A 72,089-nucleotide genomic window follows, 5' to 3' on the forward strand; every position below is an offset into this window, starting at 1 on the left:
AACTACTTAGTGACTAACAGGTATCTGTTGAATAGGTTAAGAAGTGAATGAAGGTGCATAGGGAAAAACCAAAGTCTTCAACAGAAGTCAAACAAGCTCATTCTTAGAGATAGCTACATTCTGAAGCAAATTAAAAGTTTGATTTCATTGACTTTGTTCTCTATGCAGCCCAAGCCATAAAGACCCAGGGAAAGAGGTCTAGGAAAAGATTTTTATTATCTAGTGTTAAAGACTTCCCCTCAAAATCCATATGCTAAAGCCCTAACCCCGCCCCCACCCTGCCCCCAGTGTGGCTATATTTGGAGATGGGGCCTCTAAGGAAGTAATTAAGATTAAATGAGATCATCAGGGTGGAGCCCTGATCTAATAAGATTAATGTCCTTATAAGAAAAGACACCAACACCCCCCAACCCCCAATGCATGAGGGGGTGAGGAAGACAAACTTTACCACCAGAAACCGAATTTGCTTTGATCATGGACTTCAAGCCCCCAGACTGTGAGACATTAAATTTCTGTTGTTTAAGCCACAGTCTGTGGTATTTTGTTGTAGCAACTCAAACTGACTAATACAGTTTCTAATGGCTGAAGTTTGGAAAACACAGATATTCCTTCAGTGTTTTCAGAAACAAGCTGCTTTAACGGTGTTCTCTCTCCATTGGAACTGGATTTGACCTTCCTGTGTTGTGTTGTTTTTGTTTGTTTGGTTTTGGTTTTTGTTGAAAGGAAATTTTAAGACTATCCAATCCAGCCTTCTTCTTACCATAGGTAGGTCAATATTTGACTTTCTATTCTTTCCTTCAACATTCCCTGCAACTATAGACTTTCTGACCATTTATCACCTTAGCTAGCTAGCTCTCGGTCTATGCAGAAATTCAACTTCTCTTCTTAACAATGTACACTTATCAATATTATTACTGATATCAGCCATGTTTATCTTAGATAATAATGCTAATATATTTTCTTTCCTAATGGTATATCATTTGGAACTCTGCTATAACTGTGGAGTGAAACTTTGGGCTCTCTGAAAGATTTCAAGTTTCAGGGACTTCCCTGGCAGTCCAGTGGTTAAGACTTTGCACTTTCAATGCAGGGGGCGTGGGTTTGATCCCCCCCAACAAAAGTTTTGGCTGTATGTCTGAGCACTTTAAAAAGAACAATGTTTTTTTAATTATAAAAATTCCCAGACCCAGCAGTAGAAAGATTATAGCCTCACACAGATCCAACACTATCAAGATTTTTGCCATACTCAATCTATTCCTTTTCCTTTGTTTTTTCTTTGCTGACATATTTCAGCATAAATCTAAGCCATTAAGTCATTAAACTCTATGTATCTCAATATAAATCTCTTAAAAAAGGGAGACATTTTCTTACATAAATGCAATGCAATTATCTAATCTAGGAGAAATAACAGTAATTCTTTTGTTTGCCTGCTTTTGAAGTGAAACTACTCATACAGAATTTTCTACTATGAAAAAGTTAGCACTGCATTAGTATGGCAATATTCTGTAGACTCAAAATAGTTTTAAAGTAAAATTCAGCATGTTCTGAAATGCAAGGTGCTGACCTACCATCCAACTAAAGCTGAGCTCAAGAAGGCCTGAGACAACTCTTAAAAATACACAGTATAAGGCTGCAGTCTTTGTATATTATTTTAATAAAAAACACACTGCTGTGTACAAATATACAGATTTCAAGTTGTAACATTCAAATACAGAATGCAGTAAAATAGTTTTGTAAGTATTCTTCACTGAGACAGATTTTCTGTCACATTTAGACTTTTATGATTATTAAGACATAACAAACAAGAGAAGTACAGATTTTTCAACTTCATGATTAGTAAATTCCTCTGCAAAGGAATGAAGGTATTCAGTTGTTAATAGGGAAATATCTGGCAAATTAGATGGCCCTGCCTACATTGTATTAATGTGAGTAAGAGACATAATAAGAGATAAGAAACTGTAGTTAAATGTTAGAAATATAGGCAATACAGCTGTCTCAGACTTCTATCAATGATTATATACTTGATATATAAACAGTCTTAAATGTAAAATAGTTCAGTGTGATTGCATCTATATTTGTTCAACAATGACAATTCGTTCAATGCATTAATCTGATATATATTTTTGAACTGGAGTTATCTACAAAGAAATAATGAGAAATCCTGAAAAGAAACTATTAGTTCCAAGTCAAATTGTGTTTAAAGTTAAGAAATCTATGGAAAACAAAAGTGCAGGTAAGAAACACTGACTACATGACAATTTTTATTTCTAAGAGAAATTCTTACACAATCATCTTCTTTGTCTTACAAAACAAAACCAAAAAACCCTAAAATTAATCCCACATACCCAAATAAGCAGAACTTAGAGTAACAAAGTCAAAGCCAGTCTTGTCATCTGCACATTAATTTGATAAATCAAACTGCTTTGGAGGCCAGGGGGGGAACAACTGCATCTGCTCCTGTGCAGAACTGAGGATGACTTTTAGTCCTTAAATAACAACAACTGTTACGCAGCTCTTTTTTTAAAAGATATATGTCCAGGAAACCCAATGGAATATGTTACTTCTAAAATTCCATAAAAGCTGTAAGGCAGCCAGCCAAGTGTTGATGGCATTTAAGGACACTAAAAGTTTGCACTCTTAATGACCATTGACAGGCTTTGTGCCAATACTCAAACAATAGCTTTTCATTGACTATAGATGCAAAGGTGAAGAAAGAAATACACTATTATATCATACCCCAGCACAGAGCTACTATATTTATATAAAGGAATCACTACTTATCTGTTGTTTTCAGTGAAGTCCCGTCCAGGCATTAGGCTGTAATCTAAATGTTGATAGTGCCTAATCTCAACTCCCAAGATAAACAAAAAGAGCTTATGTATCAAGACTGATTCTCTTTGGCCGCAATGGATACCACTTTCTCTGGGGGCAGTCTTTAGTTCGCTTTCTTCTCAGTACCAAGTCAGTGGTTTTCCTAGTAGAAATCTCTGCTGGTGTGGTTTCTATTTGTGCTATAAAGCTCTCAGGTTTAACATCTGGTTTCCTATAACAACCGGAAAACACTTCTTGGTGGACTCTCTGGAGCTGGATAATAGGCTGCATCTTTAAAACTTGGGAAAATCCATCTCCTTGTTCAATTAATGCAGGCAAGGACTTAAAAAAACAAACAACAGTAATACTTAACATTAATCTCAGCTTGAAACACAAACACAGAGATAGACACAACACGAGTATTTTAACTCCTCAGGTCAAGGTTTTTTCTAAAATCTAATTTTTTAGGTAATAGGTATTCAACTTTACCTTAAAATACCAACTTTAGCTGAGCAATTTTAACGAAAAGCTAAAACTAAAAAGATATGTTCTATTCCTATAATGCCTGCTAATAAAATAAAACTCTGGCAAAACAGGAGGTAACAATTTCAGAGTTTAAAATTTAATATCTGAAATTCCATATTTTAGGATGGTAAGTATTTTAAAAATCTTAATTATCAAGAGCAGGAATCGGCACATTTTTCATGTAAAGGGCCACACAGTAACATTTTAGGCTCTGCGGGCCTTTACATCTCTGTCACAATTACTCAACTTTCCTGTTGTAATGCAAAGAAGCCACAGACAATAAGTAAATGAATGTACATGGCTGTGTTCCAAAACAGTTTTATTTACAAAAAAACGTGGCAGGCTGGATTTTAGCCTGGCCCACCATAGTTTGCCAACTCCCTATTAAGAACATGTTATGAAAGAAGTGTGAGTACCAGAAAATCATGGGATTAATACAAACCACAAAAGAATGTCACAGAAAATGATCAAAACAGAGGAGATTCTGAAGGAATTTTAAAATAATTTTCATGTACTAGAAATCCAAATATTTTCTGTTTGGGCAAAATAAACATCAAGAATATACACAATTTTATGATAATACTATGAAAACTCCAAGTCGGATATGCAGTTGATGGAAGAAATTTTCACATATTGAGGTCTGGGGAAATCACTCTGGCTTATACATGATTTAGCTTGCACTTTACTACACTAACTGAAACAGCCTCTCTTATGGCCTGTCAAACAAACACTGTACATTGGCTTTAATCATTAAATAAAAGAATTTGCTCACCATCCAGTTACACAAAGGGTTAAGCTGTGACCCACTGCAGTCACCCAAGACAGTGAGCCCTGAGGGGAATTCAGGATGGGAAAAACATGATGGAGCATTCTGTGCTTTGGGTGTACAGGCTTCCAGACAGTTAAGATGCATATTTAAGGATGAATTTCAATGACCCCGGATTCTTGCATCTTCCCACACATAGAAAAAAACACTAAAAATCATTCATTTGAGATATCTGTTCTTTGTGGTTAGCAGTAATCTTTTACTGAGCTGTCATCTTGAGTACATTTTTTCCCAGCCAAAAAAATTCATATATACTGGCTCCTCCCCTACCCTTTCGGAGCAGTCCCATCAGAGCTACTGAGAAGCTGTTTCCTGGGCTATAGTCCTCAGTTTGGCTCTAATAAAACTCTTCTATTCTTATTATATATTGTTCACTGATTATTTGCGTCAACACAGTATAATACAGTGGTTAAGAGTATAGGCTCTGTAGCTAAACATCTAGGGTTTAAATCCTGGCACAATTATTTATTTGGACAATCTACTTAGCCCCTCTGTGCCTCAGTTTCCTTATCTGTAAAACAGGGAAGTAGCAGTTCCTATCTCAGAGGGTTACTGTAAGGATTAAATGAGGTAACAGAATGTCTGTAAAGCAGTTAGATGGTGCCTGCTGTCTACTAAATGCTGACTTTATGTGCACTGGTGTTATTATCCAAAATTGTTTGATGGGTTGCTAACTCTCAGAACTCAAAAATATAACCAACCTTTAAAGAAGCCAGGTATAATGTTGACACGTAGTAGGTGCCTAATAAATGGTAGTTATTCTGAATGTTACCATCTCTGAATAAATTCATTAAAGACCTATTTAAAAGACTACTGAGAATTCCTGTTACAACCGACTAAAACACCTATGAATGCTGAAAGCAAATACCTAGCTACACTTATAATTTAGTATGTAGCTTTTACCTTCATGGCTTCACTGATCTCCTTAGCTATTGTTTCTCCTCTGCATTTCAAGTTTTCCATACGAGGGGCTGCAAAGAAACCGCCAAACAGCATTTTAGGCTTTTTATCTAATACCAAGTCATAAAAGACATGCGGATGATATCTGAACAACAATCTGTTAGGACTATTCACCTTAGTTCAATCTTTCTTAGAATACTTTGCAATCTATTTATATGTAAAACAAATGTCCTATTAAGTTTATCTAGATAAATAAAAAGACTGTGAAAATATAAGAATAGCAGAGAAAAACTTATGGTTATAAGTATAAAATGATAGGCAGCAAGAGTTGTACTTTGAGAAGTCTTAACACTGTGTGCCCCTGAAAAAGAACCTAATGTTTGTTCTGCATATTATCTACCACTATGTTTAACATCTTCAAGCACTATCCTCACATTTTAAAATAAATATAGGCTAATATTTGATATCTGTAGTACTGTGAATTTTATACAAGTAAAACATATTTGAACTTAGAATATACAGTCACACTACATCGAGGATACCTAGATGGATTTTCTGAAAAAGAAAATGCGGAACAGATTGTCAGTAATATTCATTTTTCTTTCCTTACTTCCTCGATGCTTTTCTGATTCCTAATACATTTTCTTTTTCTTCCAATCTATGTTATAAATGTCCATAGCTACTTCATAACAGAACTGCATATTCAATGATACAGAGGCATAAAAATCCTACTAAAACTCCAAGCGAAACTGGAGATAAGAAAAATCATTCCATTATGAAATCATCTACAAATTAGTTTTTAGAAGAGTAGCTCTCACTAGAAATTTCTTAAAGTCTAAGCAAGTACATAAATGTTAGGAAGGCCACAGTTTTACTGACTTTAAGAGATTGGCAAATAAGCCAAGCAAAGAATTTCTTTCATAGCTGCTGTTTTTCTTTTCTGACTTTGCTTAGCTCAAAAAAGTGAGAACACGTTTAGAAAAAAAGAAAACGAATAGCAAAAGCAACTGAGAGAGAGAGGGCACTCAAAGGAGAAAGGCAAAGGCAACATGATGGCCTCAGAAAAAGCATTCTTTTCTTGTTCCCAGCGATTTCTTTAGCAATTTACCCCTTCTCAGAATATTTTTTAATGTATTTATTTTTTTAATTGAGGTATAATTTACATGCAGTGAAACACAGAACTTAAGTTCAGCATCCAGTCACCTTTGATTAATGTATACCAACGACATGGGACATTTCTGTTACCCCAGAAAGTATTCTTATGCCCCTTTCCCAGTCAGTCATCTATACAAGAAGCAACCACCCATCTGAATTCTATCATTATACATTAGTTTTGTTTACTCTAGAATTTCAGAACAATGTTTTAAAATATAATTTTAAAATATAATTACTTAAAAAGTGTGATAGGTAATATAGGTGCTTCTTTATTAATGACAAATAAAAAGAGCGAGTGGCAGGTCTAATTACCATAATAAGAAAGTAATGAGTGTAAACAATATTGTGAGGGGTCTGCAACAACTGAAACTGCAAATACCTGTGGCTTCCACTAGCAAAAAAAAAAAAAAAATCACAGGTACTGCTTAGCACCACTACTACCACCATTACCTGCGTTCAAAACAGAAGGAAATGCTTAATTTCAGACTGAGGTTAGTAAAAATAACAATGTAATTTTTTTCCTATCCAAGTTCACAGCCTCCTATATTCTAAGGACCCTTGCCTTAGAATAATATGCTAATTTAATTTCAATTCCTTTAAGATTTTGGGAGATTCCCCGAAGAGTACTCAGGCAATTATTAAAATTTCCCTGGGGTATGGCAAATAAATGATCCAACCTTCAGTACTCTTGTGGCAATCTGGTTTCCAGGCAACCCCACACTCTCTTGTCATCAAACTTGCACACCTGTGTGGAGCTGCCCAAGCTTGTAACATTTATTACCTACTTTCCATGGGCAAGTACCAGCGCTAGGTACTCAGAGTAAGGAAAAATGGTCTCTGCCCCTCAAGGAACTTGCAGTTCAAAAGAGAGACACACATGGAAACATATAGCAACAAGTCATACTTTTTAAAAATCATCTCAGTCTCTAGATTCCATGATCCCTGACACACATTTCATCCCCTGCCTGAACTGACCATTCCCCCGTGACAGGCTCCCACTGGGTCCTGAACAGTTCCAGTAGAATACCTGGCAGACTCCACTGCACTAATTAGTCTAGAAGAACGTTTCTCAACTCTATCGGACTCAACATCCCCCTTTAAAATATAGTCTGTAAGGTCCCCTTTACTATTCTAAAATAAATTTCATAGATAATATTTCTACACACATAAACAGAAATATAAAGACATATATATACTTATCATAATAGAGTATTATTTAATATATTTAATACGCTCAGATCCAACCACATCAGAAAACATAATGAAGTACTCAGACGCTTGTACCTATTTATATTGGGTAAATCTGGATTTAAGAAAATTTATATTTAGAAGCCATTCTATACAGAAAACAAAAGATCAGGACCCATTCTATATAAAAAACAAAAAATCAGAGGCTATTCTATATAGAAAACAAAAGATCAGAGAAATAACAGACTAGATTTATTTGACTATGACAAGGAGGAAATTTTCTTAACAATATGCAAAACATACCAAGACAAAGTACTGGATGTTGAAATGGTGAAAATTAGGAGGTACAATATACCTACAAATGAGATGGCCTTATTTAAAGTGTCATGTCAAAATAATTCCCTACATTAAAAAATGGGAAAGTGGACTTCCTAGGTGGCGCAGTGGTGAAGAATCTGCCTGCCAATGCAGGGGACACGGGTTCGAGCCCTGCCCTGGGAGGATTCCACATGCCATGGAGCAGCTGGGTCCGTGCGCCACAACAATTGAGCCTGTGCTCGGGAGCCCATGAGCCACAGCTACTGAGCCCATGTGCTGCAACTATTGAAGCCCACGTGCCTGGGGCCTGTGCTCCGCAGCAGGAGAAGCCACTGCAGTGAGCAGCCTGCGCACCGCAATGAAGAGTAGCCCCTGTGCACAGCAACTAGAGAGGGCCTGTGTGCAGCAATGAAGACCCAATGCAGCAAATAAATAAATAAAATAAATAAATAAATTTTAAAAATAATGGGAAAGTGTAAGATTAAATCCAACAGAAAACATATCTCCTACTTTGAAATTCCACCATAATTCAGATTACATTCAGTATATACATCCACTCAAAAAGAATTCAGAGATCACACTGTTGAAAGGCGAGGGGGAATAGAGAAGGAATAAGACAAAAACAGAAATATGAGAAACTGTAGAGAAGATATGTGGTTGACCTTTTGGATAGATTCAAAGTAGGAATAAAGACAATCTAAAACTCTAATTAAAAATTTAATATTCACATAATTTCTTATCACTGTACAAAACAGCTTTTAATATTTAGTGTGGCAATAATAGGAAGTATTTAAAAATCATTTTTATTAATAAAAAATGAGATTCCTACATTTTGTGTGCTTCTATTAATTCAGTAACATTTGGTTCTATTAAAAGGACTCTCAAATTTTCTACTACATATTTCCCATTAGCTTTGTTCTACACACTGTACCAGAATCCTTTTCAATTAAAATGTTGTTGGAAATGCTAAGTAATTCATCATCTTTTGATAAAGGGAGTATGAAAGTTATAACTGGATCTAAAACATTTCATAATTAGAGTGACAAAATGCAACTCTGGCTGCAAAGATTTATTTCTTTTTAATTCAATTTACCTTTCCTGTACATGTAAACTAACAGAGAGAAAAAGAATATTTGAAGAAATGTGTGATGTAAGTCTGAATGGTGGTTACCTCTGATAGTAGCAAAATACTGACCAAGAAGGAATGTAAGGAAACTTTTTTAGGTACAGAGTGTCTGTAAAGTTGGGAAGCAGGATAAATACGTTAAATATATTTGCAAATAATATACTCAATATATATCTTTTTCTTCAACCTCAAATTATCTTCTCAAGTAAAATTTAAAGCAATGGGTCCAACTGCTAAAATGTAAAAAATGTAATAAATAAGATATTTTCCTAATGTTTCCAGACTTTTGGACACTTTGACTCTATTTACTGTACATATGAAAACATAATGGGCATGTTATTTGAAAATGTAACATACTATTTAAAAATACGTTTATCCTATGTTTCCTAATTATGCAGACACTCTATCTAGATCCAGGTGGCAGTTACACATCTTAATGTGTACGTGTGTGTACAAATTTATCAAGCTGTGCACTGTATTACAGTTCAATATATATAAACACACATACAAAATAATTAACAAAATCTTTAACATTTACTCTAGAAAGTTATGGTACTTTTATGCATAGAGTAAGGCAATCATGTTCTTCTTCATTGCTATCACATGAATCTATCATCCGAGGGATTCTTAACTTTTTTAAAATAAACACATGCTACTTAAAAAAATGTTTCTTCTATAAACTCACATTGATGGACAGTAGCTGTTTTCCATCTGTTGCACAAGCAATGACAATGTAAAAAGTACCAAGAAGTTTGGGTTTGTGTTTAAAGTGGAGTTAGGTCCCAGGCTTGGATAACTGTGAACAGATTTTCACACATGAATATTTGGTGGAACGTTCTGAAGTTGCGCTGGGCTTATAAAACATTTAGTATTCCTGGCCCCTGACTACAAAATGCCAGCTGTACTCTCCCATTACTGTGGTAACTGAAAACTTCCCACTTTTTCAAAGGGCCGCTAGAGGGCAGTACTGCCTCCAGTGAGAACCATGCTATTCTTATTTATCTTTCAGAATTTCCATGGGAAGGAGAATCTCATTCTCTTAATCTTGGACGCCCTAATGCTGAACACAGTACAGTCCCTGACATGTAGGTGCTTGATAAGTATGAAGGACCAAGGCTGTGATAAAGTATGCTATGGAGGCACAAAGAGAGGGGAGGTCCATCCAACAGGGGAACTGAAAGGAGGGTAAAAACTTCATAGATGTTCTAAGAGAGTTGCCCAGCCTAAGAGGATTTGGTGCTAGACGGCTGGGGGTGAGTGGGAATAGGAGGTGGGTGGTGGAGGATGTGCAATACCAAAACAAGGGAATAAATCCAGAAAGAAGAAAACACAGGAACAAGGAAACATTCCAAAACAGAAAAGAAGTAAAGGAAATTCCCAGGATGATGAGGGAAGGAACAGACAGGACGAAAGCACTGCAGCAGGCCTAGAGAGCAAACAGTTCAGATTAGAACAGGAAGACAAAAGGCTCCCAGAGGAATACCTGCAAGAAAAAAGGAAAGGGTTTTAAAAATGGATTTGATGGATAACCGTTTGATGGAAGTGTTTGCTATATTGAGAGGAATTTTACAGTTCTAGTGAAGTGTTTGGGAAAGAATCAGTGAAAGACACAATAGCAAACAAAGCAAACAGAAAAATAAAGCATTCCAAAGGGGGATGGGAAGATGTTCAAGAAAGAAAATACACTCATAGTATGATCACCTGACTCATTTTGAAGAAGTTATATAGTCCTAACAATATCAATGCTAAATACTAGTGATTATTTTTGACAAAAATGAGAGATTAAAAGTGAAGCTGATGAGTGTAGCTTATTCTTTTGAGAAACTTGGCTATGAAAAGAAGGAAAGTTCAGGGAAAAGAAACACAATGGCATGAAAGCTTTCCCTGCTTGATCCTCTGACAGCCCATTTCTGTAGTATTATGGGCTGTCGTACATTGCCAATCAATCTTACGTAGTAACTTCAGCAACTCTGTGAAGCAAGCAGGTTTCATCAGCCTCCTTTTATAGATAGTGAAAAAGATGCTGTGAGAGCTGAGAAATGTATCTGAACTGAAAAAATCACTGAGTAAACACTGAATAGAATTAGAACCCACAGCACATGCTCTTCTATATTCTATGTGTAACTTTCCAAAATATCACTTTGCCAGGGATTGCACTATACACATAAAAATGTAAGTTAACAAATGCTCAAAAATTAGCTCCAATATAATAAAAATCTCTTGAAATAAAAATAAATTATGCCTACTAAAGAATTAAAAGTAGAATAAGTCTAAAACAAATAAAATTTGTTTCAACTATGAATATTATAGTACCATTTTCCTTTTTTTTTAGTTAAGTGAATTAAATTCCTGCCTTTGAAAACTAAGGAGCACCAATAATTTTAGGAATAAAACCAAACACACAAAGATTTTTTTTTTCTTTTTTTTAATTTGGCTGCACTGTGCGGCATGTGGCATCTTAGTTACCCGACCAGGGATCGAACTCAGGCCCCCTGCATTGAAAACGCTGAGTCTTAACCACTGGACAGCCAGGGAAATCCCCAAACACACAAAGATTAAAAAAAACCCACAAAGGGGGGAAAAACAGACACAATTAAATATGATCACTAAACAAGAAATATGTCTGTAAATGTATCAAGACAGCATTAACATCTGCTTAGGAAATTTCAAAATATAGAAACTTTTCAATCCCTCACTTAAGATTATTTTAAATGAATTTTTCACTTTTTATAACTAGTAAGAGCATACAGGTACTTCTGATATACAAACATTTGACTTAAGAATGTCTCACATGCAGATGGCTGGTCGCTGCCATGCAGGAGATGGGGATGGGCTTCCTCCAAAAGCATTCCCAATGGTTCTCTCCATAGCTCTGATGGGAACATCTTCATGGCACCTCTGTTCATCCTCTCACCACAAACAAAGGTGTTTAGGAACCCAAACTATTCCCCCCAAATCCTATTTAAACATCATGTAGTAAAACTAATGTACATCTGAAATGTGATTCTTCTAATATTTTTCATTATAAATGTGTAGTATTTCAGCTATATTGTACGTTACATAAGTCTTTAAAGGATAGCCTAGAAACTTATTCACTCAGAACACCATTTGTAAATTTTTTTTCAGGGGGGAAACACACTGCAAATTCCAAAGCTCAGATTAAATATGAATGTCTGAAATTTAATCATTTCTAAGTGAGTGACTACCTGTAAATACTCTGGCAGTGGTTTAAGCAAGTCATTATTAGGAAAGAAGAGGAACTGCCTCTAAGTCCTCTGCTTATAGGGTCAGCAAAAGAACTGGAATTATCATAAAGTCTACTACAGAGAAACTTAAAATAGCTCCTTGTCATCACTACATGTTTAGTGAAGGACACAAAATAATTAAAAGGAAGTCTCATCGATTAACTTCAAATAACTTTTTTAAAAAGAATATGATATGGAAGCAATGATTAGTTTTACTAATAGGATCAAAAAGGTTATAAGTGACAAATGAAAACTCATCCTCTTGGTAGACAATTAATTAGAAGATTGCTGCAAAGATACTAAAAAAAAAAGTCTGCTCTTGAAAATGTGGAAGTTAGGCACCCTTGAGTACACTGCCTTCCCTAGTTACTTGCTTTCTAAAACAAAGGGAAATGAAAAAGTGGAAATGAAAGATTGAGTAATCAACCTTGTTTTGCTTTCAGGTCACTGCACTGACTAAACTAGGAAACATGAAATTCCAAAAGCCTGCACAAATTCAGAAATTCAGCAAAAAAGCATTAACTGAGTGCTCCCTTTCTATTTCCACTGTATTTTATGACCATGAATGAGCAAGCATGCATAACATAGGATGTCTGGCTTGTACTAGTTTCTAAAGGGATAACAAAAGGCATTTATTCATGCCATGAATTAAAAAGCAGCATCCCTGGTGAAAATGAAACCAAAAACTAAGCAGTGATTTATGACTTTCTAGAAGATAATGCTTTGCTACAATTTAAACAGATCTGTTTAACATACGCTTCCTCTGCATCCACTCCTACCTGCACCTTACCAGCTCCTTCGGTAATGAAGAGCTGCATCTGTCTTAAGGTACCACATACTTTCAACCTCCTAGCTTGTGTTATCTGGTCTCGGCCAAGTCTCTAACCTTATCCTGTAATGCTCTTTCCCTCTATTCCTTCCACTACAGCCTCAGTGGTCTCTTGTTCTATAAATACTCAAGCCCATTCTTAACTTAGGAACCTTGTTCTAGCTCTTCTCTCCAACTGAAAAGCTCTTCCTCTTGATTGTCACAGATAAATTCCTCCTTGCTGCTTCCTGAGAAAAGTGTTTCCTATCACCTAAACACATCGCCCTAGCACTGATGTTACTTATTTATTTTTCTATTTGTTGATACTTTTCTTCTCCCACTAGAATGTAAGCTCCACAGAGCAAGGACCCTGTCTGTGTTGTTCACCCATTACATCCTCCACAGCAAGGATAGTTCTGGCATACAGTAGACATTCAATAAATATGCTGAATGCATGGGTGAATAATAGTCACACAGTAAGTGTTCACTGAGCATGATGCTATATGCTGGCTTCATATAATGCAAACACAAAGTAAAAAGCTCGTGATGCTTTCAGTTTTGTGAGAAACTATAAAGAAACACATAAATACACATCGTAACGAATGATATTAAGGAAATAAACAAGTGTTATGATAGAGACCTCGGAGAGGCTATTGTAATTAGGGTTGTTAGGGAAGATTTCTCTGAGGTAGCATTTAAATGAAAAAGAAAAATTAAGATGTCAACCTTAGAAGCACTGGGGAAAATAAACTCATGCACTTATGGTCAATTAATCTAGACAAAGGAGGCAAGAATATACAAGGGATAAGACAGTCTCTTCAACAGTGGTGCTGGAAAAACTGGACGGCTACATGTAAAAGAATGAAATTAGAACATTCTTTAACACCATATACAAAAGCAAACTCAAAATGGATTAAAGACCTAAATGTAAGAGCAGATACCACAACACTCCTAGAGGAGAACACAGGCAGAACATTGACATATATCATAGCAATATTTTTTTGGATTTGTCTCCTAGAGTAATGGAAATTAAAAAATATATAAACAAATGGGACCTAATTAAATTTAAAAGATTTTGCACAGCAAAGGAAACCATCAACAAAACAAAAAGACAACCCTCAGAATGGGAGAAGATACTTGCAAACTATGCAACTGACAGGGGATTAATTTCCAAAATATACAAACAGCTCATACAGCTCAATATCAAAGAAAAACAAACAACCCAATCAAAACATGAATAGAAGATTTAAACAGACATTTCTCCAAAGAAAACATACAGATGGCCAACAGGCACATGAAAAAATGCTCAACATCACTAATTATTTGAGAAATGCAAATCAAAACAATGAGGTATCACCTCACACCAGTCAGAATGGCCATTATCAAAAAGCCTACAGAGACTTCCCTGGCACTCCAGTGGTTAAGACTCCACGCTTCCACTGCAGGGCGGGGTGGGTTCAATCCCTGGTTGGGGAACTAAGATCCTGCATGCTACATGGTGTGGCAAAAAAAAAAAAAAAAAAGAAAACACCCAAAAACAAAACAAAAAGAAAATTCTACAAATAATAAATGCTGGAAAGGGGACTTCCCTGGTAGTGCAGTGGTTAAGAGTCCACCTGCCAATGCAGGGGACATGGGTTTGAGCCCTGGTCCAGGAAGATCCCACATGCCACAGAGCAACTAAGCCTGTGCGCCACAACTACTGAGCCTGCACTCTGGAGTCCGAGAGCCACAACTATTGAGCCTGTGTGCCACAACTACTAGAGCCTGTGTGCCTAGAGCTTGTGCTCTGCAACAAGAGAAGCCACCGCAATGAGAAGCCTGCACGCTACAATGTAGCCCCTGCTCTCCACAACTACAGAAGGCCCACGTGCAGCAACAAAGACCCAATGCAGCCAATACATAAAAAAATAAACAAATTTATTTTTAAAAAAAGGGCTGGAGAGGGTGTGAAGGAAAGGGAACCCTCCTACACTGCTGATGGGAATGCAAACTGGTGCAGCCACTGTGGAAAACAGTGGGGAGAGTCCCTAAAAAACTAAAATAGAGCTACCAGCGATTGCACTTCTGGGCATTTAACTGGAGAAAACTATAATTCAAAAAGACGCAGGCACCCCAATGTTCATAGCAGCACTATTTACAATAGCCAAGACAAGGAAACAACCTAAGTGCCCATTGACAGATGAATGGATAAAGAAGATGTAGAACATATACACAATGGAATAATTCTCAGCCATAAAAAGGAATGAAATAATGCCATCTGCAGCAACATGGATGGACCTAGAGATTGTCATACTGAGTGAAATAAGTCAGAGCGAGAAAGGCAAATATCATATGATATTGCTTATATGTGGAATCTAAAAAAAATGATGCAAATGAACTTATTTACAAAACAGAAATAGACTCACAGACATAGAAAAACTTATGGTTACCAAAGGGGAAAGGGTAAGAGGAATAAATCAGGAGTTTGGGATTGAAATACACACACTGTAATATATAAAATAGATTAACCAACAGGATCTACTGTTTTAACTCTACTCAATATCTTGTACAATAACATACAATGGGAAAGAATCTAAAAATGAATATATATATATATATATCTGAATCACTTTGCTGTATACCTGAAAGTAACACAACATTGTCAATCAACTGTGTTTCAGTAACAATTAAAAAAAAAAAAAGCATATGTTAAAGTGAAGCACTTTCAAAGAACTGAAAGGTGGGGTCTAGGGCTAGAGCAAAAAGGAAAGTGCCTGAAATGAATTTGGAGGGCCCAAGTCATGTAAAGGAATGCTGAGAAGTTTGATGTCTACTAAATATTTTTTTAAATTGGAAGATTTTAGGATTTTAAGTAGAGGAATGAAAGCTGATTTGTATTTTTAAGAGTATCCCAGGGGAGGGTGGGGGGGACTCGGGGGGGGGGAGTCAAGGAAGGGAGGGAATACGGGGATATGTGTATAAAAACAGATGATTGAACCTGGTGTACCCCCCAAAAATAAATAAATAAAATAAAAAAATAAAAAACGGATGATTGAACTTGGTGTACCCCCCCCAAAAATAATAAATAAATAAATAATAATAAAAAATAAAAATAAAAAATTAAAAAAAAAAGAGTATCCCAGATTTCCAGTCAAGTTGGTCCTGGAAGTTCATAAACTCCCCACCTTTGTCCAAAACATCATTGGCTAAATATAGAAAATTAAAAAAAAAAAATCCCAAAGCATATACAAAATAAACATTTCTATGAACCTGAAAAAAGTAGAAGAGAAAAAGCTGTAAGTCAGGCTAAAGATGCAGATCCACTGGTAGGCAGATGGTAGGTAGGCAACAGGTAACCAGGAATTTGCTTCCCACAAGATAAAAAGGATCAAAGTGCTCCAGAAGGGCAGGGAATTTCAACCTCATAAATGAAACCAAGGGCTGAAATGGAGTTTTCCTACCCTGAAAAGGAGGCTGGAAAACAAAACAAAACAAAAAAACTGACAGTAACCATTTCAAGGAGATGCAGCATACTTAAAGCTATACTAAAAGTTGATGGGAAGCAGAAAATGCCTCAAAGCCTGGGCCTAGATTAAGCTGCCTGCTGACTTAGTGACTAGATCCCCTATCTCCAATATTACAATGTAACAGGGGCCCCACAGTGTCAGTTTAAGATATGGTTCTTGCCTGGGATTGTTCAGGGGCCAGAGAGAAGGCAACCACAAAACTACTAGACAGGAAGAGGGGAAAGCAACAATAAGAAAATAAGCACATGAAAAACTTAGACAAGAAGCACTTGCTAAGCAAAATTCTTAAATACATGAAGAAATTACAACCATGAGAGACAGCCAACATAACCAATGTCAAGGAGAGGAACTTCCTGCAGATGGAATAAAAATAGAGCAATCTGAAAATGATTTTTAAAGGTTTAAGATCCTCCAACAGCTAAAGGAAATCATAACAGGCATTACAAAAGAAAAATAAATGATGAAATAAAAACAAGAATAATACAAAAATAAAAGAAATGATAAAGAAGCAAAGTTGAAAAATTAAGTTAAAGATCTTCTAGAAGATGGGAGTCCTCAGACTGAAAGTATATACGGAGATCTGAGTGGAAGATGAGAAGAAAGAGGAAGCAAGCAAAACAAATAAAAAACCCCTTGCCTGAACTCAAAACCAAAAAAATACGTATATAATCTATTTAAATAAAATTGTGGGTATGAGTACAAAAGCATAAAGAAATTACCAATAAAAAGCATGGACATGAACTATATGTTACACAGTTGAATGAAAAAAATCACAGAGTAAAATACATTGTATAATACTTACATATAAAAAAAAACAATACAAAACTTCCTATGCCTATCTGACCTCGTACAAATGCATTGATAAAGATCTAAAATTAGACGTATCAAACAGTTACAGTAGTTGTCTATTTGAAGTGTGTGGCATCAGATAGACTTAAGAAGACAAGTTACGGTGGATTTTCATTTTCTACTATATGTATACCACTGATTATTTAAAACTTTATATTAAGCTTACATTTACTAAGAGCACAAACAGGGACTTCCCTGGCGGTCCAATGGTTAAAACTTTGCTTTCCAATGCAGGGTGTGGGTTCGATCCCTGGTTGGAGAGTTAAGATCCCACATGCCTCGCAGCCAAAAAACCAAAACATAAAACAGAAGCAATCTTATAACAAATTCAATAAAGACTTTAAAAATGGTCCACATCAAAAAAATCTTTAAAAAAAAGCACAAAACAAAAACTAATTATAACACAATTTAAGGGACTTGCCTGGCAGTCCAGTGGTTAGGACTCCGTGCTTCCACTGCAGGGGGCACAAGTTCAATCCCTGGTTGGGGAACCAAGATCCCACATGCCTCATGATGTGGCCAAAAAAACAAAACAAAACAAAACAAAACAACAAAAAAGCCAAAACTATATATATATATGTATGGTTTATACACAGAGTTGGCCAAAAAATTCATTCAGGTTTTTCCGTAGGCTCCTATATATATATATATAAAACAATTAAAAATATATCCACAGTTTAAAATAATAATGTTAGACCTATGGCAGTTGAACTGGAGGATTCTCCCATATACTGTGGTTAGAAGAGTAAGATGCAGATAATCTGAATACACAAATCAATTTTCTGTAAAATAAATTATGCTCCCTAAATGTCTAGTACATATGTATTTCTATATGATTATATGAGAAGAGAAAAATGGATAAGTGGATTCATACCAGATTAACGTTGGATACCTGAAGGAGCAGTAGATGGGAAAAGAGAAAGGAGGTCAAAAACAAAAAATAAAATGCTATCCTTATTTTTATGCTAGTTTTTTTTTTTTTTTTTTTGGCACACGGGCTTAGTTGCTCCGCGGCATGTGGGATCTTCCTGGAGCAGGGATTGAACTCATGTCCTCTGCATTGGCAGGCAGATTCCCAACCACTGCGCCACCTAGGAAGCCCCGCTATCCTTATTTTTAAAAATTTGAAAAGAACATGTATAATTATGTACGTATTTCATAAATATTTCTGGAGTGTACTCTGTCAGATAATGATCTTAGAGCTAGGGGATACAGAAGTGGACAAAACAAAGTCCTTGTTTACAGGGAGTTTATAATACAGTGCAGGAAGGGATGAAGACAAAAAACAGAAATTACTTAGTGGAGGAAATAAAGCAAGTTAAGGGAATACAGTATGACCAAGAGGGTCAGGAGGGGATTGTCAGGGAAGACCTCTCTCATGCGGTAACACTTTGAACAGAGAGCTGAATGAAGTAAGAGTCAGGCAGGTAGTTTCACATAGGAACCAGGCAGCAGCAAGTGTGAAAGCCACAGGGCCAGTGTGTGTTTGGCACATCCTTGGTGAAACAGAAAGAATGCTAGTGCAGCTACAGCAGAGTAAACAAAGGTGAGAGTGGTAAAAAATCAGGGTCAGAGATAAAATCAGAAGAGCAGCCAGGGACCAGGTCAGAGAGGACCTTGTAGACCAAGAGAAGTATGATGGGGAGCCACTGGAGACTTTTAAGCAGGGGAGTGAAGCATAATCTGATTATGCTTCAAACAGATTCATCTAGATGCTGTGTTGCAAACTGAAATGGAAGGAGACCGTTGAGGAGACCCCCGTAGTAGTCCCACTAAGAGAACATGGTGACAAGGATAACAGCAGCAAAGATGAATTTGGTAGGAAGTAGCTTGATTCAGAACACGTTTCCAAGGTAAGGGCAGCAAGATCTGTAAGTGGACTGAAGGTGTACCATCAAGTAATATACTATAATATTGGTCACTGGTTATAAACATGTTAATAGTGGTTATTATTATTTTAAGTACATGATTTTGTGTGATTTAAATTTGTTTCTTATACTTTTAACACTTTTGGAATGTGAGTGCATTTTTATATAATCAAGAAAAAGCAATAAAGTTGTCATTGTTATTATTATTTTATTTTTTAGCCGCACCATACAGCATGTGGGATCTTAGTTCCCCAACCAGGGATTGAACTAGTGGCCCCTGCAGTGGAAGCACAGAGTCTTAACCACTGGAATGCCAGGGAAGTCCCAAGTTGTTTTCAGTGTTAAAAAAAAAAAAGAAAAAGAAAAAAGTGCACCACAAGCACCATGCCAGGTAAAATAAACACCTAACCATATTGTGGTGAAACTGCAGAACATTAAGATTACAAAAAAAAAAAAAAAAATCTGAAAAATCAGGAGAGAAAAAAATAGATTATCCATAAAAAAATGGCAATTAGCCTCTCAGGAAACTTCTCATCAACAATGAATACCAGGCCTCCAGATTAGAAAGGAAGAAGTAAAACCATCTCTATTTGCCAATGACATGATATGATCTTTTATACAGGAAATTCTGAAGAATCCACTAAAAAAACTATTAGAACTAATAAACAAGTTCAGCAAGGTTGTAAGATACAAGATCAAGATACAAAAATCAACTCTATTTTTTATACAATAGCAATGAACAAACTGAAAATATTTTTTTAATTCCATTTGTATTAGCAACAAAAGAATAAAATACTTGGGAATAAATGTAATTAAAGAGGTGCCAAAAACCAGAAAACTTTGCTGAAAGAAATGAAAGAAGATCTATGTAAACGGAAAGACATTTGTTGTTCATGGACCAGAAAACTTGATATTAAGATAGCAATAGTCCCAGATTAATCTACAGTCTCAACACAGTCCCTATCAAAATACAGCTGGCTTCTTTGCAGAAACTGACAACTGATTCTAAAATTCATATGGAAAGTTAAGGGACCCAGAAGAGCCAAACAATCTTGGAAAAAAAATAACAGAGTTGGAAGACTTACACACCCTGATTTCAAAACATACTGCAAAGCTGTAATAATCAAGACAGTGTGGTAGTAGCCTAAGGACAGATATACGGATCAATGAAATAGAACTGTACATCCAGAAATAAACCCACACATTACAGTTAACTGATTTCCAAGGGTGCCAACACCATTCAATGAGGTAAAGAATAGACTTTTCAACAGATGGTGCTGAAACAAATGGACAGAGACATACAAAAGAATGAAATTGGACTCCTACCTCACACCATATACAAAAATTAACTCAAGATGAATCAAAGACCTAAATATAAGAGCTAAAACTATAAAGCTCTTGAAAGAACATGTAAATATAAATCTTCATGGCCTCATATTAGGCAGCGGTTTCTGAGATATGACACCAAAAGCACAAGGAACCAAAGGAAAAATATAAATTGGATTTATCAAAATTTACAACTTTTGTACTTCAATGGACATGATCAAGAAATTGAAAAGACAACCCAAAGAATGGGAGAAAATATTTTCAGATCATATATCTGATAATGGATTAGTCTCTGGAAACATATAAAGAACCATTACAACTAAACAATAAAAGATAAATAACTCAACTAAAACATGGTCAAAGGATTTGAAAAGACATTTCCCCAAAGAAGATATACAAATGGTCAACAAGCACATGAAAAGATGCTTTTCATTATCAGTCATTGGAGAAATGCAAATCAAAAATCACAATGAGATATCACTTCCCACCCACTAGGAAGGCTATAATCAAAAAGCCAGACAATAACAAGAGTTGATGAGGATGTGGAGAAATTGGAATACTGCTGGTGGAAATATGAATGTTTTCCAAAGTGCAGCCACTTTGGAAAACTGTTCAGCAGTTCCTCTAAACACAGAGTTCCCATGAGATCTAGCAATCTCATTCCTAGGTATATATACTCAAGAGAACTGAAACCATATGTCCACACAATAACTTATACAAAAAGGGTAGCATTATTCATAACAACCAAAAGTAGAAACAACTCAAAATTATCTACATACTGACAAATGGATAAATAAAATGTGGTATGTCCATAAAAATATCAATAGAATATTATTTGGCAATAAAAAGAAATACTGATACATGCTACAACATAGACCTTGAAAACATTATGCTAATTCAAAGAAGCCATTCTTAAAGGATGACATATTACATGATATAATTTATATTAAATGTCTAGAATAGTCAAATCTATAGAGACAGAAAGCAGATTAGTGGCTGCCTAGGGCCAGGGGAGAGGGATGAGAGACTGGGGGAGAATGGCCAAGGAGTATGGGGTTTCTTTTTGAAGTGACAAAAATGTTTAAAAATTAATTATGGTGATGGCTGCATAACTCTGTGAATATCGAGATACACACTTTAAATGGGTGAATTGGGACAGTATATGAATTGTACCTGAATAAAACCACTAGAAAAAAATAAGTCAAAGATAATGATGCCATATATTTCATATGGTAAATGAAAGTAAACAAAGCAAAATTCAAGAGCAAGGATGAAATAAAAACTAACACAGTCTACAGACTTTTACTCAAAGTACCTAAGGAACCCATCAACAAGAGTAGTAAACCTAGAAGGAAGGCATGACAATCGCAGACTTTGGAACATTTTGCACAAAAAATGTAGTAACTATTAGTGTTTTTTTAACAAGAAAAGAACTTCTAGACACAACCAAGAAGGAAATGTGGGGGAGGGGGTGTCTTATTCAGTGGATAAAGTCCTTGTCTCCTCCAGGATGGGACTTGAAATACTGTATAACTCCCAACTGTGTTCGACAATTTTAGAATTATAGTATGCTGAAACTTAACAAGTAACACTAAAGGAAAAGAAGCATAGCATGTAGCTTGCAAACCAGAAAAAAAGGAAAATAGAATAAAGAAAACTCTATCAACATGATAGATTGCAAAAAAAGAGGGAAAATAGTAAAACTCATATATTTGGAAATGAAAAAATATTCAGAGCTGAACTATGAACGTTCTATATGTCAAGTCTCGAGGATATGACTAAAGCAGGACTTAGAGATAAAGCTGTAGCCTTAAACATACTTATTAAAAAATAAGACTAAAAAAAATAAGACTGAAGTAAGCTAATTTTGTAACTCAAGAAGCTAAAAATAACAGAGAAAACTCAAGAAAGCAGGAAGACCACACTAAAGATAAGATCAGAACTCAAGGAACCTGAAAAGTAAAAAACAACAGAGAAACTCAGCAAAATTAAAAGCTGACTCTCTGGAAAGACCAATTAAAAACAAAGAAATGTAGAGCAAAATATCAAGAAAAAAGAGAAAGCAAAAACAAACAACATTAAGAAATAAACATGTGGAACAGAAATCTTTTTAATTATAAGCAACTACCATAAACAGTTTCATAACAATATATTGAGCACATGGATGAAACAGACTATCTTCCAAACAAATATTACCAAAATTGATTTAAGAAAAATTAAAAATCTGAAGAAATCAATAACCATTAAGTATACTAAATCAATTAAGACAAACTTACTCTCATACATATACTAGGCTCAGGCAGTTTTATACATGTATCTTACCAACTCTTCAAAGAACAAAAAACCTTTAACGTTCAGAAACTGTTTTATGAGGGCAGCATAATCTTAATGACAAAATTGGAAAGGGACAATAGGTTTTAAAATATATGTTTAGGGACTTCCCTGGTGGCGCAGTGGTTAAGAGCCCACCTGACAATGGAGGGGACACAGGTTCAATACCAGGTCAGGGAAGATCCCACAAGCCTAGGGGCAACTAAGCCTGTGAACCACAACTACTGAACCCACATGCTGCAACTACTGAAGCCCACGTGCCTAGAGCCCATGCTCTGCAACGAGAAACCACTGCACTAAGAAGTCCGCACACTGAAAAGCCCGTGCACCAAAGAGTAGCCCCCATTCACCATAACTACAGAAAGCCTGCATACAGCAACAAAGACCCAATGCAGCCAAAAATAAATTAAATAAATTAATAAAAAAAAAAACCACGTTTATTTTTTGTGTGACTATAGATGCAAATATAATATAGGTTAATAGAATAAATAAAATACAGGTATAAAGTATAGGTAAATTTAATTCAAGTATATAAAAGAAAAAATATACTAATGAATAAGTGGCGTTTATGAATATAAAGATAACCATCAGAAAAAAATTCGTCAACTTTAACTCACCATATTAACAGAGTTAGAGACAAAAAGCATATGATCTAGGGGCACAAGGGAATTTCATGAATGATGAAAAATCCTATGGGACTTCCCTGGTGGCACAGTGGTTAAGAATCCGCCTGCCAATGCAGGAGACAGGGGTTCAGTCCCTGGTCTGGGAAGATTCCACATGCCATGGAGCAACTAAGCCCGTGTGCCACAACTATTGAGCCTGTGCTCTAGAGCCCGTGAGCCACAACTACTGAGCCCATGTGCCGCAACTACTGAAGGCATGCGCCTAGGGCTCTTGCTCAACAACGAGAAGCCACTACAATGAGGAGCCTGCGCACCACAATGAAGAGTAGCCCCGCTCGCAGCAACTACAGAAAGCCCGTGTGCAGCAATGAAGACCCAACGCAGCCAATAAATAAATAAATAAATAAATAAATAAATTTAATTTAAAAAGTATATGATTTCAGCTGATGCAAAAGAAGCGTTCAATGAAATTAAACATTTATGCATAATTTTAAAATATCATGACCACTATCATTACTACTATTAACGTTATACTGGAGGTTCTAATCAATGTAATAATAAGGAAAAAATAGAAGATGCATAAAGTTAGGAAAAAGATAAAACCCAGCATTACTTGCAAATGATAATGATCTACATTTAAAAAAATCGAGTTGAAACCAGGTAATCCATTAGAACTAATAAGAGTTCAGGGGGAGATAGGATTAAGATGGCGGAGTAGGAGGACGTGCACTCACTCCCTCTTGCAAGAGCACCGGAATAACAACTAACTACTGAACAACCATCGACAGAAAGACACTGGAACTCACCAAAAAAGACACCCCACATCCAGAGACAAAGGAAAAGCCGCAATGAAATGGTAGGAGGGGCGCAATCGCATTAAAATCAAATCCCATAAATGCTGGGTGGGTGACAAAAACTGGAGAACAGTTATACTGCAGAAATCCACCCGCTAAACTGAGGATTCTGAGCCCCACATCAGGCTTCCCAACCTGGGAGTCCAGCAACAGGAGGTGGAATCCCCAGAGAATCAGACTTTGAAAGCCAGCAGGATTTGATTGCAGGACCTCCACAGGACTGGGGAAAACAGAGACTCCACTCTTGGAGGGCACACAGAAAAATGTGCTCACCAGGACCCAGGAGGAAGGAGCAGTGACCCCACAGGAGACTGAACCAGACCTACCTGCTGGTGTTGGAGGGTTGCCTGCAGAGGTGGGGGGGCAGCTGTGGCTCACCGAGGAGGCAGGGGCACGGGCAGCAGGGGTTTTGGGAAGTGCTTATGGGTGTGAGCCCTCCCAGAGTCCGCCATTAGCCCCACCAAAGAGCCTGTGGGCTCCAGCACTAGGTGGCCCCAGGCCAAACAACCAACAAGGTGTGAACACAGCCCCACCCATTAGCAGACAAGCAGATTAAAGTCTTACTGAGCTCCGCCCACCAAATCAGATTAAAGCTTTACTGAGCTCCACCCACCCAGCCCTACCCACCATCCGTCCCTCCCATCAGGAAGCAAGCACAAGCCTCCTAGATAGCTTCCTCCACAAGAGGCAGACAGCAGTATCAAGCAGTATCAGCAGTATTCTGTCTTGTGGAACTGAAAACCACAGCCACAGAAAGACAGAGAAAATGAAAAAGCAGAGGACTTTGTATAGATGAAGGGACAGGATAAAACCCCAGAAAAACAACTAAATGAAGAGGAGATAGGCACCCTTCCAGAAAAAGAATTCAGAATAATGATAGTGAAGATGATCCAGGACTTTGAAAACAGACTGGATGCAAAGATCGAAAAGTTTACCAAAGACCTAGAAGAAGTAAAGAGCAAACAAACAGAGATATGCAACACAATAACTGAAATGAAAAATACACTAGAAGGAACCAATAGCAGATTAACTGAGGCAGAAGGGCAAATAAGTGACCTGGAAGACAGAATGGTGATCATCACTGATGCAGAAAAGAATAAAGAAAAAAGAATGAAAAGAACTGAAGACAGCCTAAGAGACCTCTGGGACAATGTGAAATGCACCAACATTCGCATTATAGGGGTCCCAGAAGGAGATGAGAGAAAGGACCTGAGAAAATACTGGAAGAGACTATAGTTGAAAACTTCCCTAACATGGGAAAGGAAATAGCTACCCAAGTCCAGGAAGCACAGAGAGTCCCAGGCAGGATAAACCCAAGGAGAAACATGCCAAGACATATAGTAGTCAAGTTGACAAAAATTAAAGACAGAGAAATGTTATTAAAAGCAACAAGGGAAAAACAACGAATAACATACAAGGGAACTCCCATCAGGTTAACAACTGATTTCTCAGTAGAAACTCTGCAAGCCAGAAGGGAGTGGCATGATATATTTCAAGTGATGAAAGGGAAGAACCTACAACCAAGAATACTCTACCCAGCAAGGATCTCATTCAGATTCGATGCAGAAATCAAAAGCTTTCCAGACAAGCAACAGCTAAGAGAATTCAGCACCACCAAACCAGCCCTACAACAAATGCTAAAGGAACTTCTCTAAGCAGGAAACATAAGAGAAGAAAAGGACCTACAAAAACAACAACAAAACAATTAAGAAAATGGTAATAGGAACATACATATCGACAATTACCTTGAATGTAAATGGACTAAATGCACTAACCAGAAGACACAGACTGGCTGAATGGATACAAAAACAAGACCTTTCTATATGCTGTCTACAAGAGACCCACTTCAGACCTAGGGACACATACAGACGGAAAGTGAGGGGATGGAAAAAGATATTCCATGCAAATGGAAATCAAAAGAAAGCTGGAGTAGCGATACTCATATCGGATAAAATAGACTTTAAAATAAAAAATGTTACAAGAGACAAGAAAGGACACTACATAAAGATCATAGGATCAATTCAAGAAGAAGAGATAACAATTATAAATATATATGCACCCAATATAGGAGCACCTCAATACATAAGGCAAATGCTAACAACTATGAAAGAGGAAATGCAAGGCAGAAATAGAGACACAGGTGTAGAGAACAAACACATGGACACCAAGTGGGGAAAGCGGGGAGGGTTGGGGGAGAATGAATTGGGAGATTGGGATACCAAATTGTACACTCTAAATATATGCTGTTTGTCTGTTAACTGTATCTCAATAAAAGTTCTTAAAAAAAAAAGTTCAGCAAATAAAAATCGATGGTGTTCCTAAACATCAGGAATATTCAATTACAATGTGTAGTCCCATATGTTACCATTTATAATAGCTACAAAAAGGTATTTAGGAACAAATAAAAGATGTGCAAAACCTATATGGAGAAATTTATGAAATACCATTTTTTGCTTAAAACTACCTTATTATACATGTTTTAAAATACTTCTCTACATGCATTACAGAATATCTTATCAGATCCATTCCATTAAATAATACTGTTCTCAACATAGCAAGCACACAGCACTCTTATAAACATCTTTATTACAGATGTTTATAAAACACCATTGGAAGACATTTTGAAAAACCCAAAATAAGATATAATATGTTCACAAACGGGAAGATATGTATTGTAAATGTGGCACTTTTCTCCAAATTTACCTATAAATTAAATGCAATTCCAATCAAATCCCCATAAGATTTTTCAAGCAATTTTACAAGTTGAACCTAATAATTCTTATGGAAGAGTAAAGGGCCAAGAATAGGCAACAAAATTTAGAAAAAATTGCAAGGTATCAAGACATTTTAAGTTACAGAAACTTAAAGAGTGTGGTAATGGTGCAGAGACAGCTAGTGAGACTCCAGGGGGAATTCCCTGGTGGTCCAGTGGTTAGGACTCTGCTTTCACTGCTGAGGGCCCAGGTTCAATCCCTGCTCAGGGAACTAAGAGTCCGCAAACTGCTCAGCACGGCCAAAAAAAAAGAGAGAGAAAGAGCCCAGAAACAGACCCCTAAATATATGGAAGCTTAGTATATTAGAGAGTGATATAACAAAGCAGTGGAAAAGAGATGGACTATTAAATAAATGACGTTACAACAATTGGCTAACAGTACGGTAGAAATTAGATCCCTTCCTTATAAAATTTTTTAAAAAATTCGGTTGGACTCAGGACCTACAAACATGATAATCAGAAGTCTATAAATAAAATAACAAAGGATCTTCATGTCATTTAGATAGAGGATTTCTTAAAGACACTGAAAGAGCATTTATAATGGAAAAACTTTGGTAAATCTGACTACACTAAAAGTTATGTACATATAAGATCACTATAAATAAAGTTATAAGACAAGCCAAAAATTGAGAGCAAATACTTACAGTGCTTATAACACAAAAATTCATAATGTGTATGTGCATGTGTAGATGTACATATGCCTGGGTATATGATTCTTAGAAATGAATAAGGAAAGTTCAAATAACCCAACCAAAAAATGGGCAAAGAATATAAATAGGCAACTCACAGAAGAAATTTTAGGGTCAAAAAACATAAGAAAGGATGCTCCATCTCACTTTAAATATTACTGAATGCCCATCAAATTGGGGGGAAAAAATACAGAAAGCGTGACAGTAATAATGCTGGCAAAATGTAAAGAAGCAAGAACTTTCAAACACTGCTCGTGGGACAGTAAACTGATACGACTACTTTGGAGAGAGAGTAAAGCTCAAATGTAATAAAGCTGAACAGAGACAAACGCTGTGGACCTAGAAATTCTGCTTCCAGTAACCTACCCCAGAAAATCTGTGGCATATTTACACTTTACAAGGACACAGAAACATTCACTGTAATACTGTATATAACAGTAGAAAAAAAAAAAAAAAAAAGAAAGAAAGAAAAAAGAAACTAAGTGTCCCTCAGTAGACCAATGGATTAATCGTGGTGTATTTATACTCAGGAATATTATATAGAAACTAAATAAATAAAGAGAGATGTATGTATACAATATTGAGGGGGAAAATATAAGTAGTAGAATGATATGACTGGTATGATACAATTTATGTAGAATTTTAAAACAAATGCCATACATTGTTTATGGATACATCTATAGAGCAAAAGCATAAAAACATGGATAGGAAGGATCCACTAAGCTTGAGAACAGTGGTTACTTCTAAAGTAAGAGGGAGTGGAATTGGATGATAGAAGGATACAAAGAAAGTTTCAAGTGTTTCCATATCTTTTAATTCCTAAGAAGGTCTGACCCAAGTTTGGCAAACTATGAATAGCGGTTAAAAGTAAGTGGTAGGTACAAAGATGCTCATCATTTTATACTCCATGTTTTCTATATGTCTGAAATATTTCAAAGAATTTTCTTAAAAATGAACAATGCCTGATGTATATGCAATGTATTAGAAGAAAACAAGAAATGGAAGACCTTCAGAAAAGCATGTCTAGACATCTTGGCTAGAGTGATGGTGACCCAGATTAGAGGTGGTAACAGAGAGGTGAAGAGAAGTGGATGAACGTGAGATTACATTTGGAAGGGATAATTTGTAGGATTGATTGATGGATGGTATATGAAGAGTTCAGGAGAAGAATGAATCAAGGTTGACTTCTGATTAAAGCAGTATGTAGGTGAAGGTGCCGCTTACTCAGATGGGGAAAACTGAGAAAAGAACCAGTAGGAGGGCATGAAAGAATCCTGTTTTATGTTCATCTCTTATTTCTACTCAGACAAAAGCTCTTTTATGGGAAGAATCTGTCTTCTTTATCTCCATATCCCCTAAAGTACCTAACATAACTATGCCAAATCATTGTTATACACATTGCTTAAGTAATGTGTTTTGAAAACCAGACAACCTTTCGGTTGCGGAAAGTGTCAGCTTTCAAATGAACTTGATGTCACTTAATATTCTAATAACAAACAAACAGAAAAACTTCCAAGAAGTTCCCCCAAAAGTTTTCCCATGGGGACTTACTAGGTGGCACAGTGGTTAAGAATCCGTCTGCCAATGTAGGGGACACAGGTTCGATCCCTGCTCTGGGAAGGTCCCACATGCCACAGAGCAACTAAGCCAGTGCGCCACAACTATTGGGCCTGTGCTCTAGAGCCCGTAAGCCACAACTACTGAGCCCATGTGACACAACTACTGAAGCCCGCACACCTAGAACCTGTGCTCTGCAACAAGAGAAGCCACAGAAATGAGGAGCCCTCGCACCACAATGAAGAGTACCCCCCACTCGCTGCAACTAGAGAAAGCCCATGTGCAGCAACGAAGACCCAACACAGCCAATAAATAAATAAATAAATTTATTAAAAAAAAAGTTTTCCCATGCAATTTATTCAGATTTTTAGGTTCTATACAAATTTATGCTTTCTACTTTCCTCCTACGCCATTTTAATTAATTTCATATGATTTTATCAGTTGAACGAATTATGAGCTATGTAGTACTATAACATGTACCACTATAAATGGGACTGGATTTATAACAGGGTTATATTACATAGCATCTCCTTATAAACTACTACTTATGTATTTTAGTTACAGTCTATAGAGCCCCTTATCTCATGTGATTCATAACAACCTCAATAAGTAGGTAGGACATTTCTGTAATATTTAGTGAGAGCTGGAATTCACACCTACAGCATTAGGCTCCAAATCTAGAATTCGCCATAAAGAAGCTGAGGCTTGAAGTCAGCTGACTTGCCCAAGGACATCCAGCTAATAAAACTGTAAGTTAATTTTGCTGTGCTTAAAGAGCTCTTGCTATTCTAAGCTTATAAGCATTATGAAAAGGTATAATGACAAAATCTCAAAATTTATCCAAAAGGTAGATTCTATTAATAATTACTCCTTTGCTTACGTGTAAAGTCAGAATCATTTGACGAAGACTTTTCTACCAATACTACATAACTGCAACGGTAGTAAGAAAATCATATAGACCTTCAAAGGATCGTTTAAGTAAACCTGTTTTCCCTCCTAAGATAAAAAGGTTACCAAGTTTCTTAGGAGGAGAATTAACTATAGCTAAAAAGTAATGAGTATATTGTGATACCACAAGTTTCAATTACTATTTTTATGTTGTTCAAAACCAAAACAAGTATATGTCAACAACTGCATTTTGGCAACTAACTCTTTTTGGTGAACCAAGACAATTAACTGTTAGGTCCTAGGTCGATTTTTATTGTCAAATACAGTGAGTGCTGTGATTTTAACCAATTTCAGAGTATCTTTACTTCCCCCACTCAGTTTATCCCATTAGCTTGGGACACTTAGGAAGGGCAAGGGGATGTGTTAGAAAGTAAATCAGAATTCAACAAAGGTAAGGTACTCAAAGCCATAAGTACAGAAACCCCATACAAATAAATCAGGACCTTACCTGTTTTACTAATACTTCAGAAACAGAACTTTTGTATGCCAAAGGCAAATTCCAAAAGATCTCTTAGGAAAACTGTTACAAATTTTTAAATGTAAGAATAGAGCCATTTAAAAATATATATGATCCATATTTTTAGCACTGTTAGTTCTATTGCTAGATTTACAAAGTTTGTATTAATTTTATTTCTTTCTGTTTTGGAGGATGTACCTAAGTGGAAACAGAATTGAGTTCAAAGGCATAACAAGTGTACACATCTCTTCTTAAGCTCAACATCACATTTTTATTGGATTTTATTCCATAAATGATGAGAAACCAATGATGGTTATCACACTGAGGAGAGACATCATGAGTGCTTTAATAGTATAACTTTGGCTGTAATGCAAAAAATGGGTAGTATGATATCATTAGAGATGGGAGGGTATTATAATAGAAGTTAGAGACAAACAAGGCATTATAATAGTCTAGGTCAAGAGACTGCTTAATAAAGGTTCAAATTCCTGGGTCCTAGCCCTGGAGATTCTGAGTCAGTAGGTTTAGAGCAGGTCCTCACAATCCTAAGTGAAAAAAAGAGCTAAACACTGATGACTGGAAGTGAGTCAGAGCATCAGAGGGAAGATATCCTTGATGATGAAACCTTTAAAAGAATATCAGGAACTTCTAAAAATTACAAGCTCATGCTTCACTTCTACCATAAATAGCTCACCTGCATCAGGGTCATATTTTAGGTCCAATTGATGCACAACAGGGTGGTACTGCTTCTAAACATAAATTAAAACAGATTTAATTTAACAACTTAGTCACTCATACAAACATTTTCTTCAGCTAATGGAAGCAAATACTAGTCACTAGTACCATTCTTTTGCAATCCCCCTCCAAAAACACAAAACAACAACAATAACAAAACCCAAATTAGATCCTGTAGGGGAGGGAGGAGAAAAGAAAAGATCAAACTAAGTCTGAATTATACCTTTTATAGTATTGCCACCTACTGAATACACTAAGACATAGCAACATAAAAAAGCATAACAAAAGCAATCAAGCAAATTAAAGGCAAAGAGACTGAATCTTGTGTTTATAAAGTATAAGACAGCTTCCAAATTATGAATGGACTGTTTTTCAAAAGTTTAAGACAAATGGTTAGAACTCAGAACTCATATCCCCACAGAAACTGTTTTAAAAAGTTATAGCACACTGATGCCTATGTACATATCCTGTGATACACTGGGACTGTGGTAGCAGAACTATAAGAATAGGATCTACACACACACACACACACACACACACACACAAAAGAAAAAGAACAGGATCTACAATTCAGGGAAAAGAAAGAGGAAAATGTCTCTTCTTTCTCTTGCCCAAAGCAGCAGGAGCCAAAAAGGTTTTTTGGTTTGTTTTGTCGCTGTTGTTTTTTAAAAAAAGCTGTCTTTAGTATCCTCAGCCCACCCATTTTGCATCAATTTTTAAACTTCCACAGTAGTACCCCACCTAGGCTGGCCAACTTCCTTTCTTTTATGCAATACTGACTACCAGGTTTTGTGGGGTTGGAGGGGAGGAAGGGTAGCAACAGGGAGAGAGCTAATGGAAAATAAATGTATTTTGAATATTTTTCCAGAGGAAACTTTAAAGTGGATGAGGGAGATGGAGTGGGGTATTTCTTGCAGGACTGACTTCTATGGAAGAAAAAACTGAAAAATTTTGCTTATAACTATTTGTTCTCATAAAATGATACTAAAATTGTTTTAGATAAAGTACCTGCCTTCACTCTCTAAAGCAATTCCTGAAAATTTCCTGAAAGGAAAGCAACCGGAAAATTTATATGTGAAAGTGTGCTAACTTCAGAAACTAAGGAAAAACAGTAAAGCACAACTGAAAGCAACATGTATGTCTCACTCCAGAGGCAATGCCATTCCCAGCAAACCTACTTCTGCCTCATCATGATTTTTGGGGCAAAACAAATTACATAATTCACAAAGCAAATTTCAGTGCTATAAACAGGTAGTCAGTTCTTCATCATCGATTTAACTAAAGGGTCTTCGAAAATACAGAAACATATACAAATTAGGTGCCAAACACAAACGAGAGATAAAAGGAAAAGACTTAAAAACTAAATCACTTTTTCCTTCCTGGTCTCAGAATTAAGTCACTGTCAATCTTTCATCTTCAAATTGTATTTTATTTTATTATCAGTTGTATTCAAAACCTAGAAGAGGGAAGTTTTACAACAGAAAAACAGTAGTAACTGAGGCAGGAAAGACAAAGAAAATGTCATTTATCTCCACTTGGATCTTATACCTTAATTTTTTAATTGTAGTAAAACAGACATTACATAAAGTTTACTATTTTAAAGGTAAATCATCTTACCAGGATTTCTTGTTTTGCTTTTATGATTTTGATGACACATTCAAGGATCTTTCTGGGATACTGCTTACGTTTTGTGGCTATATCGACTATGATTTCATCAAACTGGTCTTCAAGGACTTTGATATCAGAATCTATTTCAAAGAAAAAATATCAAAAAATTCCTTAAAATACATTGTTTATATTCTATATGAAAATGTAATATAAATAAACCAAATTTAGAAAACAAAAAACTTAAGGAAAACAAATATGGCAAGTTAATGCACGCCCCACTTTGGTGACTGATTTATTTATTCATTGAACAGTCAATTACTTACTGACCCCTATGGGAAGGCAAGCTTAAATAAGAGAAATACAGAAATGAACATAACATAATTCCTGTTCTCTGAGAGCTCACAGTTCACTGGAAGAAACAGGCAGATAGCTGCAAAATAACTTAATACATGCAGCAGAGGTATGAACAGAATGCCATCAGGACAAAGAACAATGGAACACTAACGCTGCCTTGGGAATTTAAGACTTTAAAGAGAAAGTAACATTTGAGTTGGATCTTGAAATATAAGTGTAAATCCACTGCATAACAAAGGCAGGGAAAAAAATAATAGGGAGAAGCACTTGAGGCAGAGGAAACTGTAACTGCAAGATCAAAGAGTCTTTGGGAAACAGAAAAAGTTCTAAATGGTTGCAGGATAAAGTATAAGGAAAGAAGGATGATAATATATAAAAGAGCCACACTATAAAGCATTTAACATCAGTGATGCTAACAAGTTTTCACTTTACCGTGTGCTGAACCAAGGCTGTGACAGCAGCAGTGAGTGGAGTAGCTAGATCTGAAACAGGCACAACTGGATAAATAGTAGGAAAAAGTAAGACTTTAGAGTTTCTCTGATTTGGCTAAAACTATCTTATCAGTTGCTCTCTTATGTTTTAAAATACAATTGACCCTTGAACAACGTGGTGGTTAGGGGCACTGACCCTTGATGCCATCAAAAATCCAAGCGTAACTATAGTTTACCCTCTGTGGAAACTTTATAGTTTCCACATCTGTGGATTCAATCAACTACAAACGGTGTTGTACTGTAGTATGTATTTGGTGAAAAAAAAACCTGTATAAGTGGACCCTTGCAGTTCAAACCTGTGTTGTTCAAGAGTCAACTGTACTGATTCTCACTCTGGGAGAATGAATAATCACCTGGGGAACTTGTCAGAGTGTAGACTTTTTTTTTCCCACTTTTTATAAAACAGCTTTATTGAGGTATAATTGTCATACAGTGAACTGCACATATTTAAAGTATACAAGTATACAATTTGACAAGTTTTGACATATGTGTATACCCTTGAAACCACCACCACAGTCAAGATAATGAACATATATATTCACACCCAGTATCTGGCCATAAATATCATAGGTGAATTGCCCTAGTGTTATTGATGTTATTGCCCTGCCTATGTAGTTGCTAATTCATCCCATCTTCTGAATTTAAGCCAGAGTTTATGGACATAGAGCTTGTATCAAATATTTAATAACATATTCTCATTAGCATTGCCTTGTAAACAACCAGTAATCCCCCTTGATCCATGTTAATGAGCCATGCATTGTTTATTCTAAATAATTATCTTTCAACATTTGTTATTAATGGCTATTATTGTATTGTGATCTAATATCACAATATGTACAATTTTGGCTTTTCTGTAATATAACTTTTTTGTGGCTTAGTATATGTTCAGTTTTTGTAAATGATCCATTAGCTTTTAAAAGAAAGTGCATATGCTGCTTATTTGGAACACACTTGGCATGTCATTTAAATACATAATAAAGTATTAAAAATAAAAGATAATGAACATAACCATCACACCTAAAAGTTCCCTCACGCTCCCTTGTAATCTCTCCCTCTTGCTCCCCTCAGCTGTTCTCTATCGCCAGGCAACCACTAATCAAATTTTTGTCACTGTATTCTAGTTTTCATTTCCTAGAATTCTATATAAATGAAATCATACAGTACAGACTCTTTTGTAAGAAGTGCAGAAATTCTGATTCTCAGTAGAGGTCTCTGGAATGGGGCCCAGAAATTAAGCACCCCAGATAAAATGAATGCAGGGAATACATCGACCTTACTTTAAAAATCTTTTAAAAAGTAGCAAATATTAAATACTCGTAGTTAAAAATACTAAAGAGCTATGTCCTCAGCATAACTGGTCTTGCATCAAATGTGTTCTGCTATGTCAAAGTCTATGATAGAAACACAGCTATTTATTTTATTGAGTAGAGCTTCATTAGGAAGAAGTCTAAAACATGTTACGTATTTTTGGAACATTCTGAGACACTGCGGACATATACAGCAGCATAAATATACATATCAGGTAAAGATTAATGAGGTACATTGTGTATGATCTTTCATTCACGAAACAAATATTCACTGAGTCCAACTAAATTACTTGAGACTATTATAAGATAGAGTCATTTCTTAACTTTGAATACTCATTTAAATGAGTAGCCTTCCTTATATTTTATCATTTAAAAAGTTCAACCACTAGCCTGAAAGGAATATTGTTACTATTTCGCAATCAGTTAAGAAAAACAAGTCTCCCAGCTAAATCGTCTATGTAGAGAAGGAAATGGTTTCTTAGCGCCACCTACTGATAAAGCTACAAAACTGAAACGTATAAATTTGAGCAGGGAACTTGTCCTTAATCTAACATGCCAAGTACTGAAAACAGAGTGATGAGAAAAAAATATATAATCCCTGCTCTCAAGGAACTTATCTTTTAATTCTTAAATGTGTCAGGTCCAGCTTGCTGAATTCAAGTCCTTACAGAGTACAGAGGCAGCGAGGAAGTTGATTTCACTTCTATATTCTTTCATTTGTTCACTCATTTGTACAGTGATCTCAGTGAACAAAAGTGACCTCTGCCCTTGTGAAGCTTACTTATTGATTCTATGTATTAGAGCAGACACAAATCCTATTAATTCTATCTGCTAGCCATCTCTCAAACCCATCTTTTTCTCTCCTTTCTTAGGGTAGGTCTTCACCATCTTTTGCTGTATTACTGCAATAACCTCCTAAGGTCTTAGAGGTTCTCCCTTGAATTTCTCTCTTCTCCAGTTCGTCCCCGACACAGCCAGCAGTTAGCTTTCTAAAACACAAACTTTTTCTTGTTATAGTAGTGCACCCTTATCTGCGGTTTCACGTTCCACAGTTTCAGTTACCCATGGTCAACCACAGTATGAAAATATTAAATGGAAAATTCCAGAAATAAACAATTCATAAGTTTTGTCAATAAACTGTGCACCATTCTGAGTAGCAAGATGAAATCTCACTTGGTCCTGCTCCATCCCACCCAGGACATGAATCATCCCTTTGTCCAGCCTATCCTGCCCATTAAGCACTTGGTAGCCACCCTGGTCATCAGATCCACTGTTGCAGTATTGCGTTTCAAGTAACCTTTATTTTACTTAATAATGGCTCCAAAACACAAGAATTGTGATGCTGCAATTCAAATGCAGCAAAGAGAAGCTGTAAAGTGCTTCCATTAAGTGAAAAGGTGAACATTTGCAACTTAATAAGGAAAGGAAAAAAAATTCAATGCGGAGGTTGCTAAGATCTATGGTAAGAATAAACCTACCCACGAAATTGTGAAGGAAAAAGAAATTTCTTCTAGCTTTATTGTCGCACCTCAAACAGCAAAAGTTACAGACACAGTGCATAAGTTCTCAGTTAAGATGGAAAAGGCATTAAATTTGTACAAGATATTCTGAGAGTGAGGGAGAGAGACCACATTCACATAACTTAATTACGGTATATTATTATAATTGTTCTATTTTATTATTAGTTATTGTTGGTAACCTCGTTATGCCTAATTTCTAAACTAAACTTTAACACAGGTATGTATAGGATGGATAGAGAACAGGTCATACTGTATAACACAGGGAACTATATTCAATATTCTGTGACAAACCATAATGGAAAAGAATATGAAAAAGAATATACATATATGTATTACTGAGTCACTTTGCTGTACAGAAGAAATTAACACATTGTAAATCAACTATACTTCAATAAAAGTAAAAACAAAAAAAAAACAAACACATAGTATATATAGGGTTCAGTACTACCTGAGATTTCAGGCATCCACTGGGCATTCTGGAACACATCCCCTCAGGTAAGAGGGGACTACTGTAATTTTACTTTAAAAACCTTCACCAGCTTCCTATTTCCTACAGGATAAAGTATAGATTCCTCAGTATATCCAACAGGGCTTTTTGTGATCTAGTCCCAATTTCTTTCTGGCTATATCTGTCATTAGTTTTCCCAATTCACTTCTGACATTTTCCAAACATATCACTCCTCTGTGCCTTTGTATATGCTTTTTTCTTTGCTTCAAATGTCCTTCCTACTCCTTTCTGTCCAGCACACTCTTATTAAATGCATTTAATTTAACAACAACCTACTGTGTTAGGTCTTCTTCCACTTCCTGAAAAGTAATATTGATTCTTTGTCCACTTCCTGACGTTAATGATGAGTTCCTAAATGGTAAGGACCATATCCTTTCATCTACTTCCTGGAATTAGGCATAGTGTGTGGCATTTATCAAATGCCCATGAAAGAAGGTAAAAGTGTAGTATCCTCAACTATTTCCCCTCAGACTTAAAAGGGGAAAAAGGGATACAGAATATCCATACTTTGGCCATGCACCCAGGCTGCTGACCTGTCAGAAAATACATATGTTAATCTATAAATTGATGAATCACATTGCTAAAGGCAGTCTGGATCAAATAATAAAGCAATTCCAAAATGACTTCACAGAACAAGAGTCAGATAAACACACAGTAGAGGCTGTGTAGTTCGGAAATACTGCTAGGTGATTCTGATACCCTGCCTCTCCCCCACTAACTGGCAATCACTCCAATAATATTTGGAAAATCTGATGTTATTTTTTCCACTTTAATACATAAACTGGAAAGTGAACTTTGGTGATTCTGAAGAGATAACTATAATAACGCCAAGGATTAGATAGTGAAGTCTCCTGGGTAAAGAATTATCTTAATATTGAGGAGAAAAATTATAGCCACAGAGAATTACTTGATGGGCTTGGAATAAGCTCAAGGGTATAAGTGGTTAATCTAAACAGCCAGCAGTGATATCAATCTATGCTGGTCAGATCTCTGTACTATCACTGTCGGGATCAACAAGGCACTCCGCTCCTCCTGTTAGGGCAGCCCTTCTCCTGGACATTGCTGGAGAATTCTGTCTCTCTTCCCACACTGATCATTCTTTTTCTACTAAATTTTTTTAGTACACTGACCATTTTCTATTAAAACTTTGATTTCTTTAGATATGTCAACATCATTAGTTAGTGTACAATCTAGTCTGCTCATTTTTTTAAGGAGGTTTCTACAAATTTTGACCTCATCCTTTACATGGTACTTTTATAGTTTAACTCCACATTTCTAACCGTACTTCACTATCTACTCAAAGGATCACTTGTAAAGATACAACTTGGTTTATAAAGTACTAAGCATAGGAATTCCCTGTTTCTTCATCTGTTCTACAGTATTTTTCCAATAAGCTATTGAAAGGTGCTTTTGAAGATTAATCAGATGAAAGTCTTATTGGGAACGGCAGATAGCATATATAAAAGATCACGGTAACCACTATGTTGTTTGCCTCAGCTTATAATCTCAATAGTCTTCTAGATTAGTTGTGTCTTTTTTCCAGTAAAGGAACTCTTCCACTAAAGGAATTTTAAAAGAAGTGACACTGAAAATGGGGATTAAGAATTAGCATTCAAAATAAAACTAGCAGTAATTTCCTGGCTGTCCAGTGGTTAGGACCCTGTGCTTCCACTGCAGGGGGCGCGGGTTTGATACCTGGTTGGGGAACTAAGATCCTGCAAGCCTCACAGCATGGCCAAAAATAAAGTAAAACTAAATTAAATTAATAAAACTAGCCACAAAAATAACTTAGAAATAAATGACAAAAAAAAAGACAGAAAAAGAAATGAATGACAGAGGGGCAAAGTGAAGTCACATACATACCCATAAAGAAACTGTCTGAAGCTTCCCGCCATGCTTGCCCATTAATGCTGACATTCTCTTGCACAGCTGATTCAAAAGTCTGCAGTAAAGTCACAGTAGTCAAGTCACTGAAAATAACTTTAAATACTGAATTCAAACATTTTGGCAAACGAACAATTTCAGATTTGTGATAGAGAATATAAAAAAAAGTAGCAGACTAGCCTATTAGTACATTTATTCCTTTCAATGAAGTGAGATTCCATTTCAATCATTTATTCTACCTACATTTTAGTTGCAACAAGCCATTGTGCTATATGAGAAAATGTGATGTAAAATTTTAGAATATTGCTGTAAACAAAAAAATTTACCTTTTTTTTAGCTCTTTATAAAAATTTACTTCTTTAAATGAAAGGAAAACAAGCTAACAAATTTGGGCTCAGTTGAATCTCAAGGGTATAAGCAATACACTTGCTGCTGACAGTGTTACAAGAGAGAAAATATACATGCTTAAAAGAAAGTGAAATTAATTTCTACTTCACAAAGGACTATATTTTTTTGAGATGTATTCTGAACTATATACAGATGAAATGACACGAGATATGAGATTTGCTTTAAAACAGGAAGTATAACATATTTTTGATAACTGCTAAATTTGGTAACGGATATATGGGTGTTCGCTAGTCTATTTTTTGTAAGCTTAAAAATGTTCATAATAGGACTTCCTAGGTGGTGCAATTGTTAAGAATCTGCCTGCGGGTTCAAGCCCTGCTCCAGGAAGATACCACATGCCACAGAGCAACCAAGCCCAGGCGCCTGAGCTCTAGAGCCCGAGAGCCACAACTATTGAGCCCATGTGCCACAACTATTGAAGCCCGCACGCCTAGAGCCTGTGCTCTGCAACAAGAGAAGCCACGGCAATGAGGAGCCCGTGCACCACAACAAAGAGTAGCCCCTGCTCTCCACAACTAGAGAAAGCCCGTGTGCAGCAACAAAGACCCAACAAATAAATTTTTAAAAAAACAAATTAAAAAAAAACAGCCAACAAATAAATTTTAAAAAAATGTTCATAATACATTAAAAAATAAAGAACTAAAGGAATTTGGTTGTACCATCCAAATTTTAAATGCACACTCCCTATAACCTAACAATTTCACTTCTATCAATGTATCCTAAAGGACTATTCTCATAAAAACATTAAGAGAATAAACTAGGAATGTTTATTTCAGCACTGTTTGAAATTATGAAATACTGAGGAAAAAAACAAAATCTAAATTCAAAATTAAGAGAGTGGTTAAACATACAATATATCATACAATACTTAAAAGAATGAAATATATCTCCACACAACATTGACAAATAATAGACATATTTATTTTTTAAAAAAAGCAGGTTGCTAACAATACACCAGCATGACATTATATATTATATATATATATAATACAAACCCCCCAAAATTTTTAAAACAGACAGATATAAAGCCACAAAACAGAAGGATCATATCCTCCAAAACAGTAAATTATCTCCACAAAGGAAGAGGGATGGGGAGAGGAATTCAAAGACTTTTGCATTATGCTATTTTTTAAAATGAGAATATATTTTGTATAATTAAAAATAAGCTTAAATCAAATGATGGCTGATAATTGTGAGTTAAAGTACATATTCTACACTTTAAAGATTTTATAAAGTAAAATCCTTACTCTATATATGGACTTTCAAGAATTACCCAAGAACATAAATTGTCTTTGCACTACTCATTGCACAGTTCCATCAATATTATTTTTTTTAATGTTACTTTGCTAATTATTAGAGAAATGCAAATCAAAACTACAATGAGGTACCACCTCACGCTGGTCAGAATGGCCATCATTAAAAAGTCTACAAATAATAAACACTGGAGAGAGTGTGGAGAAAAGGGAACCCTCCTACACTGTTGGTGGGAATGTGAATTCTCACCCATGGAAAACAGTATGGAGGTTCCTCCTAAAATTAGAGTTGTCATATGATCCTGCAATTCCACTCCTGGGCATATATCCTGAGAAAAGTGTAATCTGAAAAGACACATGCACCCCAATGTTCTTTGCAGCTCTATTTACAACAGCCAAGACATGCAAACAACCTAAATGTCCATCGACGAATGGATAATGAAGATGTGATACATATATTCAATGGACTAGTACTCAACCATAAAAAAGCATGAAATAATGCCATTTGGAGCAACATGGTTGGACCTAGAGATTATCATACTAAGTGAAGTTAGACAGAGAAAGACAAATGTATATCACTTATATGTGGAACCTAAAATATGTCACAAATGAATTTATCTATGAAACAGAGTCACAGACATAAAGAACAAACTTGCGGGTGCCAAGGGGGAGGGATGGATTGGAAGTTTGGGATTAGCAGACGCAAACTTTTATATAAAAAATGGATAAACAACAAGGTCCTACTGTACAGCACAGGGAACTATATTCAATATCCTGTAATAAACCATAATGGAAAAGAATGTATATAGATGCATAACTGAATCACTTTGCCGTACAGTAGAAATTAACACATTGTAAATCAACTATGCTTCAATAAAATAAATTTAAAAACACAACTATCACAAAGAAGCACATAATAATACTATATTATGTGATTTTAGATAAAGAAATGTAAACATAATTAAAGCCTCTGCCTTTTATCGGCTCTCTAAATTAAAATAAAACACAAGTGAATTCCCTTGGTAGTTTAAGTTTTCACATCTTTTATCTCCTAATCCACTTTGTCATCCATTAAATAAGGTATAATAGGTTAAGCCAAGTTCCTCTTTTTCTGTAAGGTAATTAAATATGCTAAGTACCTCAGCACTACCTAGAAAAGGGGTAAATTCTAAGATCATTACACAAGTCCTCTCCCAAGAAACTACTAAAAATGTCCTCAGGTATGTATTTATTCCTCCCTTGCTTGCAAAGACGGAATGATATAAGAGCCAGTGTATACAATACTGGAATACAGAATCACAACCCAGCAAGTGTTCCTTCATTCTTCATCCACTTAACTTTTATTTTGTTTGCACTGTGGTCATTCACACGCAAAACTGTACTGCATTATAAGCATGCTGTCTTTCCTGCATATAAATAGATTGTGTACCTCTTTTTGACAGGCACAAATCCCTCAATTTGTTGCGTCTTTCCCCAAGAAACTATCTTCTTCAGAGCTTTGCAAAATAGTTGAGAAAGGAAAGAGATGTATTATAAGGGTCAGTGTGTTATCAGTGTAGTTTAAACACAAGACAGCTTCCTCATCTACTTTAGACTTGTAGGGAAAATATTTTCGCTCCCTTTTACAAGATATTCTCAAACAAGCAAAAGGAAAGACCAAAATCGGGCCTGGTGACTGACTTGCAGGATTACCCTTTCCTGCAGAATTTCTCGAGTCTCTGTCTGCACCGTCTAATAGGGAAGCAACCAGCCACTTTATGCTGTTGAGGCCTTAAAATGTGGCTAGTGGGAAAGGAGAGGAGCTGTAAGTTTAAGACAGATTTTTTAAAGCTTAGTATGAACAAAGAATGTAAAATATCTCGTTCATTTTTTAAATTTTTACAAGTTAAAACGGTATCTTGGACAAACTGGGTTAAATAAATATTAAAATTAACTTCACCTATTTCTTTCTTTTAATTTCAAGTTACATACACGGCTCGCCTTGTATTCTTCTGTCGGACATCACTGGTCTAATTAACAATACCCAGCTGCCTCTAGCATCTATTTCATTCCCTCGCGTTTCCCGGGCAGCTTCTAACCAAGCGTGGGGCACCGTTAACTCTGCCAAAGCCTGGCGTGGGCTCTTTCTGACCACTGACACCTGGGTGTCGAGAAAGGGGGTGATAAGACAAGAGACCGCTCGCTATTGGGCCCGTACCCACTGCGCGTCTCGCAGCACGGGCTCCCGAATCTCCTCTGGAAGCGCGTCCCCGAGCTTTTGCACGAAGCTGCCGCACAGTTCTAGCATTTCCGTCACGGCCCGCTTCGAGGTGCAGCGCACCCGGAAGTCTTTTCGGGAGGTGGCAGGGTCCGAGGCCCTGTCGTCTGTCCCGGCCACTCTCTCCACGTCCCGCGAAGGGGAATCGGCCACCAACTCAAGAGCCCCCTCCATGTTTCCAGCTTGAACTGTGGGCGGGAACTCTGGGAGCGGAAGAGCGTGTCCCCGGGAGGAAGGAGCGCAGGTCCGGCCGGGAACTCGGCTCGCCGTGGCAGTAGCGTTCCGGCTGAGGCTCCGTTGGGGGAGTTGAGGGTTTCAGCTGCGGCGGCGATGGGGGCGGTGGGAGTAGGGCTGGTGGACTGTCACTGTCACCTCTCCGCCCCGGACTTTGACCGCGTATGTGAGGGCGAGGTCGGGCCCGTGGGAGCGGGGAGGCCCCCGTCGTTTCCCTTCAGGTTATCCTTGTTCTCCTCCTTAGGGCGGAGGCCCCCGTCTGTGGTGCTGTGCGACTTGCTCCTCACTGCCTATTTAATCTCAATGACACTGATTTTTCTTTCTGACCCCGAATAGCCATAAGCCCTCTCTCTCCACTCGGCTTGTATTTGCTGTTCCCGGCTACTGAAGTGCTTCCCCCTGCCCCGCGTTGGCCGGCCTGTTTGTCCTACCAGCGCCTCCGTTCCTGGCTGAGAATCCACTTTCCCCGAGACGCCGCGGGTGTACCCCGGGCTCGCTCCCGCGCGCCGCGCGCTCCCTTCCTAGTGCGGAGAGAAGCAGACACACGCACGCGCGTAATTTAAAAGTGCTTTACCTGCTACCTTGGAAACTGGAGGCAGATAATAGGGAAAGGATAGCGGGGTCTATTTTAAGGGGAAGACTTCTCAAGAGGTGACGCTTAAATTGCGGCTGGAAAGACAAAACGGTGGGCACGTGGTGGTGAGGAGGGCAGGCGGGTTGCAGGCCTCCAGACAGGACAGAATGTGGCGCATTGCAGCCACCGAAAGGCTGGGTGGAGTCTGATGAGCTGAAAAGAGAGGGGCACGAACAAGACTGAAGAGGTTTGCGAAGGACAGGTGAGGCAGGAGTTCGCATTTCATGAGAAGCATAGTGGAGACTCAGTAAAGGGTTGGTTTGTTTTTTAAGGAGAGTGACAAGACCTGTTAATACATTTAAAACCCGTTTTGCTGTTGTGTGGCTAATGGAGAGAGGAGAACAAAGAATGGACGCTAGAAGACCAGGTTAGAGGCTTTCTCGGTATTTAGACTACAGGTGATAGTGATTGCAGGGGCGTTTGAGAGAAGTAGACGGATTCAAGGTATATTTTAGAGAGAGAGTCTGTAGTACTACAAGCTGAGAGGCATCGGATGTGGAAAGAGGGAAAGGAAGAACTTGAGGTTGCTCTAGAGAGATGGTGGTGCTGAGATGAGGGAATACTGAGGTTGGAGAGGGAAGGCGGAAGGAACGGCTTTGTCGGGGAGAAAATAGTTATGTTTGGCACATGTTGAAGCCTAATATCCATCCAAGTGGAAATGTCACATGGTCATTTTAAAATGTGAATCTTGGGTTTAGGAGAGAATTGTCGGCTGGAGATAAAAATTGGGCACTCGTTAGCATAATGGGCATAGTGATGAGAGCATTTAAGGTGAGTCAGATAGAGACGCATAGGGCCCTGAAATCAGAGAGTGGAGAGAGGGCCAGTCAAGGAGACTGAAAAGTAGCAACCAGCTAGAGAAGAGTACTGCAGAAGCCAAGAGTGGAAGATATTTCAAGAAGGAAGGAGTGGGGACTTACCTGGTGGGGCAGTGGATAAGACTCTGCACTCCCAATGCAGGGGGCCCGGGTTCCATCCCTGGTCAGGAAACTAGATCCCACATGCATGCTGCAACTAAGAGTTTGCATGCCACAACTGAGGAGCCCACCTGCCACAACTAAGACCTGGCACAACCAAACAAATAAATAAATATCTTAAAAAAAAAAAAGGAAAGCAGGGAGGGTTGAGGGGGGATTAATTGGGAGATTGGGATACAAAATTGTACACTCTAAATATATGCAGTTTATTGTCTGTTAACTGTATCTCAATAAAAGTTCTTAAAAAAAAAAGAAGGAAGAAAGGAGTGGGCAAGTGAGGAGTTTCTAATGCTGCTGAAGAGTAGAGTAGGAGGACTGAGAAGTGTCCTTTATATCTGGTAATAACAGTTTCTGTTTTAGTAGGGTGGAAACAGAAGGTAGATTTTACTGAGAGAGTAAATAGAAGATGGGTCAGCATAGGCCCTTCACATTCCACCACCCTTTTCCTTGCCATCATTGTCATTCTTTATGGTGCCTCAACTACATTGATATACACAGCCAAAGGACAGTTACTTATCCATCTAAAATAATTGTGATTATGTTTATTTTAGGATCTGGATGGTGTGTTGGAGAAAGCCAAGAAAGTAAGCCAATACCTGTAATTGCCCTTTTTTGGTTGTTTTAATTTTCCTGCTAAGTTTGATCTAAAATAGCTTGAAATTTAATATACTGTGTTGATGTTGCTTCAATAATAATGTTAATAATAAGCAGCATTAAATGTTTACTATGCGCCAGGCACTGAGCTAAGCCCATCCTGTACATTATTTCATTTAATGTTTCACAGCAACCTTCTGAGGAAGCTACTCTTTTATAGCCAACCATTACCCATTTTATAGATGTGGAAAGTAAGGCCTAGAGATTAACTTGTCCAAAGACACACCACTAGTAAAGTGATACAGACAAGATGGTCTGAATCCAAAACGCATTTCCACAGCCACCATTCTTACCAGCGATATGGAACAGATTGGTCCATCTGTCAGTTCTTAAATTAACATTATTCTGGAGATCTTGGAGAAATTATAAAAGTTTTCTGAATCATTTTGATTTGTTTGGGAAAAAATTATTAATCTTTGGAAGCGTTTATGAAACTAGCATTTTATGGTCTTCCCCAAAAGTGATAGAAATGGTTGCTGTTTTTACATACAGCCGTCTTTCACTATGGCAGCTTAATTGGGAGTATGGGGTTTGAAGTTACACAGCCCTAGTGATCTTGGGCAAGTTATTTGACTCCATCCAAAACTCTGCTTCTTGATCCATATGATAGATTACAGCAATCGCTATGCATGGGGGTATGTAGATTAAATGGGGTAATATTTATATTCACTGAACATAGAGCCTGAAACATAGTAACTACTCAGAGATAGCCATTATGGTTATATTGATGGAGTATGAGTGAGCAAGGATAACTAAAAGCACAGAAAACCTTAAATTTTTATTTAATTATATTGGGTGTATATTCTTTTACACTCTAACTATTCTATTCGTTTCTGTTTCAGGCCAATGTTATGGCTCTTGTGGTGGTCGCTGAACATTCAGGAGAATTTGAAAAGATTATGCGACTTTCAGAAAGGTGCTACTTCTCATTAAGAATTAGAAAGAGTTGCTAGTAAGGATGCAGTTATGATGTCATATTTATAATATCAGAGATCATCCATTTTTATTTTATTATTTATTTATTGGCTGCATTGTGTCTTCATTGCTGCACACAGGCTTTCTCTAGTTGTGCAGGTACTACTCTTTGTTGCGGTGCACAGGCTTCTCATTGCGGTGGCTTCTCTTGTTGCGGAGCATGGGCGCTAGGTGCTCAGGCTTCAGTAGTTGCAGCACGTGGGCTCTAGAGAGCAGGCTCAGTAGTTGTAGCGCACGGGCTTGATTGCTTCGTGACATGTGGGATCTTCCCAACCCAGGGATCAAATCCGTGTCCCCTGCTTTGGCAGACGGATTCTTAACCACTGCGCCACCAGGGAAGTCCAAAGATCATCCGTTTTTAAAGAGAATGAGAACAAAAAAATCATATTAACATAGCCCTAAAAAAATTCCTTCCTACTTGTTCTTCATAGTAACTTTGTCTCCTAGTCTAATATTCTGCTTTCTTAATTTGTTGTACATTTTTAGGTATAATGGGTTTGTCCTGCCATGCTTGGGTGTTCACCCAGTTCAAGGAGTTTCACCAGAAGACCAAAGAAGTGTCACATTAAAGGTAACAGTCTTATAAAACAAGAACTATAAAAAATCATGACATCTTGGACTCAGTACTCCTCCTCTTTCAAATTAATATTATAAGGCAATAATCTAAAAGAAAGAAATTCAATCTTCTTTCACAAAGATGTTGGTTACAGCATTACTTGTAATAGAGAAAAAGTGGAAACAGCCTAGAGGTTCAGAAATAAATAAATAACTAGTTAATTTATACAGTATTAAATATAATGCTACCATGTTAAATATAACTTTATAGGAAATGAGGGTTATAAGGTTTATGTAGCAACATGGGAAATGTTTACAGTATAGTATAGGGAGGCAAGCAGGATACCAAATGGTTTATTCACTGAGTGACATCCATGTAAATATGTATTCTATAAGGAAACGACTGCAGAGAAAAGCATAGAAATTATACTAGTTGTGATGGTCTGATAAAGTTATAGGCAACTTTTCACATTTTTTATCATGTTGTAATATTGCTTTGGTAAAAAAAAGTGATAAAATATCCAGAAAAAGAAAGATACAAATTCATAGATGCAGTACTATAAGGGAACAGATGAGTTTAAGTACAGTGTCTTCTCTAAACATTGAACTATCCCCATAGGAGTGCTCTTGATCTGTTAAACTGCATTGCTTTTATACCCTCTCTAAAAAATTCCTCCCCACAAGATCTCACTGATTCACAGTAGCCAGCCAATATGTCTTATATTTCAGACTTGTCTCCTGACTCAGCATCAGGGAGATGCAGTTTCTTGAGTGCTTTGTTACTCGTAATGGGATTGAAAGCCCCATGGTGAAGACATAAGGATTTTTTGTTACCTGTGAATAAATTAAGACATGATGACTAACTTTAATTTTTTTTTGATAAATTTATTTATTTATTTTATATGTTTATTGGCTGCATTAGGTCTTCGTTGCTGCACATGGACTTTCTCTAGTTGCAGAGAGCGGGGGCTACTCTTCATTGTGGTGCGTGGGCTGCTCGTTGTGGTGGCTTCTCTTGTTGCAGAACACGGGCTCTAGGCTCACGGGCTTCAATAGTTGTGGCACATGGGCTCAATAGTTATAATTGTGGCTCGCGGGCTCTAGAGTGCAGACTCAATAATTGTGGTGCACGGGCTTAGTTGCTCCGCGGCATGTGGGATCTTCCTGGAGCAGGGCTTGAACCTGTGTCCCCTGCATTGGCAGCTGGATTCTTAACCACTGCGCCACCTAGGAAGTCCAGTTTATTTGTTTTATTTTATTTTTGACTGTTGGGTCTTCATTGCTGCGTGCAGGTTTTCTCTAGTTGTGGTGAACAGGGCAATGAAACAAGATTATGGGATGGAGATTGTGGATGCTGGTTTTTAGATTGTGTAGTCAAGGAAGGCCTCTCTGAGGAGGTGACTTTTGAACTGTAACTTGAATGCTACAAAGGAGTTGGCCATGCAGAGAGAGGGGTCAGAGTGTTGAAGGCAAAGGAGACAATGAAGCACAAAGGTCCTACGGTAGTTACAAGTTTGATGTGGTGAAGAAATAGAAAGAGGACTAATGTGACCAGAGAGACGGGGAAGGAATAGTGAGGTCAGAGGGATTGGGCAAGGATGCCCTATCACCTCATACAGGGCCTTGTTGGATTGTAGTTTACATCAGTGGGGGATTTAAAGTGAGGAGTGACAAGATGTGAGTTCTGTTTTGGGAAGGTCCCCTTGGCAATGGTGTGAGGAATCAGTTTTGAAGAGGGCAAGAAAGGAAGAAGGGAGAATAGTTAGAAGACGGTTGCAGTAGTCCATGTGAGAAACGATGGCGAATTGGACCAGAGTGGTAGCAGTGGAGGTGAAGAGAAGTGAGTGGATTTGGCATATTTTTGACATGAATATAGAACTGATAGGACTGTTTAACTTAAAAAATTGCCAACAATTAATTACCAAAATTAATTAAAATACCAACAATATACCAGTAATTCTAGTTTCTCAAAGCAGACAGGAACTCTGCAAATCTCAAGATAGCCCTCTGGAAAAGACCAGAGGTAAGCAGTTTTATTCCTAATGTGTTTGTAGTCCCTACCATAGTTTAATTTTCCCAAACTGATTAGATTATAAGCTCCTAATATGTAGTACAAAGCTAGGTATGTAGTAAGTATTTATTAGGTTACCTTGGTTTATAAAATGAAAATTGCCTGGCATCACACAAATCTTTCAGCATATTCCTGAATTAATTCATTTAGTGAATATTATTACCATGCAGCGTTTAGGCCCCTGGGATACCCTGGGGAATCGCAATTCACTGGCCACAAGCTTCTGCCCCCTGCAGGCAGGGCACGTGCTCTCCAGTTTGTTCCTGTCCCTGCTTAACCACTTCACTCATTTCAGTCACTCGCCTGACCCCTGTTCTAAAGGTCCTGAAGACTAAACGCTTTCTTTAAAAAACCAATTCTAATTATTTTAAATCATTCAGAGTAAACATCCTCTCCTCCCTCCCTTTTGCACGTCTTTCTTCCTTGCTTTCTCTCCTTTCTTCTTTCAGCAGCACACTGGAAACAGCATGGGCTTTTAAGTCAGAGAGACTTGGCTTACTGGCTTCTGCAATCTGTGCCACTTAACTTTGCCAAGTCTCAATTTCCTCATTTGTAAATCGTGAATAATTATTTAGTGGTAGTATTGTCAGTCATAAGGTATAGTGGTATAGGCTATTTTAAAACCCCACAGTAGAACCACTGGCTGTTAAGGAACTTGAGACCTTATGAAGGAAGTGCGAATAGGACTGAAGTCAGAAATAGACCTATGAATGTCCTTATAAATATATTTATATCTATTAAAGTAAAATGATAAAGACCACACATACAAATACATTTATACGTATTAAATTAGTGATGTGAATTAATAAATTCTATTTACTATCCTTGACTTGCCAGAAACTTCCAAATTATTTCATGAAGAATTGAAACGGTCTCATTGTAAATTTGTTATGCTTCTTTTTATAGGCAATACGTATATATTCCAAGAAGCATTTTTTTTCTATATCTGGCCTTCATCCACATGTGCAATTTCTTTCTCACTTAAGACTTTCTAAGTGTGAAACATTTCCTGGGTAATATCTCCAACGTCTCAAGTCCCTCTGAGGTCCCAGAGACACACAGCAGTTTGGATGTTTGATATGGAAAATCTTTGCCTGACAGTTTGACCTACTCAGCTCTTGTCAGACACCTTCTCTGGTATCTAGGGTTATATACTCTTAGCTCCTCATGACAATATTAATTCTTCTTCATTGAGTCTACTGGAATGTCTAAGGCCTTGATTTTCTCTCCTTCATCTTCTTTTCTGTCTCTTGAGGCGTAATTATGAAATCTTCTGTTCTTCCTCTACCTTCTGTTTTATCTCCCTTTTCTTAATTCTCCCTTGTTCTGATTATTCTTACTAGAAGTACCTTGAATTTACATATTCTGAGACTAAAGTCCTCAAAGTAATTTAAAATATCTAGAAGCAAATTTTCCATGTATTTGTCTTTCCCTTGTCACCCTCACAGGGTGAATTCTCTTTAAGTGGAAATAGTAATATCAGTACACATTTACTTTAGTAGTTGGCAAACAAGCATATTTGTGATATTTAGTATTTATATTGTTGAACCTTTCAGACAAAAATAGGCTTCACAAGACTATAAAGACAAAAGAAATCAGTGAAAATAGTACAAAGGATGTATGGGATTATTACTATTAAAAACTCACAAACCATCAGTACCCTAAGAGGAGAACTTAACAATGCACTCCCTAAAACTCACTGACAGAGGGGACCACCTGGTGGCTCTCTTCTCTCTTGCTCCGCTATTCCAGTAAATCCAGATCACTTCTCCTAAGTGCCAGGAAATGCCTCCTAAACAGAAGGAAGTGTTTAAGTGGGAATCTTCATAAGAAGTCATGTTCTTGTAACCAAAATTGGTGTGGGATATTTCTACTCAAATTTCCAGATAGAAGCACTCACCACTCTAGAAGCATTACCATTCCTAGTTCCTCAACTGATTAAAGTATTGAATGTATGTAGAGGACCCAGTATAGCATAGTGCCTGGCACATAATAGGTGTTTGTACAAAACCTACAAAATTCCCCTCTTCTTCTATTTTATTTAATTTACTTTTTTTTCATCCCAGGATTTTGATGTGGCTTTGCCCATTATCGAGAATTATAAGGATCGATTGTTGGCAATCGGAGAGGTAAGTACCCACTAGCTGATTTTTAATCCTGACTTTCATGTGATATATGAAAATAGTCCTTAATTGAGTATTGGTGATTATAACAGACTTGGATAATTATGTTCACCCTGTTCAGCTGAATAATAATTTGTCAGTACTTCCTCAGTAAGCAAAAGTGCTTAGGGATAAAACAATAGAAAGCCTCCCCATGGGTTTATGTTAATGGAAGACAACTAGTTTGTTAACATTTCAGTATACTTTGTTCTTTTTTTTCTTTTGCTTAAGTAGGGTCATCTCTCTGGTTAGTTAAAATAGTATATACAAGCATACTTTAAACAGGTTAGAGTTTATAATTAAAGAACATTTTGTATTAAATAATTTACAGTTGTGAAACATTTTATCACTTGGTAATTCCACTTCTAATTAAAGCTAAAAGATAAGAATAGCACTTATATTCAGAGTCTGAGTTATAGCAATGCATGCCAAAATAGAATCAAGGGAAGCAGTCATTTATAGTCTTCACTGTCCAATGTGGTGACCACATGCAGCTGTTGAGCACTTGAATCGTGACTGGTCCAAACTAAGATGTGCCATCAGAATAAAATACATAGAGGATTTCAAAGTCTCAGTACCTCTGAAAAAGGATGTAAAATAATTCAGTAATTTTTTATGTTGATTATGTGTTGAGATAATAATGTGGCTATATAATAATATTGATAATGTTTTCGATATAGGGGATTAAATAAAGTATATTATTAAAATTAATTTCACCTGTTTCTTGTTAGTGTTTTTAATGCGGCCACTGGAAACCATAAAGTTGTGTCTGTGTGTATTGGCTTGTGTGTCTGGCTCCCATGATGTTTCTCTTGGACAGTACTGCTCCATAATATGTCATTTGGGATTCTTTAAACCATAAACATGTAATTCTGTTTTATTTTTCTGTTATAGGTTGGACTAGATTTCTCCCCCAGAATTGCCAGCACTGATGAACAGAAGGAAGAGCAAAGACAAGTCCTAATAAGACAGGTCCAGTTAGCCAAAAGACTAAACTTGCCTTTGTAGGTTAATCATCTTTTATATTAATAGTTATGGAGCAAATTAAATAATGATTCTCCTAAAATGGATCTCTACTTTTCTTTTTCTCTGAATTACTTTAGTAGAACAAAAATAATACTTCAATATTAGGTACTTAAAAGGAATTTTTTTGTTGTTAAACAGAAATGTTCACTCACGGTCAGCTGGAAGACCCACCATCAGCCTCTTAAATGAGCAAGGTATTTAGGTTCCTGAGAAAAATGTGCCTACTGTTTAAGTTTGACAATTCCAGCCCATATTCTCCTAGAAGAAGCCATGCTTTACTTGATTTCTTAAAGGAAAGGAAATGGGTCAAGGGTAGAGATGGAAATCAACTAAGATGGTTTTGCAAGTCAGCCTATTTAGAAGGTTTTCAGTGTGATTATGGTGTGTATCAGGCAAGGATAAAGCAAACGAAAAATTGCATCAAGTAATTTTAATGCCTTAATTTAAAAATTAGCAGCTCCAGTATTTTAATCAGCTTAGCCAGCTGATTAATGAGAGAGAGGAAAAAACAAAGCAAAGAAGGGTGATCATATTCGGTTACTGTTTTGCATGTTTTATGGCTGCTGTTTCAGAAAATGGTATTGTCCAGATTGTGACCACCATACATAAAATGCACTGTCATCTTCACTAGCTGTTCCTGAAGAAAAAATACTTCTCGTAGGATTACTTTTCAAAATTGTTTAGTGCCATCCATGGTAAGAAATATACTTTATTTTGAAACCCAATATATATACATACATAGTTCTTTTGGCACTGACTTTATTTTGAATCTCAGGATATACACATACAGAAAACTGATAAAAGTTTAAGAAACAGTACCTCTGTGTGTGTGTGTAGAGATGTGTGCGTGTCCGCACGTGTGTGTGCCTGCACAAATGCATAAGCACACGCTGGCCAGCCGTGACCCACTAAATTGATTTCATAACTCACTCATGGTTGTAACCCACTAAATGTCATACCTACCATTTGAAAAAACAGTATCAAATAGTGAAGTAGATGTGATTGCCTGCAGCTAGAAAGCATTGTTTTTCTCAGTGTTAAGTACTAAATCCCTTTGGAATCACTGAGAGCATGATTTTTGTGCAGGGTGAGCAGCCATCCTTTAAGAACTGGAGGTGGTTTTTGTGAAACCAACTCTTTTTAACTGTTGAATCTATGAGTCATTTAGTTCCTCATTTCTTCCACTAGCTTCCTTCTTAAGAACAATTTTACTGCTTAAAAACCTATTAGGAATAACAGTTTGACAGTTCACAAACTTTTGGAGAATATTTGATGGTATAGCAAGTGTAAATAATTGCTTAAAAATTTGTATTTAAATTTTATTTATTAATTTTATTCTGAAGATTACAAATTTACTATATTTTTATTCTGCTGGTTGAGCACTATATGTTCATCTACCCTTTAGAAATCATAGAACCTTGTAGTGACCAACATTTACTTAAAATTTGTGCTGTTCAATTTTATTAGTGAGAAAACCTCTCATTGAGGAAATAAAATGTAACTCTGATTTCTGTTTAATTTTTGAGAGGTGCTGACAAAGTGTTGCTGCATGCATTTGACGGTCGGCCATCTGTAGCCATGGAAGGAGTAAGAGCTGGGTACTTCTTTTCAATTCCTCCTTCTATCATAAGAAGTGGACAGGTAATTTCTTTCATTAAACCTCATTTTGCACTTTGTGAAAGACACTTTAAAACATGAACTTTGATTTTATACTTGTGATACTATTCTGGTTGCATTACAAAAATTAATCTTAGGTCCTTACCTCATACTTAGATAAAGAGTAACTCAAATGGATCAAAGACCTAAATATAAGAGCTAAAATTGTAAAACTCATAGAAGAAAACAGATCTAAATCTTTGTGATCTTGGATTAGACACTGGTTTCTTAATTATGACACAAAAAGCACAGCCAACTAAAGGAAAAATAGATAAGTTGGAAAGCATCAAAATAAAAAACTTCACACATGACAAATTGGGCAGCTCATGCCCAAAAGACTTCATCGTCTTCTGGTTTCAACTGGTCTAGGGTCTACGTGCTTGCAGTCAGCAGCTTTCATCTGGTGGGGGTCTGCTTCCTGTAAAAACAACTTAGGAATGTGTGTCAGACCTCTATCAGTATCTTTCAGGGAACTAGGAATTTGGTGACTTTGCTATGTGGCTGATTTATAGTCCAAGTTGCTACCAGTTTTCCAGCCCAACATCTATTCATTGCTTCTACGTCTTCACGTTTCCTAATCTTTAACTCTTGAACCAGCCTTTTGAGACTCATGGGAGGCCTGGGAGGCTAAAACCAAAGCAGTTTACTTCAAAATACAGGCACACTGGGCCTCATATGGTTTCAGGTGGAGTGTTCTAGAAATGTCAATTAGGTCAAGTTAATTGATAGTCCATGATTATTTTTATTTTTCCTACTTTTATCATTTGTGGAGAAATTTCTTACTTACTTAGAAATTTCTTACTAGCCATGGCATCATTTCTTTTTCAAAACTAAAATGCTATTATTTTTTTCTAAGTTTAAATATAATATCTGTATATTATAGAAAATTGAAACACTTCAGAAAAGGACAAATTTCAGGTCAACCCAAATCCTACCACTGAGATAATCATCATTAACATTGATTCATATAAAATAAGATGATACCTTCTTCTTTTTGTTTTGTTTTGAGTCAACTTCATGGGTATTTATTGTGTCTATAAATACAGACCTACTTCTTCAAAATGATTGCATAATATTTCACAATGTGGATGTAGCATAATTTATTTAAACATCACCTTAAGTAAAGGTTAGGTTGTTTCTAGTTTTTTACTGTTATAAACAGTACTTGGGTGAATACCTTTGTACATCCACAAGAACATGTAACTTTTGCAGTTAACTGTCTATAAATGGAATCATTGAAGAAAAGGATATACATTTTAAATTTTTTGGCTAAATTGTCGCATTTCTTTTAAGGCAGTTTATACCAGTTTAACTTCTATCTACCAACAGTCCATGAGCATTGCTATTTCTGTACTTTTGAAATTTTAATCTTAAAACAATTTATTTTAACATTGTTCCACTTTGCATCATGTATCTCCTTTCCATTTTTTGCTTTAAAAAGTGCAGTGGCAAGAAGAGAGTTGTTCTTTGTATAAAACTCAAGTTAATTTCAATCCTTATAATCCAGACAAAATCATAAACAAGAAAATAAAACCATCTACCTCCCAATCTAAAATTCAAGATATGCATATGAACTTGGATTTATAAACATAAAACCTTGAGTGACTGAAAGTGAGTGGTAGAAAGAAACACTGAGTGTGGTGGTGGCAGAGAAACGACAGAAATCTCTTCCTTGACTCTTTCAGGGGACATGTGATACCACGTCTGGTTTCTTACTGAAAGTACCTCATTTTTTGCTCTTGGTTTACTACTCTGGGTTCCTAGAGGCTTCGGATAATTTTTGGCAAAGAATGTTTCTTTTTAAATTTAACCATTAATGTAGAATGATGAGAACATAGTGAACTTTATTAATTGAATATTAAAGCATGAATTTTGTTCTTGCAGAGTAGAATGCGTTGAATTGACATGTGGGTTTAATGCTCCTTATTTAATCTTTACTTCTCATATTTTAAACTTACTAGCTTTCTCTTTTCTCTAAGAAGCAGAAACTTGTGAAACAATTGCCTTTAACTTCAATTTGCTTAGAAACAGACTCACCTGCACTAGGACCAGAAAAACAGGTAAATGATTTTCTAATTTCTACATTATTTAGATTGTATCTTTTATTTGAAATATTTCCATTTTAGCTGTGTTTCTCATTACAGTATAAATACAATGGGATCCTACTTTAATGCTAGGTTGAAAGATTATGTTGACTTAATTTGAAGTCTTTTCTAAATTAGCTATTGTGCTACAAAGAATATTATTTGGTATGGGTCATGTCCTAATTTATGTGTAATATTGAAATCTAGACCAGTATAGTAAAAAGCTCAGTGTCTAGAGTCAGAAAGGCCTGGATTCAAATCCTGTCTCTGATATCCACTAGCTATGTGACTTTGGGCAAGTTACTTAATCTCTCTGAAATTGTTTCTTCATTTATAGAATGTGGGTAAAATAATAGTAAAATAATAGTAAAATACTTTGAAGTATTACAGTGGGGATTAAATGAAGTAATGTATATGAAAGTGCCTAGTGTGTCTGGTATATAGTAGGTGTTTATTTTTTTTCTTTCAATTAGCATGTTAAAATAAGCCTCAATTGCTTTCAGTACGAGGATATACTGATATAGTCATAGATTTATTTATGTGATCTTTGCTGTGCATTTTGTTATGTAGGCCACAATGAATCATTTTTTGCTTTTTATAAATTTATTTATTTATTGGCTGCATTGGGTCTTCATTGCTGCCCGCGGGCTTTCTCCAGCAAGTGGGGGCTACTCTTTGTTTCATTGTGCCGGCTTCTCATTGCAGTGGCCTCTCCTGTTACAAAGCATGGGCTTAGTTGCTCCTCAGCATGTGGGATCTTCCCGGACCAGGAATCGAACCTGTGTCCCCTGCATTGGCAGGCAGATTCTTAACCACTGCACCACCAGGGAAGCCCTAAGGTCTCTTCTTATCTGTAAAAAAGGATATTAATAATAATAGTACCTATCTCATAGAGTTATTTTGAGGATTAAGTGAGAAATTCTATGAAAAACGGAACAAAACCTTGCCTACAGCAAGCACTAAATAAATGAAAGTTCTTATGTCCTTCCACACTTTTTTAAGTCAACATATGTACACATAATATACTTTTCATAAAAATAGGATTAGCCTCAGCATATCATTTCATAACTTGCTTTTATATTGTAAACATATGTATATGTTGATATACTTTTCCTCATGTTTAATAACTATATAAATTTTAGTGTGTGAATGTACCACAACATATTTAACTTGATATTGTCATTTAGGTTGTTTGTTTCCAACATAGTACAGTTGACCCGTAAACAATGAAGTGGTTAGGGATACCAACACCCTCCCCACTTCCCACCCCCACCCCATACTGTGGAAAATCCACATCTGTCCGCCCTCCATGTCTACAGTTTTGCATCTGCAGATTCAGCCCTTATTTTCGTGGTTCTGCATGTACAGATTCAACCAAGCTTGGATTGTATAGTACAGTAGTATTTGCTGAAGAAAAATCTGTGTATAAGTGGAACCACACAGTTCAAACCATGTTTTTCAGGGGTCAACTATATTATAAACTATATGATGAATGTCCTTGAACCTAAATTTTGGTACACATTTTTCATTGTTTTCTTAGTAGGCTACTTTCTTAACCTAAACAGTTATTTTATTCATCTGAACATTATCATCCTGAGTGGATAACTTAATAACAATAATATATTTCATCAACTCTGAATGCCACTGATTACAGATGTACCACTGTTTTGTAACCATTAAAGAAAAAAACACTACCAATTATACTTTCACATGCCATTGAATGTTGGTAAAATGTATATCAACTTCAGAGATGTTGAGATAGGGGAGAAATGCATCAGAATCAGTGAAATATCACTACATAATCTATGTAGTCTTCCAGACACCATGGCGTTACTTGAGTCAGACTGTAATGTAGCCTATGAGGTGAAGTGGCCAAGCAGCAGAGCCTGACCTTTACAAGCACTCTCTTGAGGAACAAACCAAAGGACAGTTAATTTATCAGTCAGGCAGGTCACCAAGTGCCCACTATGTGCAGCCTGCTTCATATACTAGATGCTGGGACCTCAATTGTTAATACCCCATGGTTCTTTTCAAGAGCAACATGGACTTACAATCAGTGTTGTAGCCTTAGCTTTCAAGCTGAAGTTCAGGGCCTTTCCTCAGCTTCGCCTCACCCCCACCAAAAAAAAAAAAACTTTTCAGTTATTTTTACCAACTCATTTTCATCTCTTTGATGAAAATGAGCCTCCCAGGATTGCCTCCCTCGAGTGTCATGTTTGATTTAATACCTGCTTTGTCTGTTTCAGGTACGGAATGAGCCCCAAAACATTTCCATTTCAGCAGAATATATTGCCCAAGTGAAAAGGATCTCAGTGGAAGAAGTTATAGAAGTGACAACACAGAATGCATTGAAACTGTTTCCCAAGCTTCAGCACCTGCTCCCAAAATAGCTTCAAAATAAAATCAACTGCAGAGGGCAGTGTTTGAGAAAAATAAATGTTCTGATGAAGAGTCTGAATTGAAGAAGCCATTGTATCAGGATACAGAAGATTATAATTTTAGAGAAATAGTTCTCTTAGAAGTAAAACCGGACTTAGACCCTGAAATCCTGGGTTCTGAATCAACCTTGCACTGCTTTTCAATTAACGGAGTCCTAACAGGAGTTTGGGAAACACCACTACTTCCTACTTTTCCCTGCTAAATAGAACCACCAAATGATTAAACTGAAACTGTTTCTTCTGGCAAGGATGGCTCCCACAGATAAGAAATAAGTGCTACTGTGATTGCATGGTATAGACTGTAGTTTGATCCTTTACCACCTGTTTGACTTCCCACAGGATTTATCCAGCGAAAGGAGAGCATCTTGTTTCTTATACTGTCAGAAATCTTATCTTTTCTAGGTTTGCAAAATTAAACTTAAGTACTTTGAATTGACTCTTTCTCTCTGTCTCTCTGTCTCTCTTTTTTTATCTTTTTTTGTCTGCGTTGGGTCTTCGTTGCTGTGCACAGGCTTTCTCTAGTTGTCTCGAGCAGGGGTTAGTTACTCTTAGTTGTGGTGCACGGGTTTCTCAGTGTGGTGGCTTTTCGTTGTAGAGCACAGGCTCTAGACATGTGGGCTTCAGTAGTTGCAGCACATGGGCTCAGTAGGTGTGGCACGTGGGCTCAGTAGTTGTGGCGGGCTTAGCTGCTCGATGGCATATGGGATCTTCCTGGGCCAGGGATCGAACCCATGTCCCCTGCATTGGCAGGTGGATTCTTAACCACTGCACCACCAGGGAAGTCCCTTCCTCTTTTTAAGAGAAACATGTACGAAGTTTTTATATTGATCTTAGATTTTGACTTACGAAGCCAATGGTTTGTACAATCACCATTAAATACCAAGCCCCAAAGTTTAGTTAATAAATTGGTTTTAAGTTCCAGTCTGAATTTTGTCACATATTTAAAATGTACATAGCTTTATTAAAAATGTATCTGACTTTTTTTGCATGCAGTAATATTTTATATTTTTAAGTTTTAAAAATTTCAGGTATGAATAGAGTCCTGTGGATGGTGTTTATAGTAGCACAACAATATGAATGTACTTAATGCCGCTAAACTATACCCTTAAAAATTATTGAGATAGTAAATTTTATGTTCTGTGTACTTTACAATTTAAAAAAAAAATCTTATGTTTAGTTTACAAGGTATTGTGATCCATACCAAAACCTGAGTATTTAATTTTGTTAAATTATAATAAGCAGCAAACACTGGAAAAAGGACCTGTCAGAGAAATGTTAACTTCCTAAAAAGCAAAGTGATTTTACGTAATCTTCAATATTTTGAAAGAATTCATTTATAGAGGAATCAAAACTAGTTCTAGGGCAGATTGTCCAAAATCAAACCAGAAGCAGAATAGAACGTTTTATGAGATACTTAACCACTTAGCATCATGACAGATGAAATTCCCACATTTAATGGAGGTTATATTAAAACTAGACTTCTGAGCTCTCTTTCAACTCTGTTTCTTTTGCCTGTTTCCTACCTCCTTCTGCTCACATTCCCTTTGTCAGACTCTCACCTTTAAATCCTTTAAGATCCAACTTACATGACTTTACTCTATGCTATCACCCCACTCAGACATGATCCTTGCCCTCTAAATTGTGTAGTTGTTTCTTCATTTATTCATCAGCTTCTTTTATTTTACACAAATAGTTATTGAGCTTCTCCTACAGATTGCCCATTAGTCTAAGTCCATAGGCTACAGAGAGGAATAAGATATGGTTCTTGCTTTCAGTTCATAGTTTACTAAAGAAGATAGACAAGTGGGCAAATTTCAAAGCGATGTGGGAAGTACTAAAATAAAGGAAGAATGAAGTGTTATAACACTAGGCTGATGACATTTTAACACATAACTCCTTTTTACTAGGGTTACTTTATGTTTTCCATCTCCAGAGTTTGCAAACCTTTTGAAGAAAAACTACATTTTTTTGTTTTTGCATCTTCTACATGTCCTAAAACAAGGTTTGCAATATCATATGCTCTCACATATCTTTTAAATAAGTGAATGGAGAAGGTCTCTGAGGAGGGGCCAGGATGGCAGAGTAGGAAGACCCCGAGCTCACCTCCTCACATGGGCACACAAAATTACAACTATTTACAGAGCAACTATTGATGAGAAAGACCAGAAGACCAGCAGAAAAGCTCTTCTACAACTAAAGATATTAAGAAGGAACACCCACGACACCAGCAAGAAGGGCAGAGACATTGCATAGTCAAGACCCACACACCCAGGTAGGCAACTCGAACGGAGAATGATTACAGCTACAGAGGTTTTTCTCAAGGACTGAGGGGGTCTGAGCCCCACATCAAGCTCCCCAGGCCCAGATGTCCTACACAAAGAAGACGAGACCCCAGAATGTTTGGCTTTGAAGGCCATGGGGGCTTACTTTCTGGAGAATGAGAGGGCTGTGGGAAATAGAGATTCCACTCTTAAAGGACACACACAAAATCTCACACACTCCAGGACCCAGCACAGAAGCAGTAATTTGAAAGGAGCTTGGGTCAGACCCACCTGCTGATGCTGGAGAGCCTCCCAGAGAGGCAGGAGGCAACTGGAGCTCACTCTGGGGACATAAATACTTGCAGCAGCAAATTTTGTGGAGCTTCCTCTACCTTGTGGACACTGGTACTGACGAATGCTATTTTGGAATCCTCCTTTGAGTTTATTAGCACCGGGACCTGGCCCTGTCCACCAGCCTGTCAGCACCAGTACTGGACACCTCAGCCCAAAGAACCAGCTAGGGGGAAAGACCACCCCACCCACCAGCTGGCCTGCTGTCTTAAGATCCCTTGAGCCCACAGCCACTCTGGACATGGCCCTGCCCACCAGTGCACCAGCACTAGGCCCTGGACCAGCCTCATCCACTAGTGGACATGCACCAGCTCCATGATCACCTGGGCTGCAGCCTGGGCCCCATCCACCAGCAGACTGTCTTACCAGCTCTAGGACGCCCTGGACCTGCAGCCAGAGATGCTCGGACACAGCTCCACCCAGCAGTGGGCCAGCACTAGCCCCAAGACCTGGCTTCACCCATCATCAGGTAGACACCAGTCCCAGGACCACTGCAGCCCCATAGCCTACCACGTCAGGACCCAGCCCACCCACAGCAGGCCAACACCAGCTCTGTGACACCTTGGGCCCCTCATCCAGCAGCGCCAGGATCCAGCCCACCCACCGGCAGGCTGATACCAGCTCAGAGAAACCTTGGGCCCTTAGCCAGCTGCTCCAGGCTCTAGCCCCACTGACCAGCGGGTCAGCACCAGCTTTGGGAACCCACAACCAGCCATGTCAGGAACCAGCCCCACGGCCCCCCAGCAGGCTGACACTAGATCTGGGAACCCCAGCCCCACAGCCACCGACCCCAGCACCTGGCTCCACCCACCAATGGACCAGCACTAGTCCTGGGACCCCTGGGACTCTGCAGCAAGCACTCCATGACGTGGCCCTGCTAACCAGCACCTGGCAACCAACCAGACCGGGGGCCAGCCACGTCCACAAGACCTCCCACAGTACTCAGCCTGCCACAACAGAAGCACCCACACAGCCCACATAGGGGGCACCCCTAGCGCATCTAGCTCTGGTGACCAGAGGGGCGTGTGCTGCTGGGACACAGAGGATGTCTCCTACAAAGGGCCAGTTCTCCAAAGTCAGGAAATGTAACCAATCTACCAAATACACAGAAATAAAAACAGCAAATCAGGCAAAATGAGGTAACAGAGGAATATGTGCCAAAGAAAGGAGCGAGATAAAACCCCAGAAAAATTAAGTGAAGTGGAGATATGCCATATACCTGATACAATGTTCAAGTCAATGATCATGAAAAGAGTCAAAGAACTCGGGGGAGATTATATGAACAGAATGAGAAGTTAGAAGTTTTTAACAGAGTTATAAAATATAAAGAAGAACCAAACAGAGATGGAAGGACACAATAACTGAAATAAAAAATGCACTAGACGGAATCAATAGTAGATTAAGTTATATGGAGGAATGAATCAGCAGGAAGACAGAGGAAATCACTGATGCTGAACAGAAAAAAGAATGAAAAGAAGTGAGGACAGTTTAAGAGACGTCTGGGACAACATCAGCCATACGAATATTCACATTATAGAGGTCCCAGAAGGAGAAGGGAGAGAGCAAAGAGCAAAGATCATATTTGAAGACATAGTAGCTAAAAACTTCCCTAGCTTGAGAAGGAAAACAGACATCCAGGTCCAGGAAGCACAGAGAGTCTCAAACAGGATCTACCCAAAGGGGACCACACTAAGACACGTTGTAATTAAAATGACAAAAATTAAAGATAAAAAGAATATTAAAAGCATCGAGGGAGGAACTTCCCTGGCAGTCCAGTGGTTAAGACACCATGCTTTCATTGCAGGGGGCACAGGTTAAATCCCTGGTTGGGGATCTGATCCCACGTGCCATGTGGTGCAAGCAAAAATATAGAAAGGAAAGAAGGAAGGGAAGAGAGGAGGGAGGGAGGGAGAAAGGAACGAAAGAAGTGTTTTTAAAAAAAGCATCCAAGGGAAGATCTGCAAGTTACATACTACAAGGGAACTCTCATAAAGCTACCAGCTGACTTTTCAGCAGAAACTGCAAGCCAGAAGGGAGTGGCATGATATATTCAAAACAATGAAAGGGAAAAATCCACAACCAAGAATATATTACCTGGCAACTTTCATTCAGATTTGATAGAGAGATCAAAAGTTTTGCAGACAAGCAAAAGCTGAAAGAGTTCAGCACCACCAAACCAGCTTTACAAGAAATGCTAAGGGGACTTCTCTGAATGAAAAAGAAAAGACCACTACTAGAAATATGAAAGTTACAAAAGGAAAAAGCTCATTGGTAAAGGCAAATATACAGCAAAGGTAGTAAATAAACCACATATAAAGGAAGGTTAAAAGACAAAAGTAGTAAAATCATCTATATCCACAGTAGTTAAGGGATACACAAAACAAAAAGATATAAAATATGTCAAAAACAGTAGACATCGGGGGAGTGGAGGGTTTGTTAAAATGCAGTTGTTACTGCATTTGAACTTAAGAAATTCACATATATATATGTGTAACTGTTATATATAAATTTAATGGTAACCACAAACCAAAAATCTATAATAGATACACACACACAAAAGAGAAAGGAATCCAAAGATAGCACTAAAGATAGTCATCAAGTCACAAGGGAGGACAAGTACTATATGATTTCACTTATATATGGAATCTTAAAAAAAAATGAATAAATGTAAAACAGAAACAGTTATAGATACAGAGGAGGAGGTTGGGGGAGGAAAAAAGTAAGTTAGGTTAAGAGGTTAAAAACTTCCGACTGCAAAATAAATGATACGGGTATGAAATGTACAGTGTGGGAATATAGTCAGTAACTATGTAGTATCTTTGTTTTGTGGCATATGGTAACTAGACATTGTGGTCATCAGTTTGAAATGTATAGACATCACTGTGATGTGTAACAGGAACTAACATAGTGTTGTAGGTCAATTGCACTTCAAAAAAAAACTCATAGGAAAAGAGATCATATTTGTGGTTGCCGGGGTGGGTGTGGGAGGAAGGGCAAGTAGATGAAGGCAGTCAAAAGGTAAAAACTTCCAGTTGTAAGTACCAGGGATTGTAATGTACAACATGATAAATATAATTACCAATGTTGTATGTTATACATGTTAATTTTTAAAAGAGTAAATCCTACAAATTCTCATCACAAGAAAAAATTTTTTCTATTTCTGTTAGTTTGTATCTATATGTGATGATGGATGTTCACTAAACTTACTGTGATAATCACTTCATGATGTGTGTAAGTCAAGTCATTATCCTGCACACCTTAAACTTATTCAGGGGACTCTGGAAGGGCTCACGCCAATGAGCACTTCTTAGAACCCCTGCCACCAGTGCCCCTGTCTCCTCGGTGAGCCACAGCTGCCCCCCACCTCGGCAGGCAAGCCTCCAACACCAGCAGGTTGTGGAAAATGCCCTTAAGGTGAATCCAGTTTTAGGCCCACAAATGTTTCAACCAATTCTACCCTGTGTTTTCAGAGGTATTATAGAAGGGGAGAGGTATCCTGTAGTGATGTCAACGTATCTCGGAGTTATGGGTCGAGTCCTGCTACAAAACACTAGTTTCTTTTCTTCACTTCTTAATGAGATGGCACATAAATTTAATCAGGAGATGGACCAGCTTTTGGGAAATATGATTGAAATGTGGGTTGATCGCATGGACAATATTACCCAGCCTGAAGGAAGAAAACTTTCAGCTTTGGCTTTGCTTTCTCTTCTGCCATCTGATAATAGTGTTATCCAAGATAAATTCTGTGGGATTATAAACATCTCAGTGGAGGGCCTACATTATGTCATGACGGAAGATCCTGAAACAGGAACTTATAAAGATTGTATGTTAATATCTCATCTTGAAGAACCAAAAGTAACAGAAGATGAGGAGCCACCCACAGAACAGGATAAGAGGAAAAAGATGCTGGCCCTCAAGGACCCCGTGCATGCCGTGTCACTGCAGCAGTTCATCTACGAGAAACTCAAGGCCCAGCAGGAGCTGCTGGGAGAGCAAGGCTTCCAGTCCCTCATGGAAACGGTGGACACCGAGATCGTCACCCAGCTACAGGAGTTTTTGCAGGGCTTCTGAGAGCACATGACATGTGGCTGAGGAGGCCAGCCTGCCATCTGTGTGTGACAGCCTGCTGAGATGATGGAGAAATCCCTTGTGTATGAAAAGAAAGATAGGAAGACCACACATTTTTTTACTACAAAATTCAGCGAATAAATGTAAATCCTGCTTAACTAAAATCACAAACCTATTCCTCAGAAGAACTTAATTTTATATTTATAAGGGGCCCTGTGTTGACTAGAGATAGATTTGACAATAATAGCTGCTTAGTTTTCTGTTAAGAGAAGACACTGTTTGCTACCTTTTAATCATGTGCTCCTAACACTTGAGAAGAAGGTTAATGTCTGAGATGTTTTTCTGCAACCAAAATTAGTTAAATTTGGCTGCCTTATCCCTTTTTAAAGCTGATAAGACTATAAGTTTGAAAAATGACAAAGCTGTTCAGATGATGTAACTAAAGAAAGTTGTGTATCAGGCAAAAGTATATAAATAGTGACAGATATACATAACTGAGATTATCTTGCTTTCATCTGACATAGAAAATGTGTTTAACAGACAAATGCTTTTATTTTCATTCTAGTAATTTGATATGAGAATTAGTAAAGGGATTTTTTTCTCGTGTTATTTTCGGTAATTACATTTAGTCTTTAAATGCATGTTGTAAGGCCCACAGAAGTGAACCTGTGGTACTGCAGTGCCAGGTGGGAGACCTCTGCTCGTGATTTGGTCCTAGTTCCTTTGTTACTCCTGGAGGCCAGGAGCCCTGGAGTACCAAGGGAAACCAGCAGCCACAGACCCAATGTGCTGTCACTTGGCTGTGACAGGCTGTTTAGCACTGTCCCATCTCAGTTTCCTCAGTACAGGGGTACATCATGGCCTCGATGATATGGGTACACTTGGAAGACCCAGCAGCGATCCCCAGGGTACCAACACTGATGTGACAAGTCTTCCTTCCATATTCCTCCAACACGCAGTACAAAAAATGGGGAAAAAGGAGAAAACAGAGCCTTACTTTGTTTTACTTGCCATTGACTGTAAGGAACCTTTAAAGCATTTTTAAGAAAATATTCAAAAGCAAGGTTGGAAAATGTCTGATCTTTCTATAGAAAGTTGGGTACAGTATGTAACTGCAGGAAACCCCTTGCCCCTTTGTAAGTTGTGGAACGCAGAATGTATGGAAATATTTGATGTTTTAAGCAAAAGAAAGAAATTATGGTCCAAATTAAATTTTCCAAAGATAAAAAAAAAAAACAAAAAAAAACAAAAAACTTATTCAGTGCTGTATGTCAATGATATCTCAATAAAACTGGAAGAAAAAATAATGAATAAATAAACAAGGGAATGGAGGCAGTAAGTCCAACTGATTGCAGTGGAGAGGTCAAGTATTTTATTTTTCAGTCTACCTTTTGAAATGGATGTTGGATAACATGTACCTCTTCACTGAGTTGATTTCTTTTTTCGAGATGCATACTTTTCTCCTCTAACCTATAAATATATTAAATACTTAAAGATTTTCTAATGTTAAACCTTTTGAAAAATAGGAATAAACTTGCTTAGTCTGAAAAAGCAAATTTTTGCATTCTCTAGGAGCTGTTCCCCAGCTGAAAGGCAAAAAAGCTTTTCCCCCCATGTATATGGTGACCTGCTGTACTATAAGAAACATTCCTTCTTTTTTTTAAGCTTTTTATTTAAACCGGTTTCTTTCTTATTTGTATGTATTTATTTTTGTATTTTGGCAGTGCTGCGTGGCCTGTGGGATGATTCCCCAACCAGGGACGGAACCTGGGCCTCCGCATTGAAAGTGCGAAATCCTAACCACAAGGCCACCAGCGAACTCCCTAAAGGAAACATTTGTTATTCCACCTCTCATCTATTTTTTAAAATTAATTTTAATTAATTTATTTTTGTCTGCATCGGGTCTTAGTTGCAGCACGCGGGATCTTCACTGAGACATGCGAGATCTTTCACTGCGGCACGTGGGCTTCTCTATAGTTGTGGTGTGCTGGTTCTCTCTTCTCTGTTTGCAGTATGAAGGTTCCAGGGTGTGTGGTCTCTGTAGTTTGCAGCACGCAGGCTCTCTAGTTGAGGTGCACAAGCTCAGTAGTTGTGGCACGTGGGATCTTAGTTCCCTGACCAGAGATGGAACCCGAATCCCCTGCATTGGAAGGTGGATTCTTTACCACTGGACCACCAGGAAGTCCCTCTCATATTTTTTTTATTCTAGTAAGAATCAGATGGGATAGTATCATTCTTTAAATATGGCAAATACCGGCTCTTTTCTTTTTTTATTATTACACAGCCAAGAGTTCACGTTATCCCTTTTCAGCTCACTCTCCTGCTCACTGCTTGTCCGTCATAGTCCTCCTCTTTACTTTTGTTGTTGCGTGTTTTCTTCCCCTCTCTCAGATCCCTCTTCTAAACTAAACATAAAGAAGAGTCTTGTTTTTGCATGGTTGAGCTACACTCATATTTCAGAGTTTAATTCTTCATTTGCCCTTTCTTGCCCTTTTCATGCTTTTGATTGAGAACTTCAAAGCAGCATATTGTGAACTGACATTTCATTTACAGGGTCTGAGTAACTTAGAAAGGGTTTCCAGAGACTGCTCTATGCTTGTTAGAGCTTAACTTTTCAAGCATAAGCAAATCTCACTGTCCTTTTTAATTTTTTAATTTTTAATTTTTTTTATTTTTGGCCACGCCATGTGGCTTGTGGGATCTCAGTTCTCCCACCAGGGATTGAACTCAGACCACAGTAGTGAAAGCCCAGAATCCTAACCACTAAGCAACCAAGGAACTCCCTCACTGTCCTTTTTAAATTATGACAAAGTTTTTGCTAAAATTACAAAGTCAGTCAAAAAGATAGAATGGAAAAAGACTAGATAATTCAGGGATTATCAGTATTACAAGTTTAAACATGGGCTTCAAGCAAAAAAATCCTAATAGGTCCTCCTATCCCCCTTACCTTTGCCTAATTCCAAAACAAGCCTATCTCCAAAAAAAAAAAAGAGAGAGAGAGAATATGCATATAAACATGTATATAGATAGATGATAGATAGATAGATAGATAAATAGATGATAGATAGATAGATAGATAGATAGATAGATAGATAGATAGATGATAGATGACTTCTTTGGTGAGCGTCCCAGTTCATGAACAACCTGAGTGGTATTTATACCTTGGGTGTTAAAAATGGTGTTAATTACTTCTCATTTCCCAATTCAGTCACTTAATGTAATAGAGAACCATGCATAGCATGTAAGAACAGAAAGTGTTAGCAGTTCAGTATCCTCAGTACAGGACTTTTCTGTGGATTACTTCTGAAGCCCAAGTAACAAAAAAATTGTATAAATTCTCAAAGCTACTGTGTGATACATTTAGAATCATAATCCTCTGGTGTCAATTCCAGCACTTTTTTTCAAATATCACAAGGCCTCCCAATCTGATCTCTGTTAGCTTAAGTAACATCCTTCAAAAGCCATCCTTAGGGGACTTCCCTGGTGGCACAGTGGTTAAGAATCCATCTGCCAATGCAGGGGACATGGGTTCGAGCCCTGGTCCGGGAAGATCCCACATGCCACAGAGCAATTAAGCCCATGCGCCACAACTACTGAAGCCCATGCACCACAACTACTGAGCCTGTGCTCTAGAGCCCTTGAGCCACACCTACTGAGCCCACGTGCTGCAACTACCGGAGCCCACATGCCTAGAGCCTGTACTCCACAACAAGAGAAGCCACTGCAACGAGAAGCCCGTGCACCACAATGAAGAGTAGCCCCTGCTCGCCACAACTAGAGAAAGCCCGCGCACAGCAACAAAGACCCAATGCAGCCAATAAATAAGTAAATAAATTTATTAAAAAGAATGTTTTGGTTTATGAATCTGAGCTTTCCATGGAGGCAAAGGGCAACCAAATAAAAGGTGAATATTTCACTGGTATAAAGACAGATGCCAAAAAACGGCTGGGTTCCAGGCCAGGCTGGGTTCCAAATGCCATATGGAATAGGATGTTAGTAGGAATGGAATAGCAATTAACTCAAACTACAGAAAGGAACACAAGCTAGTTTAGAATTTGAAAATTAGTCTGCTATCCAAGCAGCAATGACACAGAGGTAATAGTAACCAAATAGGATTTGGCCACAAGATGATGCAAGAAATGCCCACTTCAGGGATGGGCAATGATACACAGCGGAAGGCTCTATAGGCACCTTCTATTACCTTCTCAAGTACGTACTTACTTAAATTATCAAAATCATAGCTCTAATAGAGTAAGTTAGTGCAATTAAGCAATAGAAGCAAGTGTTAACTTTGAGAAACTTTAACCTTCAACTTGATTAGTGGGGTTGGTCAACATATTCCACTGATTTACAGAAACAATATAAAACTCCAGGGGGGTTGGAGGAGAGAGAAATTAGGAGGCTGGGATTAACAATATACATGCTACTATGTATACTATGTGTCAAATAGATAACCAACAAGGACCTACTGTATAACACAGGGAAGTATACTCAATATTATGTAATCACACATAAGGAAAAAGAATCTGGAAAAGAATATATATATGTGTGTGTATATATATGTGTGTGTGTGTGTATCTGAATTGCTGTGCTATACTCCTGAAACTTACATGATATTGTAAATCAACTATACTTCAATTAAAACTTTTTTAAGAAGAATTAAGAAGAAAATTAAAACATTCATAACTCTAAAACAAAAAAAGAAACAGTATAAAATATTTAAACATTTTAGATTAGTAAAGAGAAGATCACTGTAAAGTGAAATTTTAGGTCATCCATCTTGAAAGTATCTTTAATAACTCAAATCTTCCCTTCAAAACATTTAAGTCTAAATGATGAAATGGAATGAAGATGTAATATGTTTTATGTGACAACATTTTCTTGGTGATCTAAATGAATAGTTTTCTTTGGCTTCTTTTATAATTAATATTTTAAATAATTTAGACAGACATTGAAGAAGGATCAAAGAGATTGTATTTCTATGTGTCTCTGTAGATGCACTTTATCCAAATATGGCATTATCTGGAAAATAAAAAATAAGTATTTGTCACATATCTTATAACACATTTCACAGTTCCAAAATAACCCTGAAGGCAGAGAGGATAAGTACTGTTCTACAGATACAGAAAGTAAGGTTTAGAGACACTAAATGACTAAAAGCATGAGAGTACTCAATGGCAGAAGCAGAACCTGAACCCAGGCGGGCTGAATGTGCTCCTCCAAATTCTTATGCTGAAACCCTAGTCTCAATGTGATGCTATTTGGAGGCGGCGCCTTTGAGAGCTAATTAAGTCATGAGAGTGGAGTCCTCAGAATGGGATTAGTGCCCTTACAGGAAGAGGCCAAATTAGCTGTTTCTGTCATGTGAGGTCACAGCAAGAAAACAGCCCTCTGAAAACCAGGAAGAGGGCACTCCAAGAATCCAATCATGTCGGCACCCTGATACCAGACTTTCAGCCTCCAGAACTGTGAGAAATAAATGTTGTGTAAGCCACACCATCTGTGGTTATTTGCTATAGCAGCCCAAACTAAGACACCAAGTCTTCTGTTTTTAAGGCATGTATAAGTAAGGTTGTCCCTCTATTGGCCTCCATATCTCCAAGTGGAAGCTTGAAGAGGGAACTTCTAAATAACCTGTGAGTCTCTTTCTGTTTCATAGATATGTTCATTTGTGTCATATTTTAGATTCCACATGTAAGTGATATCATATGGTATTTGTCTTTTTCTGACTTACTTCACTTGGTATGATAATCTCTAGTCCATTCGTGTTGCTGCAAATGGCATTATTTCCTTCTTTTTTATGGATGAAATTGTGCAGATTCTCTTAGAATTAGGAACACTGAAGGCATTCCTTCTTGTAAAAGAGTTATTTGTTGAGCAAAATAAACACATAACTGTTACAGATTAACTTTACAACATAAAGGAGAATCTCAGTTTTCCAGGCCACGCTGCATTGCCCGCTTTATCCCACTTACAAAGAGTATGGGACAAGTGTAGAGTCACACCCCCCTCATCAAAGAAGTCAAACTTCTAATCTGGCAATTCTTTTGTTTCTTATCTACCTTAATCATTGGTTGGTTGTATTTAACATAATTATATTCTTTTATTTGTTTCCAAATAAATGGGGAAAAAATACCATCAATTTCTTGTCTTGACCTAGAAACAAGTATTTACAGTTAAGATATTTACCAGTTCCTCTCTCACACCCTGAAAAATAATACCACCACCACCACCGCCACCACCACCACCACCTACCCCAAACTCTCTCCACTTTTTGTTGCTGTTTCTCAGGCCTTTTTGTTTGATATTTGTCATCAAACTCATTTCCATTGTATCTCAATTTTGCACATGAAATTTTTTCAGAGGCAACAGAAATTGATGAGATAGGAGGCCTCTGGCGTTTTCTCAAAATATGCTTCTCGGGCCATCACATCAGAATCACTTTAGCCTGCTAAGAATGCAGATTCCAGGAACCAAGCTAGAACCTATTGAATGAGCCAGCCTGCAGATGGACCCTAGGATCCTGTAAGCACAAGAGTGTGAGAATCTCTGGTCTATAGTAGATCTTACATCAGCTAGCCTAGTTTGCTGATGCTTTTAACTTCAGACAGGTTGCCTTTCAGCTATCCCAGAGCAATACATATGAACCTCTTTCAACTCCAGAAATAGCTCCTAAGTTTACTTATAGTTTCCTTCTGTTGATTGAGTAGGAATCCTACCATGACATCTTACTTTTTGGTGGAAAATGCCTTTTCTCCTCGTGAACAAGGAGACTCAGTTTGACCCAGGAGCTCCTGCCACTGTCGGGAACAGGTTCTTGGATTTGGGCATGAGTAAGGGATGTGTAGGCCCCATTGAAATGCCTCTTCTGAACTCTCAATAAGCTGACTTGATTGCTTCTTTCCACCAAGCAGTTGGATTCACGCCTT

The 72,089-nt window shown here is 37.4% G+C and overlaps 4 protein-coding genes across 15 annotated transcripts in view; 2 read left to right on the forward strand and 2 right to left on the reverse strand.

Moving 5' to 3' along the window:
• Positions 1 to 1,636: 1,636 nt before the first annotated feature.
• NSL1 (NSL1 component of MIS12 kinetochore complex) lies at positions 1,637 to 43,308 on the reverse strand. 2 transcript variants are annotated; one of them, XM_057726972.1, is made up of 6 exons: positions 42,955 to 43,308; positions 39,076 to 39,154; positions 33,042 to 33,172; positions 31,384 to 31,438; positions 5,066 to 5,133; positions 1,637 to 3,153 (listed from the first exon to the last, which is right to left on the reverse strand). In XM_057726972.1, the coding sequence occupies exons 1-6, from the start codon at positions 43,186 to 43,188 to the stop codon at positions 2,875 to 2,877; spliced, it is 846 nt and encodes a 281-aa protein (XP_057582955.1). In that variant the 5' UTR covers positions 43,189 to 43,308; the 3' UTR covers positions 1,637 to 2,874. The 2 variants fall into 2 exon arrangements, with proteins under 2 accessions (XP_057582955.1, XP_057582956.1); XM_057726973.1 differs by lacking the exon at positions 5,066 to 5,133 and having other exon boundaries at positions 2,987 to 3,153.
• Positions 43,277 to 58,916, forward strand: TATDN3 (TatD DNase domain containing 3). Of its 11 annotated transcripts, XM_057726985.1 has the most exons (11): positions 43,323 to 43,410; positions 43,585 to 43,802; positions 45,411 to 45,443; positions 46,975 to 47,059; positions 49,020 to 49,066; positions 51,181 to 51,243; positions 52,171 to 52,280; positions 52,441 to 52,496; positions 53,831 to 53,943; positions 55,938 to 56,018; positions 58,289 to 58,916. In XM_057726985.1, exons 4-11 carry the CDS (start codon positions 46,996 to 46,998, stop codon positions 58,430 to 58,432), a joined length of 678 nt encoding a protein of 225 aa, XP_057582968.1. In that variant the 5' UTR covers positions 43,323 to 43,410; positions 43,585 to 43,802; positions 45,411 to 45,443; positions 46,975 to 46,995; the 3' UTR covers positions 58,433 to 58,916. The 11 variants fall into 11 exon arrangements, with proteins under 11 accessions (XP_057582963.1, XP_057582961.1, XP_057582957.1 ...); XM_057726974.1 differs by lacking the exons at positions 43,585 to 43,802; positions 49,020 to 49,066 and adding an exon at positions 46,356 to 46,429 and having other exon boundaries at positions 43,306 to 43,410; XM_057726975.1 differs by lacking the exons at positions 43,585 to 43,802; positions 49,020 to 49,066 and adding an exon at positions 46,356 to 46,429 and having other exon boundaries at positions 43,306 to 43,410; positions 55,941 to 56,018.
• A 5,573-nt stretch (positions 58,917 to 64,489) lies between these two features.
• On the forward strand, positions 64,490 to 66,318 carry LOC130849566 (importin-11-like). The gene has a single exon (XM_057728545.1). The coding sequence runs from the start codon at positions 64,531 to 64,533 to the stop codon at positions 65,161 to 65,163; it is 633 nt and encodes a 210-aa protein (XP_057584528.1). The 5' UTR covers positions 64,490 to 64,530; the 3' UTR covers positions 65,164 to 66,318.
• Positions 66,319 to 69,941: 3,623 nt separating this feature from the next.
• The window catches only part of SPATA45 (spermatogenesis associated 45), a 9,217-nt gene continuing 7,069 nt past the window's right edge, over positions 69,942 to 72,089 (reverse strand). The window contains exons 2-3 of the mRNA XM_057725517.1: positions 71,893 to 72,089; positions 69,942 to 70,182 (exon numbers count right to left, since the gene is read on the reverse strand). The exon at positions 71,893 to 72,089 is cut by the window's right edge and continues 115 nt beyond it. Of these exons, the coding sequence (XP_057581500.1) occupies positions 70,163 to 70,182; positions 71,893 to 72,089 (217 nt within the window). The 3' untranslated portion in view covers positions 69,942 to 70,162. The remainder of the gene's footprint in view (positions 70,183 to 71,892) is intronic.

Source organism: Hippopotamus amphibius, chromosome 3 (assembly GCF_030028045.1).
Source record: "Hippopotamus amphibius kiboko isolate mHipAmp2 chromosome 3, mHipAmp2.hap2, whole genome shotgun sequence".
Taxonomy (NCBI): Eukaryota; Metazoa; Chordata; class Mammalia; order Artiodactyla; family Hippopotamidae; genus Hippopotamus; species Hippopotamus amphibius.

Bases quoted from the DNA above. Each gene is read 5' to 3' on its own strand.
- NSL1 (XM_057726972.1), bottom strand. From the start codon at position 43,188: ATGGAGGGGGCTCTTGAGTTGGTGGCCGATTCCCCTTCGCGGGACGTG. The intron at 33,173-39,075 runs GTATGTATGTGA...TCTTTGAAATAG, and splicing joins TTCAGACAGTTTCTTTATGG to ATTCTGATATCAAAGTCCTT. The intron at 5,134-31,383 runs GTGAGCTATTTA...GTTTCTTTGCAG, and splicing joins AAAATATGACCCTGATGCAG to CCCCTCGTATGGAAAACTTG.
- TATDN3 (XM_057726974.1), top strand. From the start codon at position 43,345: ATGGGGGCGGTGGGAGTAGGGCTGGTGGACTGTCACTGTCACCTCTCC. The intron at 52,281-52,440 runs GTAGGTTAATCA...GTTGTTAAACAG, and splicing joins AAAAGACTAAACTTGCCTTT to AAATGTTCACTCACGGTCAG. The intron at 53,944-55,937 runs GTAATTTCTTTC...CTTTTCTCTAAG, and splicing joins CTATCATAAGAAGTGGACAG to AAGCAGAAACTTGTGAAACA.
- LOC130849566 (XM_057728545.1), top strand. From the start codon at position 64,531: ATGTTTCAACCAATTCTACCCTGTGTTTTCAGAGGTATTATAGAAGGG.